We start from the raw sequence: 72,089 nt of genomic DNA on the forward strand, positions 1-72,089 counted from the left end.
GAGGCTGCAGACGTCCTGTACTTAAGGTGTCTCTCGGGCTGACATTGCTTTTGCTCTAGATAAGGAAGTAGATTGGATGTAGTCCAATTTGTCTCTAATCTCCGTATCTTAATATTTGTTCAAAGAGAAGGATCAGAGTCAACAATAAGTCTAATCAAGCCATTTTCACCAATTAGAAAACTTGTTATTTAAAAATCAACATTTGATACGTAGGTAAATACCATATATACAAGAATTAGTTATATCAATACAAAAATTGAATTTGCATTAGATTGTAAAATGCTAAGGTTTATTGTCACCATTTTAACTAAATAATTCATGGAAAACATCTCTTGTAGACGCTATTATATTAACAACCTGAGTGGAATGAAGGCTACTGTTTAGAACTTACTAACATATTTAATAAAATGTGTAAATTTAGTTCCATTAACTAAGTTTACATAATGCATTTTTATTATGACAATCATACCTCTTATGACATTCAAGGATATATCCATTTAATAAATTTTAAATGAATGACTCACTTTTTTTGTTTATTCATTGTCATTAGACTGAACCCCACAGTTACATCCAATAAGAAGTAAGTTAAAAATGAAGTTTCTGTCAACTATTTTCCACCAGCAAACATAGTAACTCACCTTCCAAATAAAAGCATATCAACATGAAAGTTTCCCAAGGGTATATTCTAGGTCATAATCTTTATGTTAATGAATTCCTCACTGAATAGTAAATCGTAAGAATATATTACCTTATTCCTGTAATGCATTACCTGTCAGCAGAGACCTAAACAAAGAGACCTAAACCCATCAAAACCTAAACAAAGAGAAAGAGTGCCCTGTGACACCAGTGACCTCTACAGGTAAAATTAAAGAAAAAAGGACACTGTAATTGGACAAAGGTAAGTAATATTATCCACATATTGTAGAAAAAGATGGTTAAGTAGCAATTAGCCCCAAAGAGTCTGCTCCTGGGCCTTTTACTACAGGGAGAAGGTGATGTTTGGGAAAGGCCACAAAACTAGTACATATACTTTATTGTCAACTAAAGGGCATGTGTTTAACAACCGTTCACTCATTTAATGTATGTAGAGTGCTTACTTAATACTTCACTATGGCCTAGGTCTTCGGAAAAGAATGAAAAATAGCCAGCAATTAGCATGGGGAATTTTTTGAAAGAACAATGTGTCATGTGAATGGTTTAAACAGATGCAGTTTTGATACTCTAACTGGTGATAATAAAAACAGTAGCCATCAATTGAACCATTTCATTTATATATAATTGATATAAGTACTTAGTTAACTCATGTAAATTTTGAGGCACAAATAAGAAAATCATGATTTTTGTTATTCTTAGAATATAATGATGGCAACACATTGTTGTCAAATACTGTCTTTAAAAAAACTGTCGATTAGCTATAAAACTCTTAAAAGCTTAAAGTTATCACTCAAAGACCACTTAACAAAAAGCAAAAATAAAAGCAGAACATCCAATACCTCGGTATTTCTTTGATTTCTGTCATATGGTAGTAAGCACATTCCCAAAAGCAAAAATAATATTAAAAATATACCAAGACTTCACAAAGAAGTCAAATATTAAATGCTTATTCATTTTTCCCCATCAATATTTAATGGACACCTAGTATGTGCCAGGCAATGAGATAACAAATTGGGTGTATTGTGTTCAACAATACAGACGTATTCTCTGCATTCACAGAGCTTGTAGTCTAGAGGGGAAACCAGTAACAGCAGGTGAACAAATAAACATGTAATGAAGGGCATTAAGTGCTCTTAAGGAAATCAGCAGTGCAGAGGTTAGAGAAAGATATGGGAAATCTACTCAAATTGGAGTAAGCCAGGGCAGGCATTTGTGAGAAGTGTTTCAGATCTGAGCTCAGGCCTGTGAAGGAAGGGACGGGGCCATCCTGAAAGGGAAGAGGGAGCAGGGAGTAGAGGATCCAGGGAGGAAAACAACCTGCCCTGGTTAAGAACCTAACTGCCGAGAGGCGGGTGTGTCGGTGGGGGCTCAGGTGCCATAGTGGGGGGTGCGGGGCAACTGTGGGGGGGCGCAGCAGGACAAAGGGACTGAGTTCAGATCTGCAGCCTCTTAACAAACCATGACAGGGAGTCTGCATGTCATCTAAGTGTAATGGGCATCAGATACTATAGTGACTAAGGGGGCCTTGTCTTGCTGCTATGTAGTGATAAATCATGAAGGGAGACGACTAGAATCGGAGATAAGAAAGGAGGTATTATAATAGATGAAAGCTAAGTCTTACCCTAAGAACAAAGCCAATTATTTCCTCAGGGTCCTGTAAATGAACCAAGTCAAGGGATTTTGTCTTTAAAATACCAACTTGTTACATTAATGCTAAAATAAAAGATTGGTGTAGATTGAATTGAATATTGGTTATAACAACTAAACAAATACATGGTCATATTTTAATGGTTTTAAATCCTGACTGTGCTTTAGAAATAAGTAAAATAAAATTATATCCCTTTTAATTAAAAAAAAAAAGGCAGAAAAATTTTGTTTATCAGTTTTCAAAATGACTGGTAGAGAAACAAATCTCCCAAAAAATAAAGTAAGGGTGATATTTTTCTCATAGCCCAAGTATAAAACCGTAATAAGTCTGTACATAATGCTAAAACAACCATTCAAGTCAATGAGGAAAAAATTAGTTAAGCCAGGTGTGGGGACAGAGTCCCAGACAGCAGTTTCCAGGCTCTCGTCCTGGTGTGGGGAGGTGCTGGCTGGGGTAGAGAATGACCATCAAGTGTGATTGGTTGGCCGTCAAGGCAGAGAAGTGAATGGAGGACTGCGGATCTTGTGGATCCTACTGCATGTGTCTCCCCCGGCTGCCAGAGAGAATATAGTGGTATGACTCCCCTACCTATGGCTCCGTGGGTGTTCCTGTTTGGCCTCACCATGACCTGCATTCTTATGTGGGGAGTGGGACCAGAGGCCCTGCAGGCCGCCCCGCATGACAAATGACACAGTGAGCAGGATCTCCCACACGACACCAGGTATTTGGCTTAAGGGACAAATCAAAAGAGTGGCTTTTCCGCATTTAACACTTTATAAGAAGTGGTTGACCTCATATAACTACAATTACTTTGTTCACTTATATGTTAAATGAAAAATGCCAACATAGTAAGATTTTAGGGAGAGTTGTATGGAACACTTCTTGCCCAGAGCCTGGCATATAGTAGGCATTTGGTTTATAGCAAGGGTTGCAGGCCCATCTAAGGAGAATGTGAATCACAGCTAGAATTAGGGGCTTGGAAGCTATGCTGATTCATTAGCAGTTAGTGGGTAAACAGAATCATTAATTTCAGGGTATTTTGTAAAATTTCATCATACAAATTATAAACTAGAAAGCTGTTCTTCAAACATGGCTTCTACAGTTTTGTTTTGTTTTGTATTATGTTTTTGTTTTTTGATTATAGCAAAGTCAGAAGAATGCTGTAATTAGACTGAGAAGGTAACACAGTCTGAAATGCAAACATAATTAAGTACTGAACTCTTACAATTTTGTTCCTTGCTGAGATGGGCTTCTCAACCTCTTAAATGTAAATACAACATTTAGGTTTAGGAAAACAACAACTGAGAATTATATAGGTGGAATTGTGTCCTTCTAAAAGATATGTTGAAGTCTTAACCCCTAGTACCTCAGAATGTGAACTTATTTGGAAATACAGTCTTTTCAGATATAATTAATTTGAGAAGAGGTCATACTGGAGTAGAATGAGCCCTCAATACAATATGACTAGTTTCCTTTTAAGAAGAGGCGGACACAGACAGAGAGACTCAGGGAAAACAGCAGAGGCAGAGATTGCAACAATGTATCTGCAAGCCATTTGGACAGCAAGGATTGCTGGGAAACTCCCAGAGCAAGAAGAGCAGGACAGGATTCTGTGGAAGGATGGCCCTGCTGACAGCGTGATTTTAACTTCTAGCCTCCAGAACTATAACACCATAAATCTCTGTGGTTTTAAGCTGCTCAGTTTGTGCTACATTGTTAAGGCAGTCCTAGAAAAGTAATACAAGCGTGAAACCACATGGAGACCTAGTCTTCAATCTACAGTTTTTAGCCCATCAAAATAGGAGAAGCTAAAACCACATGGAATGAGAGGATACCAACAGTGTTTCATTCTCAACCTTAATTCTGGCCAACAGCATGCCTTAGCAAAAAGAAAAAAAGAAAGTAAACAGACAAACACCCCCAACTCCCACATTAATTGCGTGTTCTCTCCTGAGTCACTTACGCCTCATTTCAGTGACCACATTTATCACTGCCGGACCTTCAGCGCCACCACAGCTGTAGAGGTATAAAGTATTTTCCTTGACTTCATGCATCTTTAATAAAGTCTCCATTGTAGCTGAACACCAGAAATATCTTTTATTGGTGATGATGTACGAGACTGAAAGAACACAATCTGATTTTTTTTCAGACCCAGGTACATGAAATTGAGCTTACAGTACTGCAAGTTAGGAAAACCTCATTTTTAAGGCTGTAAACTGCATATAACTTTGTGAATGTATTCATATGCATGATATTAAAATAGCTTATGTGTGCCTAAAATCCTAGATTATAAAAATAGCATCTTGCTAAAAACTGGATTTTCTAGTGGATGCTCTCTCTTTCTGTGGCCATTATAGTTTTCTGTGTCTTGTCTTTCCTTCGCAGTCTTATTTGCCATTTTCACAAACAAATTAAGGCAGAGAGCTAGACGAGGTATGCATCTCTACCCTTGCTCATTCACTCCCCCGTGCCTCTGTCAGAATCAATAAGTACTCATTCCAAGGGGGCCAGGCAACTCATTAATCCTCCTGCTCACTGTCTCCAAAATATGGGTGGCTTGTTAGGTGCAGCCTGAAAGCCACAGTGCAGAGTGCAGCTCGTGAGCACTGTTCAAGACCCAGGAGTCAGGCGAACGGCCCGGGGAGGACCAGCCAGTGATAATTACAGGGAGGTGTGTGTTCTGAGGTTCATCCACTCACAGCATTTCCCAAATAGTGTTTTTTCTTCATACAGGATATAGGTTGTCTTTGTTTTCAGAGACTCTGCCAAGCCTGATGTCTCTTCATTGTTTACGTCTGTGCTTGAACATAAACATCCTGGAAATTTCCAATTTTATACAACACTTCCAGAGCACATTAAAGGAAAGTTCTTCCAGCTCAGAAGAGTGAACAGTGATTGTTGACTTGTTCAGAGTGAGTCCTGGAGGCGGGATGCCATGCAGGAACTCCTTCAGCACTTCCCTTGAGGAATGTGGACACCAACACCATGGACATTCACAGGCAATGTTGGGGGTTAAAGGAAAGCAAACAAAGATAGATGCAAATTGATCTCTACGCTTACGTTTGTCCTTCTCCTTGACCTTCAAGTTAGAAGTGTGATGTCTTGGGTTTACTCTCCTAATTCTTTTGTTGCCTCCAGTTTGGGTGACTTTATTGTTATTCCTCATGGATTTTGTAACTCTAAAAGTGATGTGAAAAATAACATCAGCCTGAACTCGGTAACCTCTACTTTATTTAATTTTATTTTTTTCAGTTTGACTTGGCTAAAAGCCATTATAGCTGCTGTTTATTATTTCAAAATACCATTAATACTTACTATGTGATTCATTTTCATGTAAATTTTTCTTTTAGAGAGCTTTGATTTAGAGCAATGTATGCATTAGGGAGAAAGCATCATATAATTATTTACTCAAAAAACAAGAGAGAGGAGGGTTGAAGAGAGCATATCCCATGAGGTTTAAGGCTGACAGATTAGCAGCAGAAAACCTTTTGTCTGGAAAGTAAGAAAAGGATCCTAAGAACTAAGCACAATATACCTCTCATCTTGTCAAAACCAGTGAAGGTGCTTAATATGTACAAAATGTCCAATTCTCTTTCCTCTTACACAACTAATTAACTTGTAAATATATCTGATTTGGAAAATGGCCAAATTGAAAACAAAATCTATAATCAAAAATGCAACATTTTTATAGATAAAAAATCCCATTGGATTTTTCAGAAGTAGGATTGTACTGTTTCATACTTTCAAATATTTATTCTAGTGTATTCATTGATTGATAAATTATAACAAGGTGATAGCCTATTAGCTAGAGTATCTAAACTCAAGGGATAATGAAACTAGCCATCACCTTCTAAGCCCTTGCACTAGTCCAAGAAGAATGCTAAGCTCTTCATTTAATATTTCCCTCTAACCCCCATAATAAACCTATGGACATAATGATATTATTCCTTTTAATAGGTGAGGTATCTGAGAACCACAGAGGTTAACTGACTTGCCGAAGATCACATAACTGAAAAGTGGCAGACAGGGGGTCACATGCAGGTTTGTCTACCCTAAAGTAGGTGTTTTGTCTACGGTTCCCAAGCAGCTGTGCTCACCAGATGTTAGAGATGATGTTTTCCATCATCTGTTCTCCTATAGAGTTACATAGCTGTTTTTAACTGAATCAATGAAGAATATTTACACAATTAAGTCTGCAAACGTACACTGTGGAGCCAATCTTTTCAGTTTGATTTTTTTCATTTGTTGCTTTGTCTTTTGGTTTTCATGGTATTTCTTCTTGCATTTCTTTTTTTTTGTTTGTTTTTATACTATTTGCCTTTGTCATATATACTCTTTTCAAACTTTATATCATATCAGAAATTCTATCAAATGAACATTTCCCCAAAAAATTTATTTCCAGTTTTTCTGTTTCAGTTGGGACTAGTTGCTTTCCAGGTCTCTTGCCCAGCAATTATCCTGGAAGTTCCTTTCATCGTTCGTCTGGGCTAGGTCCACTTCTCCTGGGTCCTAGCTCTCTCTCTCTCTTTCTCTCTCTTTTAATTTACACTTGATTTTTGGTGTCACTGATGCTACTTCCTAATGTTAGGTGTAAGAGAAGTAAAATTTCTGAAGTCTTACATATATGAACATTTCTAAATGATAATCTTTACATAACATAATGAAGTAATTACTAGGCCACCACATTCAAATATATGTGTAATAGAATAATTGCTTTCCCCACCTCTTTTCCATTGGCTAATTCAACTGAATCATGGGCGAAATACTAGAGTAATGATTATAATTACGTTTCAAGACCATAGAAATTACTTAGGATCTTTTTTTTATTAACAGTTTTGGGATTCAACTTTTAATTAATATCAAAGCTCTTTTTTTAATTAAAATTTATTCTGTCTAGAAATGTTTGGTATACATACTAAGCATAAATATATACTTATATGTATACACCTACAAAACAAATCATGAACTTAAAACAAACTTTCACTTAAAAATAATTGCCTCTGACTCATTCTCTTCTCCCCATTGATTCCCTCCTCCCCAGTTCTACTGCCATGAAAATGAGGGTAGGAAAAATTTTGGAGCTTTTAAAGAACTGTTCAGAAAGTAAGAAAGTTAAGAAACTTTGAAAAGCAGCATTAATTTAGAATGGCTAATCCTGGGGACACCTGTATATGTGGTGATTCCAAATCACCTTATTATAATTAAGGTCACTTTGTTAAAGCTATAATACTCTACAGATTAAAACTTCATTTGGGTTAACATAAATTATCCTTTAAAAATGTGAGTTTTTTTCTTATATAGTTTAATAAGCACTATCAGTTTGCCATACTTTAAAGTGAGTTATTCCCTACTGTTACCCCCTTGGTGTTTCTCTAACACCTAACTGGGATGATCTTCACTGGGACACAAAAGGTGAAGACAATTCTAGTAAATGGTACAATAGATTGAAAGCAGTGCCAAGGTGTCCAGAAATGTGTGTCAAGCTAATATATGTCCAGCGGGGGTGTCAGGAGGTGAAATTTGTCAGGTAAACTAAAGGAAATAGAGGAGATTCCAGTAGGGTGATGATGTTGGGGCAGCTGCTCCATAACAATAGGATTACAGACAGTGGCTGGAGGGAACCGTGAGGAAAACTGGCTGTGATGGGAGGCTGTACTGCAATCCTCACTAAGAATGGGACAGTTCCACATACTCCAGTGACCTCCCACTTCCCTGAAAATAAAACCGAACCCTTCATCAGGACCTATAAGGCTCTGCAGGGTCAGGAATTTGCTTATTTCTTCACCCTCCTCTCCTCCTCCCCCTTTCTTCTCAGCTAAATTTCAGTCACACTGACATTCTAGCTATTCCTACAACCTACTAAACTTGTTCGTGCCTTAAGCATTCGCACTCAGAGTGCCCTCCTCTGACAGGTATGCCCAACCCCAGATCACCTGGTGTCTTTTTCATATCATTCATGGTTCAGGTAAGATGTCACCTCCTCAGAAAGGTCTTCTAATTTAAAATAGACACTCTTCATTTCCACCAGCCCCACTTCCTGCATTCTCTATCTCTTCACTTTGTTTATTTTACCAACACTTATCACTTCCTGAAATTATCTTCTTTATTTATGTTTTGTTTATTTGTTTATGCCCGACTTGGCCCTGAGTCTATAAATGCTTGAGAACAGGGACTTTGTCTTGTTAAATATGTGTCCTCAGTTCCTAAAACCCATGCCTGATCTTAGGTAGGTGTTCAATATAAATGTATATTGAATGAATAAACTAAAAGAATGAGTTGCAAAGATGATGGCATAAGAATTAAGACAGAACCTTCAGCCTGCTCTTCTAAGAGGGTGGGAGAACTGGGATAGGAAAAAGCTACGACACAGTAAACAGTGTGACCAGGATGGAATAAAAGCTCAAATTTGCCATTCTGTAACCTGGAAATTTACTCACGCTTGCTGAATGTTAGTTTTCAAAGCTGTAAAATGAAGTTAACTATTTTATGTGTCCAATTCAAAAATCCAGTTAAGTGAGATAATGAATATATTAATGTGTACATGAAGAGTAAGGTGCAGAGAAGATGCTCAGTAAATTATAGCCATTATTACCATCAATAATGGGCCACATGAATTTTTGCATGCTTACTCTGTTGACAGTGAGGATGGAAAGCTTAAATTCACTTTATTCAATTTTCTTATTTTTCTAAAATATATTTTTAAACAATTTATTATATGTTTATAAAGGTAACAGTAACGTTAGTGTATTTTGCACGTCAAATAAAATATTCACATAGACTTGGTTTTCATATGCAGTCAAATAATAAATCGGACCATAAAGTATGAATACTGTACCTAGCGATGAAATAGTATCCATGAGTGGAAGAGACATAATGGTTGGTCATAAAGTATGATTAACCTCGTTGAAACAAAAGACCTTAGTACCTCACAAGTGGTGAACTCATTAGTGGGTTATAGGGGTTCCACATGAGTGAAGAAATCATGTATAATGGTTGCTCATTACATACCATATTGAGTCTTAGGGTATCTTTTTTTAAGCTTGGTTTTTCAATTAAGTTTAAGCAAAAAGAGAAGAAAGCACGATATAAAAATATACCAACTCTATTAAAAACGGTATTGTTATAGGAAGTTGGTCTGTATTAATCAAAAGAAACAACCCTTAATGACAAAACAAGTTTGCTGTGTATTCCATGTATGGCCACACCATTTAACATTGCTTTCAAATCGAGACTTTTATGAAGCGGAACCTTTTGATAGGCTATTTCTGTTTCCTCTCTCCTTTTCATTATTATTCTTACTGCTTCTATAGCCTCAGTTTCACCACCACTTCTCTGACTTTGGGTAGTATAATGAAACATGCTGAACCTCAGTTTGTAATATGAAAGAAGGACACCAAAGTTGCATACCTCTTAATTCCAAACAAGACAGTACTGGGAATGCTGGCAGTACTTTAGAGTATCATGAGCATATAACGTGCCGTTTCAGAGCGCATAGTGCAGCGCCTTTTGCGTAACAGGTGTTCAGTAAACATTAACTGAATGAACAGAACCAGCCTTCTTACAGAGACTGATGGGGCAAGAATCTGACTTACTGCCCTTACATGTAGTGATAGTGCCAGGTGATAAAGATAGGAAACCTGCACATGCTTACTCATACTTTCCTCCATTAAAATGTTTTGAGCATTAAAATTTGGCTGTATTTCACCAATGCAAAGATTTGGGGTTTTTTGGTACACGTAGCAAATGTTTCAATTTTTCTTCATTTGAATACTTTATATCCTTTAAGCTCATTTTCAATGGGAATGACTAATTTAGTACATTTAAAAATATATTATAATATTTTAATATACTATAATATTTGCTGAAATGTTCATATTTGAATATAACTGCTGTTTGCACTATTAGACAACATTATGGTGTTATTAGTATGTTATGTACTCAAATTTTCAAGTTCAAATTTTGGACCCTGTTAAAAAAATCACAAGAATAATCTCTGGTAGTTTATAATGCAAGGGCACAAGTAATTGCCTAAGATAATTAGTCACTTTTTTTTTAAGCCAATGAAATAGAGTAATATAGGGTACCCATCTGATTAATTCAGGCCAAAGTATTTGACTCTTCCTCATGAACAAAATTTCAATCGGAAGCATCCAGTTACCCTAAACCGTTCCTTTAATTTGCCAATTTGTTCCATTGATCACTCCTTCATTTACCTTTTCAACAATTTTTCCAGTGTGTGACCAGCAATACATCAGGTTCAGGAGAGTAGAAATAGTTAGAAGTGGTCCTTATGCTGGAACAAGTCAAACAGCCTCATATGCAGTGCTAATGGGAAAAAAATGTACCTACTTAACACAGACAAAAACATTGTGTCATGCAGGGTCTCTGGTCCTGCTCCCCGCACACGAATGCAGGATATGGTGAAGCCAAAAAGGAACAACAACCGAGCCATAGATAGGGGAGTCATATCACTATATTCTGGATGGTAGCTTGTCGAGACACAAAAGCAAACATCCGCCAGTACCCCAACAGGGGATCTTCCTGCACCCCAGTCTCGCTGGTGGCCAGGCAAGACACAGGAAGTAGGATCAACATGATCTGCGAGCCACAATCCGCTTGCTAACCCCACTTGCTAGTGGCAATCCACTGTCCGCTTCTCTGCCAACCAACCAACCAACCAACCCGGTAGCATAGCCACGGCAGTTATATTAGTCGCAAATGGCTCACTGATTACAGCTGACAGCCAACTAGCCACAGCTGATGGCCATCTACTAACCAAGCCAGTACATTTCCATGTGAGGCCGAGAGCCTGGAAACTGCTCTCTGGGACTCTGTTCCCACACACTGTAAAGATTAATTTTCTAAGTAACTAGCCTAAATCACAATATCTTCTTTGGGTTGGGTTGCTAGCTTAACTCTTTACACTGATATTTTACGTGGGTGGGGGCAGAGTCCCAGAAAGTAGTTTACAGGCTCTCGGCCTCACGTGGAGGAGTGCTGGCTCGGGTAGTAGATGGCCGTCAGCTGTGGCTGATTGGCCGTCAGCTGTAGCCAGTTAGCCAATTAGCCGCTAATATAACTGCTGTGGCTACGGAGGAGAAGAGAGGAGGAGAAGGATGGGGGCTAGCAAGGAGATGGCGGCTGGGCTGGCAAGCATGGATGGCGGTTTGCGGACAGTGTGAATCCAGCCTCCAGTGAGAGTATAGTGCCGCCAGAGAGAATATAGTGGTATGACTCCCCTACTTATGGCTCCGTGGGTGTTCCTTTTTGGCCTCACCATATCCTGCGTTCTTGTATGGGGAGCGGGACCAGAGACCCAGCAGGCCGCCCCGCATGACAAATGGTGCAGCAAGCAGGGTCTCCCACATGACACTTCATTTCAGAGAGCTGCTTAATGACAGCAATCTAGGGTAAGGTGTGAGAGCACGGACCCTGGGGCCAGACGCGTGGCTGTCAGTACTAGGTCTGATGCCTATGAACTGTGTGACCTTGATCTCATCCCTTCATCTCCTTGGGTCTCAGTTTTCTCATCTGCAAAATGTGGCTAATAAGAGTAATCACCTCACAGTTTGTAAGGTTTAATAGCAAAGCATTCAGAATAGTGCCTGACAGAGTGTAAGTTATAGAAGTGGTAAGTATTACCAGCAGGAATAAAGTATTTATTTAAATGAACAGTGATAATTGTAATTATAATGCTTATAATGTAACACATGATAATTGCACATATTATATAGATGACCTATGTATCTACATATACATAGAGATGATGAATGGAACAATGTCCTACTTATAAACTGAAGCTTACATCTCAGATGAGTAATAGGCTGCTTATGTGGAGATAGAGACATGTACAAGACTCCCCCTTTGTCGTTCTACCCCAAATGTGAACTTTACCTTTTTATAACAGACATGGGTTAAAGTGAAGTTGTGTTGTCTTGGTCAGCATGCCTTAATAAGCAATGTTCTACTCCTTCCAGACTGAGGATACAGGAAGGAAAGATTTAAATCACATAGAATAACTCCTAGCCATAACTTGTATATATATATATATATATATATATATATATATATATATATATATATATATATATATGTTTTATAACACTCTTTTTCTTTTTTTAATATATATATATATATATATATATATATATATATATATAATTAATTTTATACTCTATAGGATTTAGATGCAACACTGAGAACTGTCTACAGAGCTTAAAAATAAGTTCTACAGCTCTGGATCTAAATTAGGAGACATTAAAATTCTTAACGTTTTAGAAAACCTCAGAGAAATAGAGCAGCCTATTCTATTGAAATAAACTACTAAATCTCCCAGGATTTTTTTACTGAACTCAGGTTCAGCTGCTTGCCGCTTGTGAGCCAATGTTGGAGACACAAAGGTTGGTGGAAAGAAAAGGAGATTTATTCAAAATGCTGACATTCTAGGAAGATGGCGAACTCCTGTCTCAAAGGCCACTTTCCCCTTTCCTAGAATGGCCAGAAGGTTTTATAGGCACATAAGAAGAGGCAGAACAAAGGAAAGGGCAAATTACGCGATTCCTGGGGGCTGATGTCTGGGAGGAAAAAAAAAATGCTTCCCAGAGTCCGGTTCCTTCTGAGATAAAGGTATCTCCGATCCTGTTGTCGGAGTGAATCTCATCCTGAAGCTGATGTCTGAGGGTTGAAACAGTTATTTCCAATTAAACAGATTGACGAGACATGCATGCAGCCTTGAAAAAAACAGGGTCATTAAACCCGGTAGGAGGGGAGGGAAGCAAAGCAAAGAAATTTAGTTTTAAACTAAATTATATTGTTAAATCAAACTAAACTATACTGTTAAATCTTGAAAATAGGATATGCAGTGTCACCCTTATAATTTGAGTCAGGTAATGTTTTAATTTTAATGGAATTGGCCTTTGTCTTTGAGTGGGACAAAATAAACAGATTGGCTGCTCCTGAATACTGCTACATACAGAAATAGTTCTTAATACGTGGTTAGGCCTCAGAAAAAGAAAAGCAGGCACCCCTGGCAGCTAGTGGTGTTGGTAACCAAGCAACTCTAAGTAGGACAACAGAAAGGCTAAACAAAAAGCTTCGAAGGAAAGCATCCAAAATTCTTATCACTGAAGAATCTCCTCCCTGGTTCATAACTGCTAAAACCTTATCGAGTGTTGCATTCTGTTTTAGTAAGAAAGACTGTCTTTAGTAAACTTTTATTTTACTTTTACTTATTTTTACCTGCATAGAATTCATAAAAGTACTACTTATTATATTTGCAGTTTTTCAAAATAGGTAATAATACATATTCTCTATTGCTATACTCGGCTATACTTTTTCCTACTATATAATATTCCTTTGGGAGAATATATCACAGTTTAGTTTATCATTTTGTAGGTAAACATTTGAGTTGTTTTTAGATTAATTTTGTTTATAGTTTTTTTGCTTTTACAAATAATTTTTCTATAACTATAATAAAAAATAATATTGAATGAATAAAAGCAAGGTGCGTAAAATACAAGTAGATAATATCACTTTAATAAAGTTTAAAAATTCTGTTATACCTTTTTTTGGGACATATGTGTGGGGACAGAGCCCCAGAGAGTAGTTTACAGGCTCTCGGCCTCACGTGGAGGGGTGCTGGCTCGGGTGGTGGATGGCCGTCGGCTGTGGCCGGTTAGCCGATTGGCCGCTGGTATAACTGCTGCGGCTATGGAGGAGAGCCAAGGACTACCGAGGATTGCCGAGGAGCCGAGCAGAGCCGAGCAGAGTGGAAGAGGAGAGCCGAGGAGAGCGGAAGAGAGGAGAGGAACAGAGTCCAGAGAGTGGAGGAGAGTGGAGGAGTCGTCGGTCGGTTGTCGGAAAGGCGGACGGCAGGTCGCGCGTCCAGTGGGCCCAGCCTCCAGTGAGACTATAGTGGTATGACTCCCCTACCTATGGCTCCGTGGGTGTTCCTTTTTGGCCTCACCATATCCTGCGTTCTTGTGTGGGGAGCGGGAGCAGAGACCCCGCAGGCTGCCCCGCACGACAAATGGCGCAGCGAGCAGGGTCTCCCGCACGACATATGCATATGTAAATAGAACTATTTTAAAATAAAGAAATGTTAAACATAAAATTCGTGATAGCTATTATTGATGAGGACTGGATGGTGAGAAGCACACTGATTCAATAGCATTTGTAATATCCTTTTGAAAATATGTTTATGGAGGACCAAGAAGGTCCATTTTAAAAACCATGCTTTATAACTTATGCAGTGTTTTGTATGTATAAAATTTGAAATATTTTCAAAATTAAAAAAAGTATATATTGTTACATTTGTTCTTCAAATCAACTCTGTGAGGCTGGCTGAGGGTATACGGTTGCCCTTGTTTCACAGATGAGGTAAATGAGATGTAATTTACCCAGGACCTAATTGATGGTAAATTTCGGAGATGTACTATAAACTTCTTTTCATTAATCAATCAGTCATTTAATTAATTCAGTAAACATTTTTTCCATCCCTCCTCCTCTCTGGGATAGGCACTGAGGCCCATCGAGTGAGTGGTTCAGCTGCAAACCTGAGAATCATTCATAATGCTTCCCTCTCTATCTCTTTACTTCTATAACTAATTATTTACCAGTTCCTACTAATATGATCTCCTTAATAGATTTAAGTAAATTCCTTCCTCATTATTCCATGGGCCTAATCTTATAGATCAATCCATCTTCATTTTACATCAGATTGAGACAACCACCTTCTCACCTTGTCTCCAGTCAATTACTACAGTTTTATTTCAATCAAATCCATTGTCAAAGTGAAAACCAGAGTGCCCTTTTAACATGTGACTCTGACTTACATTCCTAATATTTTTTAATGGTTCCATATTCCCTCCAGGATGAATTTGATGCTTCTTGTTATGGCATTACAAAACCCTTCATAGCCTGGCTCCTGCTGACGCCTCCAGATTCATTTCTTACAATTCCACCTGCTCATGCCAGAGCCTCTAACTACTTGCTGGTTTCCAGGACACAGACTTTTTTTAACAGACTTTCACAGGACCTGGAAATAATTCCTTCTGAAGATCCACATTCTATCAGACATATTACAGTAAACCTACATTCCACATGAAAAATAGTTTACAGATAACTATATAAAATTTGAGCAGTTGTAGTTGACTGGTTGACATAATGCCACATTTAATAAACTGAATTAAATTCATTCATGAATTCAATGCTCATTAGGTGGCTATTACAGGGCTTACCTTATTTTAGGGATTAAAACTTGTCAGTGAACCAAACAGATAAGTTCCTTCTTTTGTGGAGTCTATAATCTAGTTTTAACTGTATTTTAATATAATTAGTTATTGGTTAATTTGAATTTAAAATTTCCCCTTTTAAAATTTCAAAACCAAGAAAATTAGTTTTTTTAGGTCACATATATTTTTGCTGGCCTTTGAAGGCCATAGGCCCTTGTCACAGTGCCCTGGTCCTATCTGCTGGGTAAAGCAGTCCAGTCCCACAGTGTCACTCCTGTGCCCCAATGACACACATGCTGCCCCCTCTGCCGCACTTTCTACCCCATTCCCTACTCCCTGAAACCCAACTGAACTCACTCACCTGACTAACTCTTCTGTGCGTTTGCAGAGGAAATTCAGACTCTTCTGTTACCAGAAAGCCTTCCCTATCTAACCCACCAGCCCCACCAAGTCCTGAGCAAATCTAATACAATATATTATATTGATTCCTTGCTGAAAATCTTCCACTGGCATCCATCATGCTCAGAATAAAATCCAGAGTACTTCCCATAGCTTCTACGGGATTTTGTATAAGCCAGCCATTAGCTAACTTCCCTAGTTCATTTCCTTCCAGTTTTGTTCCTCCTTCTGTTCCAGTTACACTGGACTTGATGTTTTGACACATGCCAAATATGCTGCCCCAGGACCTCTGCACTTGCTGTTGTCTCAACTTGAAATGCTTTTTTTTATATACTGGCATGACTTACTTCCTTACTTCATTCTAGTATCTGCTCAAAATTTGCCTCTTTGAAAAGCCTTCCCTAAACACCTTATCTAAAATAGGACTTTCCTATTACTCTCTTTCTTCTTTCCAGGCTTTTTAATTTCTTCATGGTGTTTACCATTATCCTAGTAGTATATTACATATTTGGTTGTTTACTGTCTGTCTCATGCACTATAATGTAAAATGTATGAAAGCTTGTCTGATTTGTTAACTTCTAAATTCCAGCACATAGAAGTGTGTGTGACACGTAATAGGTGCTCAATAAATATATTCTTAATGAGTAAATGGCACTTACCACAATAAACTATAGTCTCTGTAGGCATTACAATCAGAGGGCCATGCTGCGTTATGACAATCTCTGCTTGGTTGCCTCTTTTCCCCACTACACTAATGCTAAAGGACAGAAACTGCCTTATTCATCTCAGTGATTAGGATACAGTGGGGCTAGAGTAGGCCCAATGAACATTCGCCATAAGAAAATGCATTGAGTGGTCTTCACTCTGCAAGGTATTGGTCTACGCGTTCAGAAATCTTTTGTCAGTCTGGAACTTTTCATAATTCACTGAAGGGAAGGAGAGAAGCAAGAAACCATCCAGGATAAATCCTAAAAAAATGTGTCATCTACTTCTAGGGACAAATTCATTCATTCATACTGTTTTCCTTCATTCATTCAAACATGTTTTTAAGTGCCTACTTAGACAGATGGATAGATCAAATAAATCATTTCTGGACCTCTGAAGATTTGCTGTCTTCAGCTAACCCATAGCTGCCCATGTCTTCTGTGATGTTGCCATTTTCTCTCTTCTGTTCTTCTGAAAGGTGGTAACAAAGATGGCCTTAGTGTGCCCCCCCCCCCCCCCCCCAGCTTGGCTGCTGCACAGTTTTCTTCCAGTCTATAAACCTCAGACCTCTCTTGGAGCATTGACTTGTAAATTCTTCCTCTGCCCCTTTGAGATGTAAATCTCCCAGCCTCTTGCCAGTTGTACAACTCCAAAATGTCTTTTTCTAGCACTGGGAGCCATCCCTTTAAAATGTAATCATCAAGGAAAACTGGGCCCCTCCTTCCCTGTGTCTGTAGGAGGGGACGAGTTTACATTCAGTCATTAGCAAACACAGACGGCCTAGTCCTACTCAACAGCCTCTCCCTAATATACGCCAGTGCGCCCCACTAGCTCACCCCAGTGATAAAGTCTCTCCCACACTTGGCTTCTCCTGAGTGGAGTTCAGTCTCTCTTCTGCATTGCAATAGCAGTGGCCCCTGTTGCAATAGTCTTGAATAAATCCTCCCTTGCCTGTTCAGCTCTTTCAAGCACAATTTTGATTTGCTAGTACCCATCGTTGTCTCTTCAGAGTCTCGTGCTCTGGGCCACAGAAGGAGCCAATTTGTTTGTTTCCTTTACTAAAATATGTATCAAATTTGAGGTATGTGCAGACCCCTTTTATAAAGGGAGCGGGGAATAAACTTCTTGAAGACCCCTAAACCTCTGGAAACATCTTTCTTTTTTACTCGAAAATGTTTGCCCCCAAAGAGAACTTTTATAACTGGTAAGTTTTTAATAGACCATCATCAAAATGAAAACCCAAATTTGAACCTGTGAAAATTCTGACCCTGCAATTGCGTGCCCCTTCCCCTTCAAGATTTTCCAGAGGTCCTGGGAAACCAGCTTGAGAAACTATGCTACAACTTGATCAATTCCCTTCCTGGTGAGAGAAATATTTTTATACAAAATATGTGATAATAGTGTTCCTTGAATTTTATTTTAACTTTCCATTAGAAAGGAACAGTACTTTTGAGAGCCAAATAAATATACAAGGGGACTTTTCTATTAAAGAATCCTGACCATGTAAAGCAGGGGTGTCATAACTGTGGCCTGCAGGCCAACTGCGGTCTGCAAGCCATTGTTAATTGGCCTGCAGCAAATTCCAAAAATATATTTAGTTTACTTAAATAAACCAGGTGAGGCAACACGTACTTCACCTCGAGTGAGTGGCCTGGCTGTTTGTGTATTTTACCGCATATGGCCCTTGGTAAAAAACGTTGAAAAAAGTTTTGACACCCCTGATGTAAAGCTATAATTTAGAATTTCTTTTATTTATTGTTTATCTGCTCTCCAGTGTACATATTTAAAGCCCTATAATTTTGCTCTGTAAGTGTGTGAACTTGGCCATTGAGGCAAAATATCAGTCTCTCTGCTCACCCTCAGAAAGGACTGTCTCTATCAATCGGCCTTGACAGGTAACAACTGGTAGATGACAGTCTGGAATTACTGCTTAAACAAATGACTTGTCCATGTAGCATTGACACAGGGATTCGTGGATTTAAGGTGGGAGCATTCATAGTCATTCCTGTACAAAATAAGTTACTCAGACAGGTCCTGAACAGACCAATAGACGTAGCTATTTAATATTTTCCAGTTCGTGTTAATAACTTATCATTTAAAAACTAAAGTATAACACATACACTATTTACAAAAATCTGGACATATGAGGGAAAAACCCATATGCAGAAGTATATCCAGCACCTAGGACTTTTTGTCAAGGAAGTAGCAGGAGTGTGAGACGCTTGCAGGTGGGTTGGGAGAACCCGACCACACGAAAGCAAAGGCAACTACTAAGGTGTATGTTCTGTTCAGGGTTGTAAAAGCCAAGAATGCACAGCTGAAGGAATGCCTGACATACCAACTGTTGAAAGATTTGTGGATTTCAGGTTGTTGATATTAAATCTAAGTATGTTACGATGAAATAGTTGGTGGATTTTTTTCCCTTTATGTATTTCGGTCACACTTCCTGATCCATGTATATAGTATGTGATCCATAAATGTGAATTAACTATAAGACTCTTCTCTCCCTAATTGTATTGGAAAGTACATGTGTGCTAGCTTTTCTATTTTGAAGGGAAAAGTCAGATCAGTGTCGTTTAAGGCAGCAGTGGCTTAATGAGGGTGAGTCACAGCACTCAGAGAGACAAGCCTATTTATCTTTATTACACAACACATTTAACTGGGACCATTTTAAAAAGGCCAAATGACAGAGCCAAGATTAGATGCACCCTCAGTAGACAGCTGGCATGCCTTGCCAGAATGAGGACTTAGAGGAGTGTGGCTGAAAGCAATAGCCAACAATTGAGGGAAGGGGAAAAGGGAAAAAAATAAACTCCCTGAAGAAAATAAACACACACGCACACACACACACACACACACAGCAACCAACAACAACAAAAAAAGATCACAGTAATTTCCCTTAGGACAAAAATGTGTGACATGAGCTTTTTCAGTAAATCAGAAATTTCAGAGTAAGAAGAACTAGGAAAGAACCTAAACCATGGGGAATAATGTCACTGTTGTATCTGGGAAGGCTCAGATAGAAAGTTACTGAATCCTTTCCAAACCAGCTAGCTAAATGGTGTGCTATTTCTCAAAAAGAACTTGCTTCTAGGAAAAAGGAATTAGACCTGTTTTCCTATTTCACATTCAATCACAGTAGTGAATTTGATAACTAATCAACTAAGGTGTATATGGTGAAAGGAAACTTCCTGCACTGTGGCAAAAAAGACTTATTGGGAGACTTTATATTGGACAAATGATATCACTGAAGCAAACTTGTTTACCATTCCTGAGATGCATGATGTTGTTTTTAGCTTCTTTTAAAAATGACTGTCCTGTCTATAGTTAGCCTTTCCAAGTATATCATTCACCTGCACTTAAACAAAGCAATAATTTAGTGCATAAGTTTGCAATTGGATTTGGGGATCTTCCTTGAACAAATTTTACTTTTTATCCACAGGCAACATAAAAATGATTGTCAAGCCTAAAATAAGTGAATAGCTCCCCAGAAGTAAACTGTGTACTTCTCTGACACGTGAATTCTAAGAGTCAAGGTGTTTGTGTGCTAAATAAACAGAAAAAAATCAGCAGCATCTTCTTGATCCGAACTACAGAAACTGGAGGGGTAGCTGGGTTGCATTTTATAGCCATGAATCCTTGGAAAGAGACAGGACTCTTCCAGGAGATGCCAAGGGATATAGGAAAAGTGACACCTTGGTATTGTCAGGAACTAATGCATTGTCTGGAGCTCAATAAATATTTGCTGAAATTATAAGAAATGACTACTTACATGGCAATTATGAATAATTCTGTGTAGTACAAAAATTGCAGTAGATAATTAACTACAAAGCCATACAAAAGTTTTGCAGGAGGTTGAAACTTGTGTACTTGTAAAGTCTCAGTGAGAATTTGTGGGAAAATTGAAGAAATGAAATGGTGAAAAAAATTTAAAGCTATTTTCAAATGTTAAAGCATAAAACATGAGTTCATTATATGTTATGTGATGATTTTCTAATTGAGAACTAAAGATAATTGTTTCTTTGATGATATATTTTTCTTCTGTATTACATACATATTTTATGTATATCTTCTTATATATGTGTCTTAACAGCAAACAAAATGAGTTTTTATAAATTGAAAAATTGAAATAAAAACAATTTAAGTCATGCCTAACAAATGAATGCTCTAATATATGAATGATTTAAGTCAATGGCTATATGAAAAGACTAAGATTTTGGAAATATACACCTATCTAAAACATAAAATAATGAATTTGTGGCATGGAGGGTTGATTTAGATTTGGAGGGAGATTTCCTTAAAAGAAACAATTCCATGGTCACACTGTGTGGAAAGATTGTTCTCAGGTCAGTTCCTCAATTATCAGGAAAGAAAAAAAGAAAAAAATTAATTATTGTGCATGAAAATATTTTTAGTTTCCTAGGATGGCTGCCACAGAAGGCCTAGTGGGGCCCAGTGTAAAGTTGACAGAGCAGAGGGGCGAGGAGGCTGAGTAGAGAGGCCTGGGGAGAGTGTCAGAATGGGGAAAGGCTAGGGGACATGAAAGAACATGTTTGATATTGAGTATATTTTCATATGCGTAAAAGCCATGTGCATTTATTTCTTTTTCTTTGATCTTTCTATTCATATCCCCTCTCCATTATCCTATTGTTGAATTCTATTTTTCTCTATTTTTAGAAGCCTTTTGCATGTTAAGGATATTAATTTTTGTGACATAAATTGCAAACATTTATATCCTAGTTAGTCATTCGTCTTTTTACTTTGCTGTGGTTGTAGTTGTGTGTGTGTTTGTGTAGGTCTTGATATACCAAATAGATTTTTATTAAATTTATTGGGGGGACATTGGTTAGTAAAATTATATAGGTTTCAAGTATACAATTCTATAATACATCAATTATATATTGTATTGTGTGTTCATCATCCAGAGTCAGTTCTCCTTCCATCACCATGTATTTGACCCCCTTTACCCTCGTCTTCCACCACCACCACCCCTGCCCCCCTTACCTTCTGGTAACCAATCACTAAACTGTTGTCTGTATCTGTAAGTTTTTGTTTGTTTGTTGGTTGGTTTCAGTTTTATATCCTACATATGAGTGAAGTCCTATGGCTTTTTACTTTTTATGTCTGACTTATATTGCGTAGCATGGTAATATCAAGAACCATCCATGTTGTTGCAAATGGTAGTATTTCATCTTTTCTTATGACCAAGTAGTATCCCATTGTGTATATATACCACATCTTCTTTATCCAATCATCTATTGAAGGACACTTTGGTTGTTTTCATGTCTTGGTCACTGTAAATAAAGTTGCAATGAACATCGGAGTACATATATCTATACAGATAACTGTTTTCAGGGTTTTTTGGGGAGTAGATACCCAGAACAGGGATTCTATTCTTAATTTTTTGAGGAACCTCCATCCTGTTTTTCATAGTGGTGGTACCAATTTACTTTCCCACCAGCAGTGTATGAGGGATCCTTTTTTACCACAACCTCTCCAATACTTGTTATTACTTGTCTTGTTGATAATAGCCTTTTTAACAGGTGTGAGCTGTTAGCTCATTGTGGTTTTGATTTGCATTTCCCTAATAGATAGTGAAGTTTAACATATTTTCATATAACCGTTGGCTATTTGTATGTCTTCTTAGGAGAAGTGTCTGTTCAGTTACTCTGTCCATTTTTTTAATTAGATTGTTTCTGTTATTGTTGTTGAGTTATATGTGTTCTTTGTATATTTTAGATATTAGCTCCTTATCAGAAGTGTGGTTTGTAAATATCTTCTTCCATTTGGTTGGTTACCTCTTTGTTTTGTTTTGCTGCGCAGAAGGTTTTTTTATTTGATATAAGTCATATTCGTTTATTTTTGTTTGTACTTCCATTGCCTTTGAGGTCAAATTCATGAAATCCTCTTTTAACCCAAGGTCCAAAAGTTAATACCTATGTTTTCTCCTATGCAATTTCTTTTCTCAGGGCTTATATTTAGGTGTTTGATCTATTTTGAGTTAATTTTGGTAGATGGTAACAGATAGCAGTCTAGTTTAATTCTTTTGCATGTGGCTTTCCAATTTTCCCAGCACCATTTATCGAAGAGGCTTTCGTTTCTCCATTGTACGTTTATTGCTCCTTTAGGTCAAAAATTATCTGCCCATATATACGTATGAGAGTTTATTTTTGGGTTCTCAGTTCTATTCCATTTGTCTGTTTGTCTGTTTTTTGCCAATTACATGCTGTTTTGATTATTGTTGATTTGTAGTATAAATTGAAGTCAGGGGAGCATGGTGACTTAGGCCTTGTTCTGTTTTCTCCAGATTGCTTTAGCTGTTCGGTGTCTTTTGTGATTACATACAAATCTGATGATTTTTTTGTTCTATTTCTTTAAAAAATGCCATTGGGATTTTGATGGGGATTGCATTAAATATATATATTGCTTTGGATAGTATGTCCATTTTAACTATGCTAATTCATCCAATCCATGAACATGGAAAATCTTTCCATTTCTTTGTGTCTTCTTTAACTTCTTTTAATGATGGCTTAAAGTTTTCAGTACTTCAGTCTTTCACATCCTTTGTTAAATTTATTCCTTGGTATTTTATTATTTTTGCTGCAATTGTAAAAATAAGTGTTGTTTTTTGTTTTTTTTTCATTTCTTATTCTGAAATTTCATTGTTACTATATTAGAATGCAATGGAATTTGTACACTGATTTTGTGTCCTGCAAATTTACTACATTTGTTTATTGTTTCTAATAGTTTTTTTGGTGGAATCTTTAGGGTCTTCTATATAAAGAATCATGTCATCTGCAAAAAGTGACAATTTGACATTTTCATTCCCAATTTGGACGTCTTTTATTTCTTTCTCTTGTCTGGTTGCTCTGGCAAGGACTTCCAACACTATGGTGAATGATAGTGGTGAGGGAGGGCATGCTTGTCTTAATCCAGACCTTAGTGGAAAAGCTTTCGTTTTTTCACCATTAAGTATGATATTAGATCAGGGGTTGTCCTATATGACCTTTATTATGTTGCAGTATTTTCCTATTTTATTCTATACCATTTTATTGAGTGTTTTAATCATAAATGGTGCTGTATCTTGTCAAATGTTTTCTCTGCATCTATTGATATGATTATATGATGTTTATTCTTTATTTTGTTTATCTGGTGTATGTATCACACTTATTGATTTGATATATTGAACCATCCTGGTGTCCCCGGAATGAACCCCACTTGATCGTGATGCATAATCTTTTTACTGTATTGTGGTTTTGATTTGCTAGTATTTCGTTTAGAACTTTTGCATCTGTATTCATCAGAGATATAGCTCTGTAGTTTTCTTTTCTTTCACTGTTTTTACCAGATTTTGGTATTAGGGTAATGTTGGCCTCATAAAATGAATTAGGAAGTATTGCCTCTTCTTCAATTTTTTGGAAGAGTTTGAGGAGAACAGGGTTAAATCATCTTTGAATGTGTGGTAGAATTCACTATTAAAGTCATCTGGTCCTGGACTTTTGCTCTTGGGAAGGTTTTGGATGATTGTTTCAATTTTCTTATTGTTAACAGTCTATTTAGATTTTTCAGATCTTTGTGATTCAGTCTAGGAAGGGTATATATTTCTAAGAACTTGTCCATTTATTCTAAGTTATTAAATTTTGTGGCATATAGTCCTTCACGGTATTCTTGTATGATCCTTTGTATTTCTGTTGTATCCATTGTAACTTCTCCTCTTTCCTTTCTGATTTTGATGATTTGTATCTTTTCTCTTTTTCCTTAGTGAGGCTAGCCAGGGGTTGGTCAGTCTTTTCAATGAACCAGCTTTGTTTCATCAATTTTTTTATTGTCTTTTTGTTCTCTATTTCATTTAACTCTGCTCTGGTTTTTATAATTTCCTTCCTTCTGCTGACTTAGGGTTTCTTTTTTTTTTCTAGTTATTTAAGGTATAATGTTAGGTTGTTTTTGGGGGATTTTTCTTGTTTCTTGAGGTAGGCATGTAATGATATAAATTTCCCTCTTAATACTGCTTTCCCAGCACAGCATCCCAATAATTTTGATATGATGTATTTTTATTCTCATTTGTTTCTATGTATCTTTTCATCTCTCCTTTTATTTCTTCTTTCACCCAGTCATTCTTTAGTATCATGTTTAATCTCCACATATTTGTAGTTTTTCCTGCTTTCTTCTTGTGGTTCATCTCCAATTTCAAAGACTTGTGATCAGAGAATATGCTTAGTATAATTTCAAACTTCTTAAATTTGGTAAGGCTAGTATCCCAACATATGGTCTATTCTTGAGAGTGTTCCATTTGCACTAGAAAAGAACGTATAGTCTGGTGTTCTGGGATGAAATTCTGTAACTGCTGATGATGTCCATTTGGTCTAATGTGTCATTTAGGGTTGGTATTTCCTCATTGATTTTCTGTGTGGATGATCTATCAATAGCTGTCAGTGGCATATTTAGGTCCCCTAGTATAATTGTGTTTTTGTCAGTTGCTCCCTTTTATTTAGTTCTGTTACCAGTTAGTGCTCCCTGATTGGGAGTATATATATTGATAAGTGTTATGTCTTCTTGCTGTATTGTCTCCTTTATGAAATGTCCATCTTTATTTCTTGTTATCTTTTTTATCCTGAAGTCTGTTTCTTCTGCTGTAAGTATGGCTACACCTTTTCTCTGGATGCCATTTGCTTGGAGTATTGTTTCCCACCCTTTCACTTTGAGTCTATATTTATCCTTGTAGCTGAGATGTGTCTCTTGAAGGTAGCATATGGTAGGGTTTTCTGTTTGTTTGTTTTGTTTTGTTTTGTTTAATCCAATCTGTGACTCTGAGCCTTTTTATTGGTGAGTTTAGTCCATTTACATTTAGGGTGAGTATTGATATATGAGGATTCCCTATAGCCATTTTATCTTTTGTTTTCTGTTAGCTTGGTGTCTCCATTGTTTCTTTGCCTTTTGGTTTCTGTCTTTTATTTTAATTTTGGCGTTATTCTATGATTTTTTCCCCTCTATTTTCTGTTTTTTATATTATGTATCTCGCTTCTAGTTTTTTTGTGTGTGTGTGGTTACCATTAGGTTTATGCAAAATAAAGTTTCATATATACAGCAGTCCTTTTTTCTTCAGCATGCATTTCCCTTTGCAAATTTAGACACTATCCCTTCCCCTTTTATGTTTTTGTTGTCACAGATTATCCCTATTTATGCTGTGTGTTCATTTCCAAATTGCAGTAACAAATTATCTTCTTTTCTTTTGCTTTTCTATATTTTTATCTCTTTTACTCTTTATGTTATATTTAAGCATATAGTGCCCATTCTGCATTAGGGTTGCCATCTCCTGCTTCTGTCTGTCTGTTAGTAATCTGACTCACAGTTTTGAATCCTTTTGTCTTTTTGTTTCAGGTAGAAATAACTCCTTCAGTATTTTCTGTAATGCAGGCCTTGTGGTGGAAAATTTCCTCATCCTTCATATATCTGAAAAGGTCTTTATTGCCCCTTCATATCGAAAGGATAACTTTGCTAGATATATTATCCTTGGCTGGTAATTTCTCTCTTTCAATAGTCTGAATATTTGATTCTACTCCCTCCTAGCTTATATAGTTTCTGCTGAAAAATTTGATAATCTAATGGGCTTTCCTTTGTAGGTTACCATCTTCTTTTCCCTAGCTGCCTTGAATATTTTTTCTTTGTCATTAATTTTTGACAACTTCATTATAATGTGCCTTGCAGAGAGCCTGTTAGGATTGAGATAATTAGGCATTCTGTTTTCTTCTTGGATTCCAGAATCCAGTTCTTTCCATAGGTTCGAGAAGTTCTCTTTGACTATGTGTTTGAATAGACTCTCTTTTCCCTTCTCCCTCTCTTCTCCTGGTATACCCATTATTTTTATGTTGCTCTTTCTGATGGCGTCAGATAGTTCTTCTAGAGTTCTTTAATTTCTTTTAACTCTCAAGTCTTTCTTCTTCCATCTTTGTCATTTCCAGGTTTCTATCTTCGATATCACCTATTCTTTCCTTCATCTGATTAGTTCTATCACCTAAGCTGGCTATTTCATTCTTTATTTCTTTTATTAAGTTTTTCAGCTCCAGAAATTCTATTTTGGTCTCTTTTAAAATTTCAATCTCTTTGGCACAGTATTGTATTCATTTTGTTTGTTTTTATCTCTTTATCTTCATTAAACTGCCTATCTGAGTTTTCTTGCATCTCGTAGAGTTTTTTCAGACCTTTAATCTTGAATTATCTGTCATTTAAGTCACATATTTCCATGTCTTCAAGTTTATTTTCTGGAGAGTTTTCATTTTCTTTCTGAGATGCCTTGTTACCTTGGTTGTTCATGGCAATTAATGGACTATTTCTCTTCCTGGGCATCTAGAAGAATGAATTCTGCAGCAGGTTGATGTGAGAAAGTTTTTCTTTTGCTTTCCAGTAGGTACTGATGGAACATTTTATTTTTCTCTTGCCCTATTTTGACCTCTCATGGTGGAAGAGTCCCTGGAGAGGTGGGCTTCTCCTCTGTGATCAGGTCGCCTTGGCACAGAGCACCACCCACATTGGAGAATGTGGGCAATGGGGTTCTGAGCACCTGAAACCCCAGTGTGCCTCAGCAGCCCTGGCTGCCCTCTCTGTGATCAGCCACAAAAGGTGGGGGTAGGGGAGGCTAGGAGAGGCAGCTGGTATGTTTGTGGCTTTGTTCTCCTCCAAGTAATGGCAACTGCCAGATCATAGCTCCCTCACCCCTATAGCTCCTCCCTTGTCACTTGGATTAGCCACACTGGGCATCTGCTGCTCAGGAACTGTCTCTCCAGTTCTCAGGGCTATATCTATTCTGCTCGTTAAGCTGATATTCACTGCTACAGCTTTTCCTGTGGCCAACTGCTAACACTGGGAGGGTGTGGGGGAGGCAAGATCTGGGAGAGTGGGGGTAGGTAGCCAACTTCTGTGGCTTTGCTTTTTGCCTGGCAGTGAGGGCTGCTAGGCCTCAGCTGTCACGCTTCTCTATTCAGTCTTTGCCCCAAGGTCTCTGCAATCATTGGATGTAGCCTTATTATATGCTGATCACTCAGGTAGGAATGTTCAGGGCTACAGAGAGTGCACCTGCTGCCTGGTTCCTCCCCTCTTCTGGGACTGCAGTGAGCTTCAGACTATATCTGTGGCCCCATCTCTGCTCTTCTTCCTCTCCTCCTCCCCGGTTCACTCCAATTCACCCACATTCAGGTGTTTCGATGTGTGGATCTTTCAAACATGTTTGTGTGTTAAGCAGGGACTCCTGTGTTGAATTATAGCTGTTCAACATGTTGTAACTTCAAGGGGAGAGATCAAGGGGGACCCCTCACACTGTCATGTTTCTGATGTCACTCTAAAATTTTATTTTTATGTAGTCAAATTTATCAGTCTTTTTTCTTATATGATTCTAGAGTTTGAGACACTGTTAGAAACATTTTCACCTCTCTCAGGTTATGGAAGAATTCACCCAGGTCACAACCTTTTGCTGATATGACTCTGGGAAATAAATAATTACTTTGGTGGGATAATATGATACAAAATAGGAATAGCATGCACAATAAATGAGACACAGAGCAGAGACAGAGAACTTGGGAAAGCTGCAAATTAAAAGGCAACATGGAGAAACATTTAAACCCACAGAGAATCTCCATATTTGTAGGGACACTGAAGTTTCTTCTCTAGAAAGAGGGATAAAACCACTTTTAATTGAAGATCACAACTAAGAGTATTTCCATAATGCCGGAGGCCTGAAGCTTGGGTACACCAAGGTACCGGCTAACTGGTTACATATGGCTATGCACAGTGGAACTGTTCATAGCACTTTTCCATGACCTAACTATATCATTAAGGGGGTGAAGTGACAAATAGATGATTAATTTAAACTTAAATTCAGCATATTAAAAACGAAGAATTTGATAAGTGAAAAGTATTTTTTAATCATGAAAACACTTATTTTGTAATTTGATATGTAAATTAGACTATTTTTAAATCAAGATTGAGCAAGGTGAATCTGTGGGTATTAATCCCATGACTACTGACTTGACTTTCTTTTACTTGCAATCTAATTTAGTACTAGATCTGTGCCTATGAAACTATGTTGCCTGAGTGGTCATTAATAATATAGGCAAAATGCTGCTTTTTAGAGTTTCCTTATATTGACTCATACACAGGCGCACATACTATATAGTTAGCATCAGACACACCTATAACCGTACTGTTTATAATGAAGAGAACACAAAATAATCTAAGCTTCGAATTTTCATTTTAAAATAGCATAATTTCTCATTGATGTTCAGGAGATGCACAAATCTCATCCACATGAAAAACATCTAATTACAGTGATTCAAAATAGAACCTACTAAAAATTTACCCTGAAAAATACATGAAGGGATAGCTGCTATCTCAACTAATCCTATAAAGCTTCTCTCTCCTCCTTTTGGTCTATTAACTAAAGGGCATGTTAACTCTTGAAAACAGAAGATTGTGAAGGATTCTAGTCCTAACTGATTAATGCCCACTATGTTGGAGGCTGCATAATCTCTCTTCTAGAACCAAGTTTATTTTTCTCTCTGAGTTATTTTTCTTTCTTTCTTTCTTCCTTTTTTTTTAAGATTTTTTTTTTTTTTTTTTTTATTGAGGAAGGGAAACAGGACTTTATTGGGGAACAGTGTGTACTTCCAGGATTTTTTTTTTTTTCCAAGTCAAGTTGTTGTCTTTTCAATCTTAGTTGTGGAGGGTGCCGTTCAGCTTCAAGTTGTTGTCCTTTCAGTCTTAGTTGTGGAGGGTGCCATTCAGCTTCAAGTTGTTGTCCTTTCAGTCTTAGTTGTGGAGGATGCAGCTCAGCTCCAGGTCCAGTTGCCGTTGCTAGTTGCAGGGGGCACAGCCCACCATCCCTTGCGGGAGTTCAGGAATCCAACTGGCAACCTTGTGGTTGAGAGGATGCGCTCCAACCAACTGAGCCATCCGGGAGCTCAGTGGCAGCTCAGCTCAAGGTGCCATGTTCAATCTTAGTTGCAGGGGGCAGAGCCCACCATCCCTTGCGGGACTCGAGGAATTGAGCCCGCAACCTTGTGGTTGAGAGCCCACTGGCCCATGTGGGAATCGAACCGGCAGCCTTTGGAGTTAGGAGCACGGAGCTCCAACTGCCTGAGCCACTGGGCCGGCCCCCTATTCCTTTCTTTTTAAAATTTCTGCTTTATTGAGGTATATTTAATAAATAAAATTGTTGTAAGATATTTAAAGTGTACACCATGATGTTTTGTTGTATGTATACATTGTGGAACGATCCTCCCCACCATTTATTTGACTAACACATTCATCACCTCACATATTTATCTTTTTTTTTTTTTTTTCTTGGTGAGAACATTAAGTTCTGCTCTGTAAGCAAATTTCAATTATACAATACAGTGTTGTCAACTGTATTTCTTTTTTGACTGAATTTGCTAAGGTGACACTCACTACCTTGTAGGATCTTTGTGAGTATGAAAGAAGTCTACTGTGTAAAGCCCCTATCCCTTGCTGCCTATATAATAGCTGTTATAATTAGAACAATAGCTTTTCTCTGGGTAAGGTCAGTGTATGTCAAATGCTGTCCCACGAAACTGAGCTGAGTCTGTGTGGGGGCAGAGCCCCAGAAAGTAGTTTACAGGCTCTCGGCCTCACGTGGAGGAGTGCTGGCTCAGGTAGTAGATGGCCATCAGCTGGGGCTGGTTGGCCGTCAGCTGTAGCCATTGAGCCATTAGCCACTAATATAACTGCTGCGGCTACGAAGGAGAGCCGAGGAGAGTGGAGGAGAGTGAAAGAGAGTCGTCGGTGGGTTGCAGACAAAACGGACAGCAGGTCGCACGTCCAGTGAACCCAGCCTCCAGTGAGACCGTAGTGGTATGACTCGCCTACCTATGGCTCCGTGGGTGTTCCTTTTTGGCCTCACCATATCCTGCGTTCTTATGTGGGGAGCGGGACCAGAGACCCTGCAGGCCCCCCCGCACGACAAATGGCGCAGCGAGCAGGGTATGGTGCCAGCCAAAACCTACCGAAGCATGGTGGAGTGGTTTGTTCGTGTGAGAGCCCAGCTTTGGGAGGCCCATGAGGAGCGACACCAGGAACGGGAAGCGCGGTCTGCCTGGGAGACTCGAGCCTCCAGCTGGCACACCACCTTCTTGGGCATAGAAGGCGGTGTCCTCCTTTTGTTGATCTGCTGCAGCCTTAGGATCCGAAGCTTGTGGATAGCTTACAAGGAGGCCTCAACCCACTCAGACACCTGCCACGGTGAGCAAGATTCTGACCAGGTAGGAATGGCGTCTGACTCTGGGCAGGAGGATGTGTGGCCCCCACACAGTGTATGGTGTCTAGTGGCCACTGTTCTCAGGAGTTGGACCCCCAAGGAGGGGTGGGAGGATATGGACGGCTCTCCGGCGAGCGTGGAGAGGGCCCTGCAGGCTCTGGCTGAGCAGTTGCCGGAGGAGGAGAAGGCTACAGACGGCCGCGTGGGCTGGATGTTCCTCACGGCTTTGAGTCTCAACCCGGAAAGTGTGCTTAATGCAAGGGCCCAGGTGCCTGACCAGGTGTCCCGGTTGGACGCGCTGGAAGCCCAGGTCCGCCTGTTAGAACAGGGGCCCCAAGGTGGAGACTCTGAGGCAGAGGAAGCAAGTGGAGAAAATGTACCTCCCAACCCCCAAGCCCGGCCCATCATGAAGCACAAGGTAAAGCATGAGCAACCTTTGGGCCCTGGGGGCATTGCTGCCGGCAACCCAGCTGTGACTGAGTTCACTACCTACACCCCATACACTCCCACTGAGTTGCAGGAGCTGGGGAGGCGGTACAGACAGCGCCCTGGAGAGCCAGTCTCAGCTTGGCTGTTACGTTTATGGGATGAGGGAGCAGACAGCATTCTCTGCTCCCCAGGAGAGATGGAAAAGCTAGCCTTCGTGACAGTGCATCTGTCCCTGCGACAAAGGTTACAAAACTGCCATAGGTTGGCCAACAACCAAGGCAACCATTCTCTAATGGCGTGGCTCACGGCTGCAGTACGCACCGTATGGGAACAGGCTGGCGAGCTGCCAGACACTGTGAGTCAATGGCAGTCATATACGGAACTTACGCAAATAATCCGTGAAATGGGTATGAGACATGCTATTTTTAACCTCAACATGCAGGGCACAGATGACGAGCTTTTAACTGCCAGCATGAGAGATCTGGTTTTGGACACTGCACCTGCGAGTGCTTTTGGATCCTTGGTTGCTATTCTTACACCGTGTGTAGGGCGACGGATCCATGAAGTTACAACTGCCATGGCCAGCCTAGGGGATGTTGAAAGCCGGAGGCGAAGGAAGTTAAGACAAGAGGTCCACACAGTTGAGACCTGGAAACCCACACCAAAGGTAAAGGGGCGAGGTCGCGGGCCTCAGAGAGTAACACGCGCAGAGATGTGGCGTGATCTCGTGGCAGCAAGGGTTGATCAGGAAAAAATAGACCAGCAACCCAACGCACTCCTGCTTGAACTTTGGAAACAGTTGCGTCCGGAACAACAATTCCGGAGAAACATAAAGGAGGAGTCTGGCAAAGCGCGACCCGTGTCCCTCCAGGACTTCATGCAGCCGCTTGAGGCCGACTCCTCTCAGCTTGATTAGGGGTGGGGCCAAGGTACCCGGTCAGAGGGGACGAGCAGGGACCGGAGGCCCCACGTGGAACTGTCCATACATTGGTCCCCTTCGAATGTGCAGAGGGTTTTGGCCCTAGTTGACACTGGCGCCGACTGCAGTCTCGTTTATGGGAACCCAGAACTGTTCCCCGGACCAGCAGTCTGCATTGATGGCTACGGGGGAAAAACTGTGACTGTGAAAGCCGTTTCCTTACCACTGGGTATAGGAAGGCTCCCTCCTCGTACCTACAAGGTTTATGTCTCCCCCGTTCCGGAGTATATTCTAGGGGTGGACGTGCTACATGGCCTCAGCTTACAGACGTCGGTAGGAGAGTTCCGTCTCCGGATCCGGGTGGTGAAATCGGTGACACGCGGGCATGCTCACCACCCTCCTCAAGCGTTGCCACAGCCCTGGCGCGTAGTTACAGTGCGACAGTATCGCCTGCCAGGAGGACAGGAGGAGATCGGTCGTACAATATTGGAATTGGAGAAGGCACATATTATGAGGCCAACGCACAGTCCCTTTAACTCCCCAGTATGGCCTGTCAAGAAGCCAGATGGGACCTGGCGAATGACTGTGGACTATAGGGAGTTAAATAAGGTGACGCCACCATTGCACGCTGCAGTACCTTCAATTCATGATTTAATGGATCGTCTGACTGTCCGCCTAGGGACATATCACTATGTAGTGGACTTGGTCAATGCTTTTTTCTCCATTGACATTGCACCCGAGTGTCAAGAGCAGTTTGCTTTTACGTGGGATGGGCGTCAGTGGACTTTTCAAGTCCTTCCGCAAGGATACTTGCACAGCCCCACTATCTGCCACGGGCTTGTGGCCCAGAATTTGGCACAGTGGGATCACCCATCCTCTGTGGCCTTGTTTCATTATGTTGATGACATTCTGTTAACCTCAGATTCTCTTTCTGATTTAGAGCAAGCAGCTCCCTCTCTTCTCCGCCACCTGAAGTCACGCGGCTGGGCGGTGAATGAGGAAAAGGTCCAAGGCCCTGGCTTGTCCGTCAAGTTTTTGGGTGTTGTGTGGTCGGGTAAGACAAAGGTTATACCTGAGGCAATCATTGACAAAATACAAGCCTTTCCCTGGCCGACCAAGGTCTCCCAACTGCAGACGTATTTGGGTCTGCTAGGATATTGGCGGGCATTTGTACCCCATTTAGCACAAATGGCAAGGACCTTGTACAATATGATAAAAAAGGGGGCCTCATGGGATTGGACTGAGGCTATAGAGCAAGCCTTCGTTGCCACGAAACGGGCAGTGCAGCAGGCACAGGCTCTGCAAGTAGTGGACCCAGGCCGCCCATTTGAACTTGATGTTCACGTAACCCAAGAGGGGTACGGATGGGGCCTCTGGCAACGGCAGGAGCGTCTCCGGTTGCCAGTGGGATTTTGGTCCCAATTATGGAAAGGAGCGAAGGTCCGCTACTCTCTAATAGAGAAACAGCTGGCTGCTGTGTATGCAGCCCTAGTGGCCACAGAAGCCATCACAGGAATGGCACGCGTGTTGGTTAGAACAACCTATCCTGTCCAGGGGTGGGTCCGTACGTGGACCCAGGGACCCAAAACGGGGGTGGCACAGACCACCACTCTCGCCAAGTGGGGTGCCTACTTGGAGCAACGTAGCAGCCTTAGTTCAAGCCCTTTGAGCACAGAGCTACAACAGGTCCTGGGGCCTGTGGAGCTTGTAGCCCAGGCTGAGCCAAGTGCTTTGCCTAGAGGGGAGGACTTGGAGCCCTCGCCCTACAAAGAAGGACAGTCCCCAGTACCTGAGGATGCCTGGTTTACCGATGGTTCTAGCCGAGGGGCTGCAGCTGTTTGGACGGCTATTGGTGTGCAGCCCCAAACAAACACCATTTGGTTTGATACTGGGATGGGCCAGAGTAGCCAGTGGGCTGAATTACGGGCTGTGTGGATGGTGATCAGCCACGAGCCTGGACCCCTAGTTATTTGCACTGACAGCTGGGCAGTGTTCCGGGGCCTAATGTTGTGGCTGCCTACATGGAAACACCAAAACTGGTTGGTGGGACACCGTCCACTGTGGGGTCAAGCCATGTGGCAGGACCTCTGGGACCTAGGGCAGAAAAAGGAGGTGACCTTAATGCATGTCACAGGTCACTCCCCCTTAGTGTCCCCAGGTAATGATGCAGCAGATGCCCTAGCACGGGTACGATGGTTAGAGCGGGCTCCTGCCACTGATGTGGCCCATTGGCTGCATAGGAAATTGCAGCACGCTGGAAGCCGAACCATGTGGCAGGTAAGCAGACGCTGGGGCCTGCCTTTGAAATGGCAGGAGATAGCAGATGCCTGCTATGACTGTGCCGTCTGTGCCCAGGACAGCCCCCAAAGGCGGAGGCTCCCCTGGGAGACACAGCAGATTACGCGAGGGAGGGTGCCCCTCACTCGCTGGCAAGTGGATTACATTGGACCCCTGCCTAAGGCCCGCAATGCGATATATGCATTTACAGCAGTGGACACTGCTACGGGGTTGATGTTTGCTTGGCCCTGTCCGGCTGCGGATCAGCGGCATACAGTGGTTGCCCTTACATGACTGTGCGCCCTCTATGGGCGCCCCCAAGTCATTGAAAGTGACAGGGGTACCCATTTTACGGGGCAAGAAGTGCAGCGCTGGGCTGCCAGGATGGATGTGCAATGGTTGTTTCACACCCCGTAAAATCCGCAAGCAGCTGGCATGATTGAACGTTATAATGGTCTTTTGAAGCAAGGTCTCCGGGTGTCAAAACACCCTCCCACGATGCGTGACTGGGCCTCGCGTCTATGGGACGTCCTGAGAGTCCTGAATGAGAGACCACGGAAGGGAGGGCCCGCGCCAGTAGAAGCTCTGCTACATCGAACGGCCGCTCCCATTCAATTACAAGTTACCACCAGTGAGACTCTGTTAAAGCCAGGCTATGGCAGAAATGGGAACATTTTGCTGCCAGCACCCACATGCTTGAAAGCAGGGGAACGGCAGCAATGGACTTGGCCCTGGCAGGTCAAAAGCCCCCACTGTCGGTGGTTGGGTCTGATAGCCCCATGGGGGGCCGGTTTGACTCATGATTTGCAAGTGACGCCAGGGGTGCTGGCTGAGTGGCCACCTCAAGTGACTGTAGTATACAGAGGTCCCGATACTGGGATGATTTTGCGAGGGAACTATGTGCTCTCACTATGGCCTATTATGGGGTCCCCTGTTCTGTTACATGTTGAAACTATGCAAGGGACCCCAAGCACTGCCATAAAGGTTTGGTACCACAAACCGGGAAAGGTGCCAGTGGCAGCAACCCTCCTTTCCCAGGACAAGAAGCTGGCATGTATCCTCCCAGATGGAAGGGATTTGCCATTGTTGGTTCCTAAGACTACCATTTCTTTTCGTCCATAGGTGTCAGTAGGCTAATATGACACAGGGACCCTCGCGGAAGACGCTTGTCGCGTAGATTGTGAGGCGAGAACCTGTAGGGGTGGAGTGTGGGGGCAGAGCCCCAGAAAGTAGTTTACAGGCTCTCGGCCTCACGTGGAGGGGTGCTGGCTCGGGTAGTAGATGGCCATCAGCTGTGGCTGATTGGCCGTCAGCTGTAGCCATTGAGCCGTTGGCCACTAATATAACTGCTGCGGCTACGAAGGAGAGCCAAGGAGAGTGGAGGAGAGTGAAAGAGAGTCGTCGGTGGGTTGCAGACAAAACGGACAGCAGGTCGCACGTCCAGTGAACCCAGCCTCCAGTGAGACCGTAGTGGTATGACTCGCCTACCTATGGCTCCATGGGTGTTCCTTTTTGGCCTCACCATATCCTGCGTTCTTATGTGGGGAGCGGGACCAGAGACCCTGCAGGCCTCCCCGCACGACAGTCTGTTAACCTTTCCCAGTTTTATAAAAAAATCTTGAATTGCCAAATTAACTTGCATATTTACTGGCTCTTATGAAGCCTGAGTTATCAGGTTAACTTAAGAGCTCAAGTGTTGCAGAGTACATTTTCCAGTTGGATTAAAAACATCTCTACAAACCAGCGGAACTTACTGCAGCATTACCTGGCTCTATAATTAGACACTACTAGGAGTGATGGGGGAAATTAAAAACATAACAATACAAAGAACTGTGACGATTCCTCTTCTGATGGATGCAAAAAGTTGATGTTTCTTTCAAGCCCACAGGAAACTCTATTTGATGCTCTATGACAATGTCTGCTTGTAAGGAGATACAACATACCCACCATCCACTGTGGGCTTAAAAGCCATTCATGTGTTAAAAACAAACAAACAGAAAAAAAAAAAATTAGATCTGTGTTGATTGAAGATTTCTTGTACAATAGGTATAAAGAAAAAAGAAATTTTGATGAAATAAATTGAGACATGTGTATTTAACTTCAGGGAATATTTAGAGACAGTTACTAGCACATATTTAAAAATGATGGAGCTAATTACAAATGAACAAATTGTGATTAAATTAGGTTTGAAAGGCCTTTACTTCAAATCGTCTTGTTAACAGACTTAGTCTTCACTCTAGCCATCTAATTGATCATCATTGAATTAACCCCTCAGATTAGTCTGAATCAGTGTAGATTTACATTATAAACTTCAAAACTTGGTCTACAGGCATGCCAGACATGTCAAAAGAAATTAACACTTCAAAACACTACCCATTTACTGACCTACTTTTAGGGAAGATTAACCTATAGTGAGTGTCATGCAGGGTGTCATGTGGGGTCTCTGGTCCCGCTCCCCACATAAGAATGCAGTTTATGGTGAGGCCAAAAAGGAACACCCACAGAGCCATAAATAGGGGAGTCATACCACTATATCTCACTAGCGGCTGGGTTGGAGATACAGGAAGCAGGAGCCACATGTTCTGCACGCAACCTGCCGTCCACTTCTCTCTGCCTGCCAACCAACCTCACTTGCTAGCTGCAATCCACCGTGCTAACTGCAAGCCGCTCTTGCTAGCTCAGCCGCCGTCCTCTTGCTAGCCCCCATTTTCTTCTAGCATAACCACAGCAGTTATATTAGTGGCCAATGGCTCACTGGTTACAGCTGATGGCCAACTAGCCACAGCTGATGGCCATCCAATCACAGTTGATAGCCATTTACTACCTGAGTGAGCATCTTTCCACGTGAGGGTGAGAGCCTGGAAACAGCACTCCTGGCTCTGTCCCCACAGTGAGGATATGAAACTAAATTAAATTCCAATTCAATAGAAATGTTTTTCTTCACATACTGAGTCATCTGATTCAGCCCCTGCAGGGTGCAGTGTTACTTTGCTCGGTGAAGTGCATAATTATTTATAGATGTTCCCAACATGAAGCCTACCCCTTATCTAACTTTACCCAGGCAGTCTAGTTAGTGACTCTTAGAGATACCCTGCTGCATAAGGTGGTCCCACATGGTAGGTCAGGGCCCACTGCCCCCTTTTCCATTCTTTGTTGATGGTTTGAAAATATCAGGACAATGACTGCATGCCATATTGGTTTTATAATTCACAATCTAATGTCTCTACAGGGAGCTCTAATTCCCTGTAATGTGTAGAAAACAAATAGATAAATGTTACTTATTATTGGAGGTTCAAGGACTTATTGTGAAACTTTGTACTTATTGATGCAATTCTAAAACTAGGTTATTTTAAAAGTCATTTCTTGATGAAGCATTAATGAAAAATAACAAGTCTTCAGGAGGCTAAAATACTTAACACTCAAAGACATTTCCATTTGAAGCATGTGGGGACAGAGCCAGGAGTGCAGTTTCCAGGCTCTCGGACTCACGTAGAAAGATGATTGCTCAGGTAGTAAATGGCCATCAACTGTGATTGGATGGTCATCAGCTGTGGCTAGTTGGCCATCAGCTGTAACCAGTGAGCCATTGGCCACTAATATAACTGCTGTGGCTACCCTAGCAGAAAATGGGGGTTAACAAGAAGATGGTGGCTGAGCTAGCAAGAGTGGATTGCAGTTAGCACAATGGGTTGCAGCTAACAAGTGAGGTTGGTTGGCAGAGAGAAGTGGACGGCAGGTTGTGGATAATGTGGCTCCTGCTTCCTGTGTCTCCAATCCAGCCACCAGCAAGACTATAGTGGTATGATTCCCCTGTCTATGGCTCCGTGGGTGTTCCTTTTTGGCCTTGCCATATCCTGCAGCAGGACCAGAGACCCCGCCTGACACCCTGCATGACACATGGTGCAGTGAGCAGGGTACAGCGCAGGCCAAAGCTCTCCAAAGGGCAGTGGAACAGTTTGTGCGTATGAACACTCAGTCTCAGGAAGACCAGGAGGAGCAGCTGCCGGAGAGCTGGACCCTGTGGAGGGGTGGGAAGACATAGATGAATCCCCAACCAGCATAGGCCGGAGAAAGCGAAGGTCGTTGCGGCCCTGTGGGCTGGGAAGTACTTGCTGAGGCCCTCACCCCCAGTTTGGGGAGGACTTGGAGCCTTTGCCCTATGGAGTGGGCACACATTGTAAGGCTAACACACAGCCCTGGTGAATGACTGTGGACTATGGGGAATGGGTTCCATCCCTAATTTAGTGGACTGCTTGACTGTTTGCTTGGAACGTACCACCATGTAGTGGAACTGGTGGATGTTTGCTTTTGTGTCTCTACCGGCCTCCATTGAGAATATGTAAGTGCCTTGGCTGTGAGCCACTATTGTTCCAGCACGGTACCCTGAGAAACCCTGGTTGTGCCCAGAGAGACTGGCAGTACCCTGAGAGGCCCTGGCTGTGTACAGGAAGTCTAGCTGTGTCCAGAGAGAGTGGCAGTGCCCTGAGAGGTCCTGGGTGTGCCCAGGGAGACTGGTGGTATCCTAAGAAGCCCAGGAAGTCTGGCTCTGCCCAGAAGGACTAGTGGTGCCCTGAGAAATCCTAGCTGTGCCCAGAGAGACTGAGTGTGTCCACGATATTACGTTCACCTCCAGGCTCCTCACACAGGGCCCCTTGCGGAGAATGCTTGTCGTGTAGATTGTGAGGCGAGACCCTGTAGGGGTGGAGTGTGGGGACAGAGCCAGGAATGCAGTTTCCAGGCTCTTGGCCTTACATGGAAAGGTCCTGGCTCAGGTAGTAAATGGCCATCAACTGTGATTGGATGGCCATCAGCTGTGGCTAGTTGGCCATCAGCTGTAACCAATGAGCCATTGGCCACTAATATAACTGCAGTGGCTACACTAGCAGAAAATGGGGGCTAGCAAGAAGATGGTGGCTGAGCTAGCAAGAGTGGATTGCAGTTAGCATGGCGGAGTGCAGCCAGCAAGTGAAGTTGGTTGGCTGAGAGAAGTGGACGGCAGGTTGTGGATAGTGTGGCTCCTGCTTCCTGTGTCTCCAACCCAGCCGCCAGTGAGAATATAGTGGTATGAACCCCCTATCTGTGGCTCCATGGGTGTTCCTTTTTGGCCTCACCATATTTTGCGTTCTTATGTGGGGAGTGGGAGCTGAGACCCCGCATGCCACCCTGCATGACAAAGCATTTTAAGAATAGGAACTAATGGAATGAAAATTTTATTTCTCATAGGTTATAATTTAATTGTCTGATGAAAGTGATTCAGTGTTAATTGAGAGAAATCTTTAAGTTCTTAAGGTAGCAATGTGTGTGTGTGTGTGTATGTGTGTGTGTGTTTTAAAGAATAAGTTTTGACTAGCTTGCATAAAAGTCTGAGGGACAGATGCCAGAAGGTCAATGTGTTAATTTGCAATTAGAACTAATGCAATCATATGGAACTAGAATATTGTACAGTAGTCCCCTTTATCCATGGGGGTATGCTCTTAGACCCCCATTGGATGCCTGAGACTGTGGATAATACCAACCGTATCTATGCAATGTTGTTTTTTCCCTATACTTACATATCTATAATAAAATTTAATTTATATATTAGGGAATTTTATGGACAGAAAATGTGTTCTTACTGTCAATCTTAGCAAACTCAGCATATGATTTTCTTTTCTTATTAAGTCAAGTTCTTTTACCTTTTTACTTAAAGGAAGCACTTTATGGCTTCTCTTTGGCATATCTGAATTGCCAGCATCACTACTCTTGCACTTTGGGGCCATGATTAAGTAAAGTAAGAGTTACTTGAACTCAAGCACTGTGGTACCATGAGAGTCCATTGGGTAACTAGACAACAACCGTGTGACAGATGGGCACTGAGTGTATACAGTGTGAATACACCAGACAAAGGAATGATTCATGTCCTGGGTGGGACAGAGTGTAAAGGTATAAGATTTCATCACAGTACTCAGAACAGCATGCAATTTAAAACTTACAGATTGTTTATTTCTGGAATTTTTCATTTAATAATTTCTCACCGGTTGACCATGGGTAACTGAAACTGCAGAAAGCGAAACTACAGATAAGGGAGGACTATTGTATTGTATTCTAGTATTGTATTCTCTTTCTGTGTAGTCAAGCTACACGGAGAGCTAAATCATAATCAGGAAGATGCTATTTCAGAGCAGAATTTAAACAAAAGAAGTTACATGAATTAAGTATAGAATTGCCTCATTCTAAGATGGCTTAACACACCACTCTCACAAAGTAAGAGCTCTGCCAGTATCACCAGAAATCAGTGAAGTCCATCAGCTATCATCACGCCCATCCATGTCCACTCGAGGGATAGCCTTCCCATATGGATTGGAAACATCTGGTGGCTGAGGGCCGAGACTTTCTCTAGCTTACAGAGTGTTTGAATGGGTTGCCTTCAAACAGTTGCCTTTATGACTGTATTTCTGTGCTGATCAATGGCCTTCCCGAGGGACATAATCCTTCTCAGTGTGTGTGTGTGGGTGTGTGTAATTGGGCTAGAGTTAAGGCCAACTATACGGCCTATGCAACATCTTATGTCTTTCCAGTGACTGCTTATCTCTTTTCTGATCCATTGCTTGTTGCTTTTACCATTTACTTCTCCATGAACTAGTTCATTTTACTTCTTTTCAAGATCCTTGAGGGACATTTGTGTGTAGCCTCATCCTTAAGAAATGTTATTATACACTTTCTCTCACCAAAACAATGGGTAAATAGCCTTAATATGATTCTGACAACTAATAAAACTGTTCTACCTCTTCAAATAATGAAGTCCTCTTAGTAGTGCTAAGTAAATTTCCATTTGATCATGCGATGATCAGTATAATGAATAATTTGAATTATCTGTGGTCATAACTATCTGTTGAATGGTTTATAGATAGTACTTGAGTACCACCTGTATAAATCCTATATTAACCATCGTATGAGCTGACATATAGCAACAGGGAAAGCAAATTTGAGAGTTTTTCCCAAGTTTAGGCTTCATATTATCCCCAGTTAGTCCTTGTTTTGGTATGTTCTAAATACTATGATACAAGCATTATAACATTATTATGAAAGAAAAAATGCTATCTTCTTATTGCACACAAAAGAAAAATGGAGTTCTAACCAGTGAAAATAAACTGTCCCATCTAATTTTTTCACAAACTGTGCTCCTGGGATTTGTTTGAAAGCATCACTGCACAGTGCTGAGTAATACTGCATGAGTGAGGGCTTGCATATAGTACTTTGAATTACCTCATGATGTTTGCTTTAACAGGAGTAATTCTACTTTCTAAATTCTATTTAAAAATCAATATGGTTGCTAAATAGAGTACTCTAGTTTGAAAATTTCTCAAGACATTAATCAATCCCTTTGCTAATAACTGATTCATATGGGCAACATCAGCACTTTTGAAGCTATCTTACTGAAACCACAATGTTGGCTGGCAACAAAGTGTACCTTTTCTAGTACAGTAGACTGAGTCCTGGATTGGAGTTAATAGATCTACACTGTAATCCTGACTGACTGTGTGATTTCAAACAAATTAGTTAATACTAATTTCAAACAAATTAGTTAGTATGACCTTATTGGAGATACAGTCTTTATAGAAGTAATCAAGCTAAAAATGCGGTCATTAAGTTGGACTCTAATCCCATATGATGGGTATCCTTAAAACAAGATAAATTTTGAATGCAGACATACTGGGAGAACTATGTGAACATAAAAACTGTCATCTACATGTCATGGACCGAGGCCTGGATGAGATCTTTCTCTCACACTCCTCAGAAGGAACTGACCCTGCCAACACCTTGATTTGACTTCCAGCCTCCAGAACTGTGAGCTACCAAGTTTCTGCTGTCTAAGCCACTCAGTTTGTGGTAGTCTGTTACAGCAGCCTTAGCAAATAATACAGCTTCTTATGCCAAAAGGTGACATTGAAATTCTTCTCTCACAGCCCTCTAGACCCTCATTATTTCACTTGTATATTAATGCAGTTATTCTTCTATCTTTGTGCTGTTGCTGTCATATTTCTAAAATGCATCTGATTTCTAAAAGGCATCTGATTTCATCGATGCCTTGCTTAGAGCGCTTCAAAGGAGCACCTACAGAGTAAGAGTCACACCCTTACATATGGCACACAGAGCCTTTTATGCTCTGTTCCAAAACCTCCTTTTCAGGTAGCCTTTTGGACCCCCAAATGCCATTGTTGTCCAATTCCTCCCTGGATAGTCCTGCCCATTCCTTTGGTTTGGGAGATCAAGACCAAGCACAAGGGGATCATGGGAATAGGACTCTGGATAGTGTTGAAAAAGATTAAAGGGGAGAGGAGATGGGAAATGGAAAGAAGAAAGAAAATATGGTAAATTCACAGTTTCTGTGGTGTAAAAATTTGTTGATTAATGTTTTAATCCCAAAAAAATGAATTTGAAGATTTACATACTCAGATTTTTTGTTTACTTTATCTTGTGTTGTTAAAAATTTTTGCAAACTTCTGGTGGCAAAAATAGTTGCTTTGTAAAACATTTTTAAAGTTAAAATTGCAGATTTCTATACATGGAAGCAGATACTCTAAAGAAGCCTTTCTATATGCCCAGGAAACACTAGTCAGCTTTGCACAGTGTTGGCACTGTACTCTGTCTAAACATCTTTCCTGCCATGCATTACATGAGGCAAATAGAGCCTTCTACCTCACAAGACTATCGGCTATTTGAGGCCAAGGACTACATCTTAAATATTTCTTTCAATTCACTCTACGTAGCACAGTAGTTGACACTTGATAGATAACAAAACAAAACACCAAGGTGTATTGAGTGGCTTTGAGCTTGGTTTAGGTCTTGATTTCTTCTCTTGAAATTTGCATTGGCTCTCCTCCAGAAATATTTTGGTCAAAGTATGAAACAATATAAAGCTATCAATGTATACCATTTTGGAAACAATATAAACATTTTTTTTTTTTAAGTTAAAATATTGTATTGTCATATACTAGCTGGACACTCCAGAATTGCTTGCAAGAACCAGATACTATCTTTACATATGGAAATCCCTACCACTGCTCACCTATGGGAAAGTCCACAACAGAAGCAGCCAGACTGCAAATCAACTCCTGCCTTTGGGGGTTCATATTTGAAACCACTGTTGTTTTCTTTTTCCACAGTAGCCCGAAGGGTTTTGCGTTCAGCTGCCACCTGTGGGTGACTGCCCACTCAGAGATGCCATTGATCACCTGCCAAGATAGCTCATAATAATATTTGTACCATCCCCAAAACACCTTCAGAATCCATCTAGCTAGTCTCCTGTGATCTAATAACCAATATAGACATAAATTTGCTTTAATGTATGAAAATGATAACCAGAATTCACTTAGGAAGAGAAATGGCTTCGTCCACAGCCTATCAAGTCATTTATACTTAGTATTTGTAACAATGCATTCAGACTTAGGAGACCCAGTTAATATGTAATTACATCAAAAATTGAAAAGATTATCAACAGAAAAAAAGGACTTAAGAAATAGGCCGAAAGATAGGGTTGGGTAAGATGAAAAGGATGAAGGCTGTAAACCGGAAAAAAGGAAAACAAAAACGTCGAGGCTCGTAACTCACAGAGGTCCTTGACCGCTCAAAGAAGAATTGAATTAAGGGGATGGTTTATATTGCTGCCAAAACCATTCAAACTTTAGCAACTTAAGTGGTAGTTTTTTGGGGTTTTTTTTAATGTAAAAGATTTAAAATTACAATTCCAAATTCTATGAAATAGAACCATTTTAGTGCTTGTGGTCCCTGTTATTTTGTTTTAACATTTTTTTCCTGAACTAACTGTGGAAGATTAAGGTAACATAATTTGACACCTGGGCTAGCCTTGGCATTTTTCACTATGTCCATATGTACATGATTACATTTTCTATTATGTGAGCCATGGGGACATATGGCATTTTCATCAAAAAGTGATGAAAGAAAACATCTTTAGGAAAGTTGAAAGTATTGCCTAACTTAGGAAACAAGCTTCTGAGACCAGAAATATTTTTTTCTGCTTGGCTACCCTGCAGTCTAAATGTAGTCTGTGTGTCAGGTGTTGTGGGATGAGGTATGGTTGTAAAACAAACATGCAAACAAATAAACCAAAACTACATGACTCACAGCATTTAACAAATTCTACATTGTTCATGATTTATACAAAAAAAAAATGAGTGATACATGCAGACATATTATTTCTGAAAATCTTTTGCTAAATGATAAAGGTACTTGCTAAAAAGTAAGACTACTCACTCATTCTCCAGCATTTCTGAACTGACTCTTGATTAACTGGAAAGTAGGCCAAAGGCTGTGTGGCTGTTCTCCCATCTGTACTTTGCCTAAACAAAAGTTGGTCTTAAATTCCCTCCTCTACCTCCTGAATTAGGAATATAAAATGATAGCAACTAGCAGGTCCCACAGTGAAGTTTGAGTTCAGCCTTGACTATCCCATAAGTGCTTTGTGAGATGAGTACCCAGCTTATAAATTTTGGTCCAATAAGGAATCACTATGTTCTCAAAAATGTTTGCTCTCCTTTTGGGGATTTTAGTGTATGCTGGATTAAGTATCCATACTCACAGTCTAAAAACTACAAATCATAGGGTTTTCAAATCAAAACATCTAAATAATTAAGTGAGTGAGGGAGAGTACTAAGAATATTTTAACCACAGTTTTTTTGTGGGGGCTTCTACAGCCAGGAGTACTTATTTCCCGAAAGTGAAATGTACCTAGGAATTGTATCAATGTAGTATCCACTGAACAAAATTGCCTAGAACCAAAGAGATGATGCTCTCATTTTCTAGAAAACAGTCTTTTTTGAGAACACATTTTAAAGAGTTTATACTAACGCTGTTCTTTAAGGCAGAGTTAGTGTCAAAACATTAATTAGTAAATTTATCTAGATATGAAAATATTCGAGAAATCTAGAATTTTTGCATTGATATCGAGTGGTTTCTTATGAAGGAGAGAGTCATTTAGTACATGAAGAATGTGGCTGAAGAAGTGTTTGTCTTGCAATTATAATTACGCTCTTATGTTAGCTATGAACATCAAGCACATTATCATTTGCATTTATTTATTAAAATCACCTAATTAAAAATCTATTTCTAGTGCTTTAATACACAGGAGACATTTCTAGAGTGCTGGAGCTTTCTAATGGAAATACTTTTTCATGTGCAGAGCACTGTTCCATTGCTCCTGAAATGATAAAGTAAATAATTAGAAGTCCAGCCCAGTGCAAACATTAGAATGTTCATCAAAGTATTTAGTTCAGATGGACACATTCTCAGGAATAGTTTTCATTTTTTTCTTTAATTATTTTTTCTTTCCTAAGAAGCAAAAGGCTAGAAAATACTTTAGGTATAAAATATATAAATACTGTGCCAACAAAGATAGACATGGTCAAAAATCTTTTGAAAAATACGCAGATTTAAAGATAATAACCAAACAATAAAAATGATAAAAATAATAGAGGAAAATAATTTTCTAGAGTAAATATGAGGCATTAGGGCATTTAATAGTAATAAAATTACACTGAAAAAATAATAGTCTCTCTGTTCATCAAGTATTTGTCTTTAATGCATTATATTTTAGTCACAGTTTCTTCTTTAGTACTTTAGTACTTCAGCAATATGCTTATGCTTGCTGATAGCAAGTCATGCTGATAAGCATATATAGGTCCTCTCGCTGGTTCATTAATTAATGCATAGAAAGGGTGCATCTGTCTTGATCTAATCACAATTTTGAAACCACTGGTTCATGATTATGGCTCATTTTTCCATTGAAACTTTCTTTTTATATTTTTATTGGTAATAACATTTTCAGTGCCATTTCTTTTGAATAACTTCATTCAAGGCACAAAATATGAAATTGTACAAAATAAGAAAGTTTCAGTAAGAGCCACTCTTTATATAAAAGTGGTTTGCTTTAAGGAGGAATAGTTAAGGATTTGATAGTCACATTAAAGAAATAAATTACAAAATACAATGATTTTCTCAGCATAAAGTGAAATAAAAATTTGGTGTTTTTCTCATAAATTTAATATATATAGGCAGAAATATTTGCAAATATCATTCTTGAAAATGTGTACCCAATAACTGATTCTAGAATGTTTTGGAAATTTTTCTTTTTATCTCACTTTATTCACTGGTTAAAATATTAGAGAGAATTTCACAAAAAAAGTTTTCAGAATATAAATGCTTATAGTACAGACACTTGATTATTTTCTTGAGGAACATTCTGCAAGCTCTATGAAAGCAAAACTATTGTGACATGTATGTATTTTTCAACGTATGTTAAATTGAATATATAGTAAATATTTATAAAAGTAAATATACATTAATTAGGTTTATGTGTAATTAAATATATATTAAGTATTTAACATATATTAAATTATATATGTATATATATTAAATTTCCAAAGCAAAGAGGTGATTAATAAATCTAAAAGCCATTTTTAATGCTTATTGCACTCACCTCTTTTTAGTGTGTGCTTTAATTTACAGCTCCTCCTATGTGAAGTGCTGGGCTCTGTGACATTATACCCTTCTGTTTTCTTGTCACTGCTCATTGCTCCCTCTTTGGGAAGCTCAGTGTGCACAGTCCAAGTCTCTTGTTCTCTGACAGATCTGCTCCTTTTGTCTCCATTACCTTTGAGTTTCTTTTCCTCTCCCTTCTCTCACCTGTTTGTATCCTAGGAGTGCAAATTCCGCTCTTCCCTTTCACACAGCTTCCTCTTCCTTAGTAATCTCATAGCTCAGATTGCCAGCCCTAAACTGCTAGCTACCAACTCACCTTTTATCTGAAGAAGAAGACAGCAAACTTTTTCTGTAAAGGGCCAGATAGTAGATAATGTAGGCTTTGCAAACTTATGGCCTCTATCACAACTACTCGACATGACTGCTGTGGCAAAAAAAGCAGACACAGACAACATATGAACAAAGGAACCTGGCTGCATTCCAATAAAATACTGGAATCTGAATGTCATGCAACTTTTGCATCTGATGACATAGGTTATGGGCAGAATTGTGCTCCCCCAATTCATATGTTGCAGTACTCACTCTTCAGAATGTGACTATATTTAGAAATAGAATCTTTAAAGAGGTAATTAAATTAAAATGAGGTCATTATGGTGGACTCTCATCCATTGTGACTGATGCACTTGTAAGAAGAGGAAATGTGGACAGATACAGAAGGAAGGCCAACTGTGTGACAGTGCAGGGAGCAGACAAGCACGGAGAGCAGCCTCTGAAGAAACTCACCTGGTGGCACCTCATAGACACCTCACAGCTCCAGCTGCCAGAACTGTGAGAAAATAGTTTTGTTCTTTAGGTGCCCAGTCTGTGGTCCTTCTTCAAACTTCATTTTATAAAGCAGACAACTTCGTATTTTCACTTCCTCAGATTACTCAAATTCAACCTGTCCTGAGAAATTTTATAATTCGGCTTACGCCTTCTACCTCCTTTGTGTCCCCTGCCATGCTGGGTAGAAGCACTGTCGTGCGGGAGACCCTGCTCGCTGCGCCATTTGTTGTGGCCTTCTCGCCGCGCCACTTTTCAGTCAGGTCGGCCTGCAGGGTCTCTGCTCCCGCTCCCCACACAAGAACTCAGGATATGGTGAGGCGGAAAAGGAACACCCATGGAGCCATAGGTAGGGGAGTCATACCACTATGGTCTCACTGGAGGCTGGGTCCACCGGTCGTGCGACCTGCCGTCCGCCTTTCCGCCAACCGACCGACCCACGACTCTCCTCCACTCTCTCGACTCTCTTCTGCTCTCTCGGCTCTCCTCTTCCACTCTCTTCGGCTCTGCTCGGCTCCTCAGCAATCCTCGGCAATCCTTCGTAGCCACAGCAGTTATACCAGCGGCCAATCGGCTAACCGGCCACAGCCGTCAGCCAATCAGCCACAGCCGACGGCCATTCACCACCCGAGCCAGTACCCTTCCACGTGAGGCCGAGAGCCTGTAAACTACTCTCTGGGGCTCTGTCACCACAAGCACCTTCTACTAAGTCACCCAAACTTTAAACCTGGTGGTTGTCCTGGATTCCTCCCTGGCCTCCATGCCCGTATCCAACAAGGGACCAAATAGTGCTGATTGTACTCAACACTTCCTCGTCTATGTGACATCTTCTATCATGTAACCTGTTGCAGTAGGTGTGCAATTCATCCTGGTCTTCTGTCTTACTGTCCACATGGCTGCCGCAGAGATTGTTAAAATCGAAATGTAATTACATTGTTTCTCTGCTGAAAACCTTTTAAAGCTTCTCTGATATTTAAAACCCAAGCTTCTGAACATGACATGCATTGTTTCCATGAATTCTTACATCATCAAATTCATTCCTTGATGGACTCCTCTTTCAACATCAGTTCAAATTTATTACTTGTCATTTCCAGGAAGACACATGAGGTTACCTACCTCCCTGCCTTCATTTGTACTGTTCTCTCTGCAATGCTTCCCTTCTCACTCTTCACTTGATGGGCATTTGCTTCTTGATAATGGGAACAATTTTTTATCTTTAGTTCTTACACAAGGCTTAGCAAAAGGTATAGACTCATAAATACATTAATTAATAAACTATAATCAAAAGAGCTGTGTGAGATGATTATATATATATATATATATATATATATATATATATATATATATATATATATGTATGTCAGATACATGTATATGTGACACTATTGTGTATGCGTATCTATACAGGTTTGTGCACACAAAATCTCTGCTTTCTGGCCCAGCCAGCAGTTCTAGAACAGGTGTGGCAACTTTTGGATCTGGGTTGAAGGACAGTTGGACTCCAAAGAGTTTGAATCCAATCAGTTCTGGATGCATCTGGAAGCATCAGGAAAGCACCCCGGTCCATTTGCTGCTCACTCCCTGCTCTACAACTTGTTTAGGCCATTTCTACATACCGGGCAGAGACTGTCTTTGTTACCAGTTACCCAAGCCCTCATGTCCTCAAGGCTCCATTCAGGGCTGACTTGTTACCTGACTCCAGGATTTACTAACTAGTCCCTTCTCTCCTGTAACGTTTATATCTGACTGTTCACCACTTACTTTCAAAACGTCCTTCTGATTCTAAGGCCTGTCTTCCTTTGCCTTGTCAAGTATTTTGTTGGTCATCTCAGAATATCACCTAGTCCCAAGCACACGCAGGCAATGAAATGACTCAGGGTGGTAACAGTCCTTTATTTGGATCTCTGCGACAGCTCTGAAAGTCTGCTCTATGTGGCACACATACGTTTGAACACTTTGGGGGTCACTGAATTTTTTTGAAAATTCAGAAAATAGTGCTCCTTTTCTCAGAAAAATACATGAATGTGTATGTGTGTACACGTGCTCGTGTGCGTACATACACACACACATACACACACACACACACTACCTACATGCACAGTTGTGCATGTAATGGTAAGAATTCATCAGCCCCAAACTTACCAGACTGTAAGTTCCTTTGCCTACAGAAAACGTGTTCTTTTTTTCAATGCTTAGCACGGTGCCTACCTGCTCAATAAAACTTGTCTGAAATAAATAGAACCGAACTGAATCTTACTGGACTATATTTCCTATATTTGTATTCCATGTAGTACTTAGCACAGTGTCTTGGCTATAATAGTAACTTAATAAATATTTGTTGAATCAAATTGAATTCTGCTTTCTTTGCATCTCAGAGAAATACCAATTACAGTGATATAGGTAGATGGGGCTAAATAAATATTTAGAATAACTCTTTCAACATAGTCTTATTGTTTTAGCATTCTACAGACTTGAATCTACAAAATTAAGTATATTAGTGTTAATAGATATACTCTGTTAATCTTTTTTCATGAAGTGTTTACATTTTAAAGCATTTAGGTATAAAGAAACAAAGTAGAATTCATTCCTCCTTTTATAAATGTCACTACATTCTATTTTGAGAATAATGTGAATAAGGTCCCAGTCTGAGAATTCTAAAATAAAGCATTTCTACCAGTGAAGGGAAAGTATGAAGCACCTTTTTCTTCCACAATCAACCCAAATGTCTCACCACTTAAAACAGATTCTCTTCTGCTTGGGTAGCAATCCTGTTCTTAGCAGTTTTTGGAATAATGAACAACCCTCTTCATAATGACAGAAGTTGAACCTTAAAAATAAAATAAATAATTAAAAAGGAGAAGGGAGAGCTGACTGGAACGACACCAAATTTTTATTTTCAATGGCATTTGTAACTGCTAGAAGTGACACAATTTGTGTCAGTCTAGGAACTCGAGGTAACCAAACATAAATTGTAATTGACCAAATTAAACTCAGAAGAATTGTAATTAGTTCATTAAATAAATGATGTGAAGAATTTCCCAACTTAGCAGTGAGATGCAAAACAACAGACCATCTGTTCAATAGAAAACAAGATGAAAAGGGATAAATGAGAATAAAAACCTAACTTTCTCTTCAAAGAAAGCAAAGCAAAGACAGTGAAAAGAAACATTAAAAAAGGAAGATTCAATTAGCAAGGGAAGGAAAAAGAAGAATAGTCTAAGTGGGATTCTCTGGGAATGAAAATAGTGTGATGAGAGTTTAGATCATAATCTATAAATAGCCTTTTAGTTTATAAATCCTTCACAGTGATGCATACATTACACAGTGAGCCTCCCTTCTCCTTGATGTGTACAGTCTCAGGCACACACCTTTTAAGGCAATCTACAGTAGTAAGCACAAAGAATTAGGTCTGGAAAATGACTTGGACTTCTCTTTTTCAAAAACCGAGAAGAAAATTGATGAGGAGAAAATCTGTAACATTCCATAAATTGTCAGGAGGGCACAGGAGGGATCCGGCTTAGTAGATTATGAAATAATTTGGAAAAATCCTGTGTCCTGCTTCTTCTAACTTACCAGTGTGAGAGACAACTTTAATTACCATCCTGTAATGAACCTTCCTTCAAATAACACAGGTGACGCTTTACCTGTCATTCTTCCCCATTGTGTCAGGTCTTCTGTTCTTTGTCTCTCCTCACCTCTTTGTTTGTTCTGATTATCAGTTCTATAAAATGCTAGTGGTGGTGGAACGGGACTGAGGACAGAAAGTCAGAGAGTGTGAGAGGGCAGATATTTTATAATTAACTCTTTGATATGTTTTGTTGTATTTCCAGGACTCCTTCTCATAACACTTGAATTGAAGAAGCAGTCTTTGAAATGTGATACTAAATATAATACTCTCTTCCAGTTTTTTAGCAGGGCAAAGATTTAGAACTGACTGGGTGGTGAGCACACAATGTGATATATAGATGATGTATTACAGATTGTACACTCGAAACCTATGTAATTTTACTAACCATTGTCAACCCAAAAAATGTTAATGAAAAAAAAGAAAGAAAACGTAATCATCGTGATTGTTGGAGTTCTCTAGAATATTCTTTATTACTAGCCATTATGATATTTTCTTTAAGAAAAAACTGTTATTTTAAAGGAATAATTAAAATAGATCCTAAGACTCTGGAGATAAGGATGTGCTGTACAAGTCTGCATCCTTAGCCCTCTCTTCTCATCTGGGCAGGACAACCAGCATGGCTGAGGGAGGCAGCACTCACCTGTGGTTTGAGCGGCATGGTCAATGGATTTCCCCTCCTGTAGGACAGGTATCGAGACATTTAAAAATCTATGCCATCTTTTTTAGGAAGATAAATACATCACACTTTCCTTCAATCATTCATCTTGAAAATAACTGTCTCCTGCACATTGTTCTTCCCAAAAAGATTATATACAGTTTTGTTTTTAGTATCTTTTTAAAATTTATTAAGTTTATTGGGGTGACAATGGTTAGTAAAATTACATAGGTTTCAGGTGTACAATTCGGTATTACATCATCTATATATTGCATTGTGTGTTCACCTCCCAGAGTCAGTTCTCTTTCAATCACCATATATTTGACCCCCCTTTACCCTCATCTACCACCTTCGTCCCTCCTTACCCTCTGGTAACCACTAAACTATTGTTTATGTGTATGAGTTTTTGTTTCTTTGTTTGTTTGCCTTGTTCATTTGTTGCTTTCAGTTTTATATCCCACATATGAATGAAGTCTTAGTTCTCAACTTTTTCTGTCTGATTTATTTCGCTTAGCATGATAATCTCAAGATATATCCATGTTGTTGCAAATGGCAATATTTCATCTTCTCTTATGGCAGAATAGTATCCCATTATGTATATAGACAACATCTTCTTTATCTGATCAGCTGTTGAAGGGCACTTTGGTTGTATCCATGTCTCAGCCACTGTGAATAATGCTGCAGTGAACACAGGGACACATATATCTTTACGGATAAATTTTTCAGATTTTAGATAGATACCCAGAAGAGGGATTGCTGGGTCATATGGTAATTCTAAATTTTTTGAGAATTTTTATTACAAAAGAAATGTGTTGTATTTTAAAAAATTTTTAAATATATAATCTGTACTTCCCACTGACTTTGTTTTTTGTTTTTTTGTTTTACTGTAAATCTCTTCATGTTCTCATCGAGGCTTTAAAAATGTCCATGGAAACAATTATTTAACATAATAAGGTAATGTGTGCCAATAAGAAAGATAGCACTTCTCTAGGGCATATTTTCCCTGTTCTTCAGTAGAAAATATTAATACATTAATTCTCAGTCACTTTCTCAATTTAATAACCCTGCTATCATTGTCTAAACTTCTTTTACTGACCACAAAAACTGTTGTTTTGTACATTTCCATCTTTGGCATTTTTGTCATATTCCATATGCTCTCTCTGAGGAATCTCATTATTTACCATAATTTAAAATACTGGGGGAGGTATTTTACACATTACACAAAAATATACACATTTTAAGAGATGTTATCTATATATTACTTTTTGAAGTTGAATTGAATTATGGTAGCAATGTGTAGTGTGAAGTTCATTCAAAAGATGGTGTTAATCAAATGCATGCTGGCATCATTCATTGTACTACAATTTTAATAGCTTTTTTCCTGTTTTAAAATGTGTATACACTTTTTTGGCATCCTCTGTATTTTCTTTGTATCAACAGCTCCCAAATCTATACCTCCAATCCAGAACTCACTCTTCAGCTTTAATACATATCCACCTGCTTATTCAACATGTTCTTAAAGAAGGTTATTTTCCCTGCTAACCTAATCCAAACCAGTTCATCCTCCCAGTTTTCATCTCCTAATTAAGATATCATAGTTGACCTGGGTGCTATTTTTAACACTGTCCATTCTTCCTTTCATTGCTGTCTCATGTGGTAGCATCCCATGATTCATCAGCTCCTGTTAATTTTCCCTCTGATATGTCTCTTGAAGTCATGCCATCATCACCATTATCACTGCTGGCTGCTATAGCAATGTCTTACTAGCTCTTGCCTAGACTATTGTAAATACGTTTTAAATCATCTCCGTGGTTCTAATTGTCTATATAAGAAATGTCTAAACCTGTAGAACCTAATTATCTATATAAGAAATGTCTAAACCTGTAGAACATTTTTATAAGAATTTATTTGAGCCAAATTGACAACATATGACAGGGAACAAGATCTCAAATGCTCCTCAGAATTACAGTTTTGCATTTCTTTTATACATTTGAAATTAAGGAGGGAATGTAAGGAAGATGACCTGGAGGTAGGGGAAGCAAACTGGAGACTGGATTACAGGTGAGTTAAGATCATGAGCTCTCTTGAGGTGGTTCAAAGGCGCATTATCCTAGATGCACAGAAACAAGGGACAGGGCTGCTTGAGGCAAAGATGAGCCTTTCACTAAAGAAGTTATAGGCCTGGGGCATGACTACCCACCATGACCTGCCCAGTTAGGAATTTGTGATCAGATCACCCTGTGAGGTGACTTTCCATAGCACCTCTTTTATTTCCCTCCACAATAAAATCTGTATGTGCTTCCACAGTTTTTATTCTATAATGAAAATGTGATAAACTAGGGGTGGTCAGATGGCTCAGTTGGTTAGAGCATGAGCTCTCAACAGCAGGTTGTGGGTTCGATTCCCACATAGGCCAGTGAGCTGAGCCCTCCACAACTAGATTGAAGACAATGAGCTGCCACTGAGCTTCCAGAGGGGCAGCCAGATGGCTCAGTTGGTTAGAGCACCGCTCTCAACAACTAGGTTGCCAGTGCAATTCCAACGTCGACTGGACTTGAAGCTGAGCTGCACCCTTCACAACTAGATTGAAGTACAACGACGTGGAGCTGATGGGGCCTGGAGAAATACACTGTTCCCCAATATTCCCCAATAAAATTTTTAAAAAAGTGATAAACTACTTTCCTTCAAATAAATTTTCTGATATATCCTTTTAAGTTCCTTTTAGATCTGGCCTCTGTCTACCTATTTGGCTTCATCTCTTACCACTTGTTCTTCACGTAACTATATTGGGTATAGTTCCATATTAAATAAGATGTCTGTGTATTTTAACAGCTCTTATCAGTTGCTACCTAGTTTGCATTGTATATATAAACCACAATATATTTTAGTAGACTTCTATTGGTAAATATTTCTAATTTTTACTATTGTAAACAATGCTACAAAGACCATCCTAGTGCATATAGCTTTACATATTTCCACACAATGTGATTATCTTTTTAAGATACATCCTGTGCTCCAAGTCCACAGGGTGGATGCAAAGGTCAGATGATACCTGCACACTGTGGACTTAAAAGGGGTTCTGTGATAAATCTAACTGCAATTAACCTCACAGGGTGATCTGATTATAAATTCCTAACTGGGCAGGTCATAGTGGAGAGTCATATCCTAGGCACATAACTTCTGTTTTTTACCGACTTTATTTTTTTAAATATTTTTTTAAAATTTTCAATTACAGTTGACATACAATATTACATTAGTTTCAGGTGTGCAACATAGTGATTAAACGTTTATATAACTTACAAGGTGAGCACTCTGATAAATCTAATACCAATCTGACACCATACACAGTTATTACAATATTATTAACTATATTCCTTATGCTACATTTTATATCCCCATGACTATTTCGTAACTACCAATTTGTATTTCTTAATCCCTTCCCTTTCTTCACCCATCCCCCCAAATCCTCTCCCATCTGGCAACCATCAAAATGTTCCACATCTATGAGTTTGTTTCTGTTTTGTTTGTCATTTATTTTGTTCCTTAGATTCCACATATAAGTGAGATCATATGACATTTGTCTTTCTCTATCTGACTTATTCCACTCAGCACAACAGTCTCCAGGTCCATCCATGTTTTTACTGATGGTAAGAATACCTTCTTTAGTAAACGGTTTATCTTTGCTTTAAGCAAGCCCTGTCCATTGTTTTTGCACATCTAGATTAACACACTTTTGAAATAAGCATAACCACCTTCAAGAGGGCACATAATCTTAATTATTTTGTAATCTAATCCTCACCTTGCTCTCTCCACCTTCATATAATCTTCCTTATGTTCCTTCCTTAATTCCAAGTGCATAAAAGAAACTGCAAAACTGTGATGCTCCAGAGTGTATGAGATCTTGCTCCTGGAACTGTCAACAGTTTGGCTCAAGTAAATTCTTATAAAATTTTTCTACAGATTTGGACGTTCTTAGGTGAACAGCACACTCAGGGTTGCATTGGAGGAAGGGAACCTGGTCTTTTAAAATGGATGAGAAACACGCTTGCTCTTTGCCTTAGGGGAAGATACCATCTTTATCATATTGGAGAGCAAACATGTTTGGCTTTTGCTCTGGAAGGAGATACTATACTATCTTACAAGACTGTAAGCAAGCTTGTTCTTTGCTCTAGATGGAGACCTTATCTTTATCTTTCAAAGCTCTTAATGAGACAAACATCTTTGAAGAGTCACCCTGGAACAAAAAGCAGCCAATGGCTCATTTTTTAAGACAAGTGGAAATGCAAGAGACCCATGGACATTTGTCACTCAACAATTTCCATTCCTTTTGTCAGCCATGTTGGCTTCTGGCAAATTTTCCCATGAGTATATGACTCCATCAGCCACTCTGATTAATCAGACCAGCAGAGGCTGGGACAAAGTCCTTTCCATTTGTAGCATACAGAATTTAGTTAAGGTTGATATCAGTAAGACTTCATCAAACAGGATGAGGCTAACTTGCAATGGCCCTAGGGCCTCACTTCCAGACAGCTGAACAAATCCCATAAAAGCATCATGGCCTATCTTCAGCTGCCAGTTTGCTTTCTCCTTAAGTCTCTGTGTTGACCTTTCCACTAGACCTGAGGCATTAAACCAGGTATCTGTTTACATGGAGGAAATCTGTCATCTATAACAACCCTAGCCAGTGACGTCATTAATCATTTTAGCTGATGTAAGGGGCAAATTTTATGCCACTTTTTCTAATTAGATGATTCTCATTATAGAGGCCTCCAGGGTACACATACTAATGATGCATTTATCCCACCAGATGCTTCCCCAAGTAACCAAGAGTGGGTTCATTTTGGAGAGATCACCACAGTCATCTGAGGGCAAAGTGATCTACTGGTGGTCTTTCCTTAAACACTCAAAGGTCTTCTTATGATCACCCCGCAGGTGCAAGTTGCTGTATTTTGGGGAAGGAGGCAAGGGAATACCTGGATTCAACACAGAGAGTATAGTTCTAAGGGAGCACATACACCGTGCCTGTGGAAAGAGTGTGCTATTTCCAATTGTTGTTTCCCATAAATTTGACAGTAAGCAAATATGGCTTTTTACTGGCTGGCAGCCCTTAGAATTTTCAGTTTTGTTTGAATGATTGAATTATCTCAGGCAGTGGCTCCAGCCTTTCCTGTTTGTCCACAGTGCCAGGCAAGTGGCACATACCTACTCCATGGAATGACTGACAGCTACAGCAGTGAGGAAAGGTAAGATACACTGAAGTGTTGACAGATATTTTGTAGGGTTGGTAGATAAGCCAGGACCATAATCTATTCTTTCCCATAGATTTCTCAGCTAGGTTCTAGGAAAGAACAATCAAATCATGGTCAGAACCCTCTAACAGCATGGCAGATCTAGCAATCAGTTCTATTCAAAGTGCTTGCAACAGCTTGGGTGAGTCACGCCAGGGCATTTACCTTTACAAATAAGCTGCAGGGGTGATTCTTAATGCCCTCTCTCCTTCATACCTTCTGGGGCTTGAGGAGTTCCTTCCCTAGGGGACAAGCATGTTGCTTTCCATCCACCACCACAAAATCTGTGTATAGCTATAAGTTCAACTTTTTTCCAATCTCATGCTCAGATTTTTCACACCAAAAGGTCAGGAGAAAGCAGAACACAGCCATATTTATAAAACTTATCAAAACCCATATGGCTAAGCAGTGTACTCAACTAACTGGTTATGATCATTATGTTCTAAGACCATGTCAATCCAACAAGATAAACCAAGTGACTCACCAGAATTAGAATTCATTAGGTCCCATTTTGAATGAGCTGCCACCACAAGGGTATACCAACCATCAAAGACTAACCAGGCCATCCTGGGGTTGGTTTTAGGGACAAGAAAAACTCCTCATGCCTAGGAATAGCTCAGAATCCCAAATTTTCAAAATGGGTCTATACATCCTCCTACTGCTCTTCTCTGTCCTGCATGATGATCATTATCTAGGAAGTGGCCCAGGGACGATGATCCATTTCTGTAGAACCATTTAGTGACCAACTTGTCTTTCTAAATTGTGTGGAGCAGAGCAAGGTGAGGGAGTTAGAGTCTGAAAGCTTTTGATTTCAATGTTTTATGAAATTATTCCAAAGATCAACAATACCAGATGATGTGAAATGGTAGAGTATATGGAAGATCATCAAAAACCTTGATTATCAACCCCTTGTTCTGTTGTGATAGGAGGTACATGATTGTCAAAGAGCAAATGACTGAAAAGATGAAAATATGACATTATTAGTGGCCAGAATTGGGTGATTAGACTGGAACAGTAACACTGTAATCTGAAAAAGTGTCAGTGGAGGGGAGATACCTTTGATAACTCTTGAGAGGGGATCAAAAAAGTCTGATGTAGCCAGTCTGCCAAGAAGATGCCTACAATCTGCCAGACTTTAGTTTTCCAAGTTGAAGACCAAGCATCCAGGCCATTGGCAACAATCCAAGAATCATTAAAACTAAGTTCATCATGGGCAGTAATGGCCAGGGCTATGAGGTTGGACAATTAAGTTCACGAACTCATCCTAGAAAAAGTGCTACATACCTCATTTCTGAATATCACTATGGTCACCTTTGAAGTACTCCCCTTGGCAAGCTATGCACCAGTGCCAGTGCCTAGTTCACCCTTCAAAGCAATTTTGGAACTCTTTTTCTGGAATGAGCATCAGAGCTGTCCTCGAATTATCCTGAATGTCATCAAAATGTCTTCCTTTCAATATTTCCTTTATCTTTGGGTAAAGAAAGAAGTCATTGGGGGTCAGATCAGGTGAGTAGGGAGGGTGTTCTAATACAATTATTTGTTTGCTGCCTAAAAATTCCCTCACAGCCGTGTGAGCTGGTGCATTGTCGTGATGCAATAGCCATGAATTGTTGGTGAAAAGTTCAGGTCGTCTAACTTTCTCATGCAACCTTTTCAGCATTTCCAAGTAGTGAACCTGGTTAACTATTTGTCTAATTGGTACAAATTCATAATGACTAATCCCTCTGATATCAAAAAAGGTTAGCAACATTGTTGCAACAAGTTCACAAACTTACTTGTATGAGCACTGTCTTGAGCTCTGCCCACTCAGGGAGCAACCACAGTCATTTGGGTTCTGTATTGCTGGCACTGAGATTGAAGAACTAGAGCAGCCCAGTGGGTTTCTACTCACCTGAGTCATTCCTGAACAGATATTTAGAGGTACCTCTGTGAATTCAGCAGCTTTGTTTTAGACAGCGGAGATGACAGACAGAGATGGGTTAGGAAGTATTTTATGCATCTCACTGCGCTTCTCCAGATGTGGCTCTGATCAGAAAAATCCCCCTGGACTTCATGAACATTCACAGTCCACACATGTGAAACATCCATATCAATTATACACTTAGCAAGGGAAGCCATGGCAATAGCACATTGAGTTAACCCAAAGAATCCTCCCTACAATATCACTTTAACTTCCTTCCCCACTACAAAACTTGCCTAACCTCCATTACTTACATTTCGGTGTCCTTTTACCCCTCATGGAATTATATATGATAGTGGCTTTGCCTATAACAACAGAGCTGTGAAACTTTGAGTTCTTACCCTCTCCAGAGTTCCACAGATTATTAGGAGGTCTATATGTGGCTTCAGCTCCTTTTATGAACATGGAAACTTTAGCTTTACTCCTTATTTTCTTTCTAAAGCAGCTAACATCAGGCTAGATGGAGAAATGGAGGGAAAGGGCAGAGTTGGGCTGTAAAGTAAGGCACATTAACTTTAGGTCTCCAGTGACATGGTGGCTGTTCATGGCTCAACCAAACAAAATGCCAATGTTATTGGTCCACCAAAGACCTGTATTGAGTAGCAAGGTCATCACCACTTACATGGGTATTTCAACTTTGGGGACTCCGATTCAGCAGCCATAGTCACATTGCTTTGAGACTGACTGTGGCTCTTGAGTTTCCACCTTTTGATTGACTTAGGTTTGACTTGCACAGCAGTTATCTTTTTAAAAGGAATCTACCTTAGTCTACATCATTTGCTGTTTCATTGTCAAAATAGTATATCTTAAATTCATACCCAGTTTCAATATAAAGTCTAGGAAAGTTTTCCATGGTGTCAGGGCTGAATGTAATCACTTATCTAAAATTGTTTGGGTCAGTTTCTCATTCTCCACTGAGTATTCCAATGTTATCATTAACCCAATCAGGGCAGTAAGAGTCCAAAGTCTAGTCAATGCCTCACCTGTGGTTCTTAAGGGAATTTGTCCATCTCAGGGAAATTTCCCTGAGAGAGTTTAATCTTTCTTGTACTAGCCATGATCAACTGATAAACAACAACAATAACAACAGCAACAACAAAAACCCTTGTGTCGTGCAGGGTGTCAGGCGGGGTCTCTGCTCCTGCTCCCCACATAAGAACACAGGACATGGTGAGGCCAAAAAGGAACACCCACGGAGCCATAGGTAGGGGAGTCATACTACTATATTCTTGCTGGCGGCGCTGTAGTCTCACTGGAGGTTGGATCCACACTGTCCGCAACCAGCCATCCTAACTGCAATCCGCGCTTGCCAGCCCAGCTGCCATCTTCTTGCTAGCCCTCATTTTGCTGCTAGCGTAACCATGGCAATTATATTAGTGCCCAATGGCTCACTGGTTACAGCTGACAGCCAACTAGCCACAGCTAATGGCCATCCAATCACAGTTGATGGCCATTTACTACCTGAGCCAGCACCTTTCCATGTGAGGCCGAGAGCCTGGAAACTGCTTTCTGGGGCTCTGTCCCCACACCTTTTGACCTACTATCATCTCTGAATGGATCCAAGTTAGTCATGCTAGACTATAGGAGGGACAGAGCCATGAGACTACCCAGCTGTTGCCATTCTTTCTTAAAAAGCATTAAGTGCCCTGCCATTCATCCCTTCATCTTTCAAGTAAAACAGCTAACATTCTAAAATTTGCCTGAATCCTGACCATACTATTAATGAATTTTCCTTCTTTCAGCCCAGTGTAGTGTATATCCTTTAGATATTATCTGAAATGGGTTGGAAACTTCTGTATACTCAGGATGAGTAATAATAGTAGTTGTTAGTGGTCACAATGGAGCAGACATAGGACTGATTACCATATTGTCAACAAATCCTAACCCTCCACCATAGGAGTAGAATTAGCAACAACTGGAACCATTCATGTATCTCTCTGTGAACCTACTTCTTGATATTTGACCTACGAATAACTCCCTAGTGCTTCCTCATTAATAGGTAATAAAACAAAGGACCATTTACTGCCAGGCTGGCCATACAATTTAGTCGGTATGTTTAATACTGATTCTTATGGGCTTCCCTCAAATAATGTTAATTGCCCTGTGAGGCTCTAATTTTTCCTCTTTTAGAAAGCATGTCTTTGTCAGTATCCCATATTCACCACTAAACTGTCAAGAGCTGTGAAAGGTCTAAGACTATTTGGGAGCTAACAAGTTAACCTGCCACAGTTTTATGGATGCTTGCAGAAGATATGAGACTTCCTTGTCAAAGAATTGCATTACTCATGGCATAGCAATGAGCATGAAAGTCAGCATATATTGTGCTGAGTCTCTGACCCCAAGTTCTCAAAGGGCAAACCTGAGAGGGCCGGATGATAATTGCTCATGCAGTGGGTTGTGTTCCAGGAGAGAAACTCTGAACTTGGGAACCCAAATCTTTTATAATGGGCAGTAAACATGCCTGACTATGCACTGGAGAGAGATATTATCTTTATTATACTTGACAGTAAGCACATCTGCCTCTTCCTCTGCAGGGAGATACCATCCCTATCTTCCAAGGCTATTTTCTGTACAAACATCTTTTAAAAGGTAGTCTGCAACAAAGGGTTCTGCTCCCAAGACATGCAGAAGCATGAACGACCCATGGAGATTTTATCTTATCACCTCTCTGCATATTCCACCACAGAATAGGAACCAGGTGACTGATTCCAGGACTCAGAAGGTTTAGATATATCTTACCAAACTATAGTTAACATAGTACTTAGATCATAACATTTCCTTTCAGACTATGACTGGGGAAATATCAACTTTATTCTGGACAGCAATTTAAAAACTTAGAAAAATTGGCTGTACTCAAATAAAACAAAAATGGAGACAATATTGTTATGGTTACATGCAAATGAAGATTTACACTCTGTACAAGATTTAGTATTTGCTATTTTCCCTCAAATCTGAGAATTGCATTACAACATGAAGTTGAAGAGTGAAAAATCTGCCTCATATTTCATTTAGATGATTAAGTTTTTACAGAGGAGATAGCATTTCAATTCAATAACTCTAAGATATGCTGTTCAGCTCCTTACCTTCAGTCAGATTGTATATAAGATGTTTATACAAAGAGATGATGGTAAACAAGGGGTTTGGTATAAGATCAGAGTAAATAGTGGGATATCGATAGTAAAATGAACTAATGGTTTGAATTAATTCATTCGATTGGGATGCACTTAAACTAGGTCTAGCTCAGTCATAGGACAACATGAGAAATCTGGATGGAATATATGCATATATTCAGTAATGTACGATTACAAAAATATTCTTTATACAATAAAGAATTGAGGGTAAATGTCCCCTCATCATCCTAAAAGTATATTGTAATGCAATTTAGAGAATTTAAAAAATCCTAACATTTTAATATCAACCACATGTCTTTTGTGAAACTACTCCTGAATAGGTCACTCATTGCAAAGTAAAAAGACTCTAGAGTAATCTTTGTTACAGTTTTTCTTTTAATGAAGTGTTACAATTTTTGAGATGGACATATGACTTTAGAAATACTTAAATAACTTTCCTTTAACAATGGGAAATCTCAGCATTTACTGACAGTGAGACAGAAGGAATTATATTTTACACCAAAAAAGTTGCTTTCTTTTCCAGGACACAAGTGATATGAAAGATGAGGCCTATGACATGTTCTTTCAAGATACAGGGACAGAAAGTCATGTCATTTGCTTCTGATTTTAATTGTTCTAGTGACCAGTAATTTTCCAGCTTCCTGTCAAGGAAGGGAAAAATGGTAAATTAAATTCTTATGTGCAAAATCCAACCCAAGACCAGGATTCTCCGACCTTCTAGAAACCACTGGATCATCACAGAGTTTACCTGAATCCCATGAAGAAAACTATTCAGACCCATGTCTGGATTGCTCAGGTGATGCCATCTGTCAGTCTTTTGAGACCCTTTCTGCTTTCTCTGACCTTAATTGTTTTATATTTTCAGGGAGTCTTCTGGCAAGAAAGAGTAGTGAAGGCAAGCTGGGAACCAGAGTGTTATCACCTTGTTTGCAATGTGTTCTCACTTGGATTTCTGCAAATCTCTAATAATGAGAAAAGATGGTATTGGCCAGTTAATAATTAATACCACTCTGCAAAGGAAGCCCTTCTGTCATAGGGCTTTATCAGTAAGGTCACAGTACAAAAGGGGTTGCAGGTTCTGTAAGCATGAGCAGTATTTGCATATGTCAGAACAGACCTGCCTGCTAACACCACAAACACTTCACATCTGCTTCTGTTTACTCCCATGCTAACACCCCAAAGTACAGAAGTCCTGTGTTAATTGCTCAGTTACATGTTGACTGTTGATGTGTTTTCCACAGAGCTTTTCATAAGTGCACTATTGCAAATAAACTGCTAATGACTTTGCTTATTTCAGCTACCCTTTTAAGGAAATCTACAGCGTACATACAGATTAGTGATTCCTCTATTTAGCAGTGTGTCTTGTGACTAGGTTTGCATAGAGCCAGTATCAATTAAGTAGCAATTATCTGCAAAGTGGAAAAAAGAGGGAAGATATAAATAAGTAATGAGAATGATGCTAAAATCTCTGAGAACAACTGAAATTGAACTCTGAGGCAAGGGCACCGACTAGTGAACATTTTTTTCCTATTTTTTTTCTTGCACCAAAGACACATATAGCCCCCATGGAAACCAGAACAAACACAGACACTTAAGTTCTTAGGTGATTTTTTTTTACATTTGATTTTCAAGGTGACACTATTTTGAAAAAGAAAAAAAGCAAGGAAAAACAAAGCTGGACCTAAACACCATTAATAAGAATGTTTACCAAACAAAACAAACAAACAAACAAACAAAAAGATTGGCCCTATAAATGCCTATTTTATGAAAACAGGTCAGATTTTCTATATGTCTTAGCAATAGAATTAGCACAGAGTCCCAATTTATCCCTCTATTCTTGTCAGGCAATGGTAAGTACCATAGACTTATCTGGAAAAACCTCACCTTATTGTGCTATAAAGGAAAAGACCAGGTAGGGTTTGGAGGATATGCAGTGTCCAAATTGGTAACAAACTTTATAAGATCTATTTTTATTTACTAATCTTGGTTTGTAATGGCCAGATAGGTTCTTTTAGCTCAGGCTCCCTGCAGAGATATTCAGATTGGCAGAGCCCATGGCATCCACGCAGGACAGAGGACTGGGGACATTTGGTTCTGGTCCGTGTCAACATGACAGTTTGGACCGCACTCTCTGCCCTCACCAACAATGGGCTGGGCAGAATGTGAACTAGAGCAGAGCCAGACGTTTAAATGTTCTCCAGAGGATCGAGAGCCCAGTAATTCCTTTGATAGCTTTTCTCTTCAGGGCTGAATGACTACAGTAGGTCAAAAGTTTGTTTTATTTTTATCTATAGTGATGATCATATTTTCCAAATCCTAAATGAAGACATATCACTTGACAAATATACATGGAGAAAGACAATTAGAAATGTGAATTGTATTGACTGGAATAGAATTAGACTGCTGTGATACAGAGACCCACTCAAGCAGAGGTTTACCGAACATGGAAGTACATTTTGCTGCTACATTTCAATCATAAGTGAAGCTCGCAGCTGCTCGGCTGCTCTGCTCCATGTGGTAACTCAGGGACCATGGGGGCCATGGACGTGTACCACAAGATTTTCTTAAAGAAAACCTTCTATGACACCTGCTGCTTTCCCTTCAGGTCTGCCAAGGTCTTCCTGTCGAGGCCAATCCAGCCCTTAGGCTGTTCAGAGGCACAGGCTACAGGGCGGGGGAGAGTGAGCCAGTCCACTTCTGCCCAATGCAGGATCCTCTCACTGGAAATCTTGTTCCGGGATTCCACACTGGCCTGGCTGAGACTTCTCAGAGATGCTTTGCAGTCTGGAGCTCTCCCTACTCCACCCTCCTCCCATCCTGCTCTCCCTGTTACTGTGTCAGAACCTCATTCCCGCCCAAGGCTCTCCTCACCTCTACTTTTCCCTTTCCTCTTTTTCACAAATGCTCCCCTCAATATTTGCTATAAGTTCAGGCTCATTTAGGTGCACGATTTTCTTATAACCGAAAAGTCTTTAAACAACTATAGGTACTGATTTTCTTATCTGAAACCCTTTGGGCCAAATGTATGCCTGAATTCAGAATATGGTGCATCTACTTCATATGATGTATTAGGTTGGTACAAAAATAACTGTGGTTTAAAAGGTTGAAAATAATTGCAAAAACCACAATTACTTTTGCACCAACCTAATACTAACACCATTTGGGATATTCCATAGTGACTATGCAGCGAAACCCAAATATGCACACAAAACAGGATAAATAGAAGCTACACATGATTTCACATAAATATAGGTCACCTTTTTTTTTTTTTTTTTAACAACAAGCCTTGATCAGGTTGGGAATTGTCTCTAGATAAATTAGCAAAAAAAAAAAAAAAGAGTTTTGGTTTTTAGAGTTATATGGATTTCAGAATTATGTACTTATCTATCTTTTGCATTATTGTTGATAGCTTTACTCTGATTCATAATTTCCCCTTCCTTACATCATTGATCTATTAGATCCTAATCCAATGGTTCTCAAGCTTCAAAATCAGGAAGAATTTCCGGAGGGCAGACTTTAACTTCCAAATTTTTATTCAGTTGGTCTAGTGGAAAGCCTAGAAATCTGCATTTTAACAAGGTTGGCAAACCCTACACTTCCTGTGACAGTCTTGGGATTTACACTTTAAAAATACTGTCCTAGACTTTGAGTTCACTTTTCACTTTGGTAAACTACTACTATCCTTAGTTTGAGGTTTAATCCCCTGAATTTTGAGGGTTTTTTGCTTTTTAAATGTAGAAACAGCTAACTAGCTTATTCTATGTTCTTCCTTTCTGACCCTGGCCACAACTTCCTTTCTGACCCTGGTCATACACCCAGCCATTCCCAGTGTGATATTAACTTCACCAATAGCTTTCCAGGGATGTTTATCTTGGAATGACAGGAGTTAGCTTTTTAAAGTGTAATAGAGCTGAATAGTTTCCACTTATCTCTGAGTATTGGTCTCATCAGTATCAGCTTTGAGCTTAGAGAGTTGTGCAAGGAGTCCCCTTATCCCCATTATAGTGGGGGTTAGAGGTAGAAAAACTCTAGATAAATTCTAATGGGCAAGTGAGTCCACAACAGACATGGCAGATCAACTGGCTAGAGATGAATTTGCAAGTGTTCTACTTCTAACCTGCACTGCATTTAGGATGGTTCTCTTGCAACACTAATTTTCTTTTGAATTAGTTAAAAATTTATAGTTCTAAAATTTACTCTCCCTTTCCAAAGATATTTCTGATTTCTATTTGAAGCTGAGTGCTTCCTGAAACTGGAGATTAATCAGAGACTGGAAGGGTATCTGTTAAGAGAAGAGGTGAAGGACAAATCAATGTCTATAAAAGGATCCAGGAATTTATTTGGGTATGTTTTCTGTAAACAAGTGTTTGCTCTCCTTTGAGTAGGAACTTAAAGTCCTCTGTTAAAAGCAGATTTAGTGGTCAGTAGTATTAATATTAAGAAGGGGAAAAAGAGAAAAACTAGGTCCAAAAGCATCCTTTAGAATTACATGAATACCATTATTTCTACAGGTTCGCGATTTTTAAACTGGGGAATACGACATTTTGCCAGGATTTGACTGAAATTAAACGTGAAAATTAGTGTATATCCCTAGAGAAACAATTTTAAGAAAGTGTTAGAAAAAACTAATAATTTTTGTATAAAATAAAAAGGCATTATAGTATAGAATACAAAGTTTGTGTGCTTTAATTAATAAAACACATGTCTGTTAAGAAATATAACTAAAACTGTCTCTTTAGACTAAGACTTCATATCCTACAGAGAGAGGTCTGTCTTCTCTGTCGGTGATTCAAGGTAAGAAGGTGGGAAAGTTTAAAAAACACTAAGGTTGGTTGTGACATGTGTGGTTAGGTATTTCCTGTAAAAAGTATAAATATGCCTGCTTTGTTATTCTAGTGCCTGCCCTTAAATTCTCCATCTCAGCTTGCAATATATGGAGCTGAAAGTTATATGAAAATTGTGTGTTTTAGTTGTGCTACCAAGGATATGCAACAGGATGTTAAAATAGAACTATTTCTGACTCTGTTTTGACTAAACCCCCAAACAATATTTGCCAACTATTCCGCATTCTAAAGTTAGACCACCTATGTAGGACTTGCAAAGAAATAGAGGAAATAGGCCCGGAACCCCAAGCCGTTTCCCTTCTTCAGGTAACAACTTCCAGCAAGACAACTAGGTTTTGTTAAGGCCTGGAATCGTCCACCCCTCAGACAGACAGAGGACACACACGACAATGCAAGTCACACAGCGAGGTTTATTTCCAGCTAGCTGGGGTCCCAGTCTCTGCCCGACACAGCGGGTTTTAACAAGGACCCCAAACCCTTAAAGCTAAGGGTTTTTATAGCGTTCTTAAGGCACTCAGTAATTTTTCCATAGTCTTAGGGAGTACAAGATAAACTACAGGACTTACATAGCTTCAAAGAGTATAAGATAAGCTACAGGACTTCTGGTCTCTGTGCTACAACTGCCCACATCCTGGAATTTACAATTAGGTTGTTTTAAGCTAAGGGCTGTTAACCCTGACCTTAAGGTAGCAGTTCTCATGCTAACGGTCTCTTACAGTTTGATCTTACATGGCCTGGACATTTTAATTGCTGAAATGAGACTTTCTTATGTGACTAGAGGTGATCAGAGGACATTTTATTACCTATGAATGACCAAAAAGTTATAGAATTTCCTCTAGATGTCATCTGCATAGCAAGAAAATAACCCTACGAAGTGGGTTTGAATGGGCAATAGGCGGGAAATAAATCTTTTTCTTTCTTATCTATACCAGTGACGGGGACATGAATCATGAAGAAAGAAGCTGTATAAGGAAACATTTAGAGATTTCTACCAATTATTTTGTTTGTTTGTTTGTTTTAAGGGGTTATAATGCTTATGTTTACGAACCCTGAGCTTCTACCAAAACTGGATTTTTCCTTTCCACTTTACAACACATTCTCTGCTTACCTCTGCTACATGTCTTGAACTGTTTTCCCCATTCAATGCTGTCTTTAATTGTTTATTTCATCCATATTTCACTTGCTTTAAAATATTGGGATGATGTTATGTATCATCTTCTATAGGGGCTTGATTCTCCCATTTGGTGATGCTGGGATGACTTTCTGATGTCTTGGGAGGTGTCTCCCAATTTCCAGAAACACCTGAGGCTGAAAACAGGAGAGAAAATTACATTCTAAAAAAAATTAATTAATAAATAACAGTTATAAGTTCCCAAAAAAGTATCATTTGGCCTACAAATTCTTGATGTGCTTACCAGTTTACTTAACCAGGTAGATTAGACTAGGATCCAGGATATATAAACCAATCCAATCCTATTATTATGGGAACTCTAAGATCCAGATTACAGGACATTTTTCCAAAGTAAGCAAATAAATCGTTCATTTTATCATCATGGAAAACATTATTTAAAGGAAGTCTTTTGAATTCTATGAGAATTGTTTTATTCTCTAAAACCAGAAACATAGATTCACACAGACATATTGTCTAAAGGTTAAATGTCAAATACTGAGAGATGCTAAGAAATGGATCGTAAGAAGACTAATCAATACAAATGTTAACAAATATTTATTGAGCACCAATTAAGTGTTAGGCACTGTGCTGAGGCCTGGCCACGCAGTGGTAAATAACGAGTGGCTCCTGGTCTCGTGATACTTATAGGGGTAGAAAAGAAAACATTCACAAATAGATTAATATTTATTTATTTATTTATTTATTTATTATTGGGGTGACAATTGTTAGTAAAATTACATAGATTTCAGGTGTACAATTCTGTATTACATCATCTATAAATCCCATTGTGTGTTCACCACCCAGAGTCAGTTCTCCTTCCATCACCATATATTTGATCCCCTTACCCTCATCTCCCACCCCCCACCCCCCTTACCCTCTGGTAACCACTAAACTATTGACTGCATCTGTGAGTTGTTGTTTCTCATTTGTTTGTCTTGTTCTTTTGTTGTTTTTGGTTTAGAGTGATATGTATGATAAAAGGATATGTAAAGCATTAAAGCATCAAATGAGAGATAAGCATAGGAAAGGGTTATCTCTGTTAGGAAGTCAGGGGACCTTTAGTTCAAAGATCAAGTCAGCACTGGCTTTTGAGGAATAGTCCAGAAGACAATGGTAACTTCAAATAGAGTAGCAGCAAATGCACATGAAAAGCAGGGTTGTGTGTTCAGGAACCCCACTAACAGGTTGGTATAGCTGGAACATTAGATGCACTTGGAGAGGAGTGAAGAGGGCCAGTAAGAGGCCAGCATGGGGAGAAGAGGCAGGGGATAAAAGGACTTCGCTAAGGAACTTCATCTTGAGGGCAGTAGGAAGTCAGTCAAGGATTTTATGCCTGTGAGAGATGAGTAGATCAGTGATTCAGAATAAGTCATTCGGTGCAAAATAAGAAATAAAGTGGGGGAGGGGAATGGGTAGGAGAGCCCACAAATAGAAAGAAACCAGATTCCTAGTGGCAGAAGAAGTAGAAAGAGGAGAGATGCTTTAGAGGTACAGTACTCAGGAAGAGAGAGGGAGGGAGAAAGAGAGAGAGAGAGAGAGAGAGAGAGAGAGAGAGAGAGAGAGAGAGAGAGAGGAGATTGCAAATAAGTGAGATAGGAAATCATAATGCAACTAAAGAAACTTGCTTGAAATTTTGAAGCCTAGCTGTATTAAGCAGAATAAGAGGTTCCATCCTAATCCCTAAATTTTGTAAATCTGCTACCTTACTTGGCAAAGGGAATTTATTGATGTAATTAAGGATTTTCAGATGGGAAAATCATCCTGGATTACCCAGGTGGGTCCACTGTAATCACAATTTAGTCATTTTAAACTTTTTCTCTGATAGTTCCAACATCTGGGTCTGGTTGTGTTCATTTCTTTGTCTTGGATTTTTTTTTCTTGCTCTTTTGTGTAACATTTTTGTTTTGTTTTGTTTTATTACTGAATTCTAGAAATTGTGTATAAAAGAATACAAACCAAGATAAATAATATTTATGTTCAGAAATGTGTTCCTCTCTTTATACCCAGCTGATAGTCTGAGTCAATATGGTCAGGAGTTGACCTATATTTCGTTGCACAAACTTCAGTTAATTCCAGTAGGAGACACCTCTGCCCTTGTGTTTAGTGTAGGGGCTGGGGTGCCAGGAAGTGTTTCTCAGTGTTCCTGCTCTGAATTCAGCTTTGAGGATGCCCTGCACATCTAGCCACTTATTTCTCTCCTTGCTCTTGCCCCTCCCAAAGGCATAGATTATTGTCACTTGTCATTAGGTTAGTGCAAAACTAATTGCGGTTTAAAAGGTTAATAATTGCAAAAACCACAATTACTTTTGCACCAACCTAATACTTAGGCAACAAGTGTATGGTTTATGAGTGAATAGGTGGCTGACACTTGTCCTCCATCCTCACTATTATATAGGGCTGTGCACCAGAGCTTCAGGCGTGGGCTTTTCATGCTCTAGTTCCTTCTCCAGTGGTAAACAGCTCCCTTTTTCCTAAGCTATTCAGGCTGCTTTACTGGAAGACATAGGCTGGGTGGCTTATAGACAACAAATATTTATTTCTCACAGCTCTGGAGCCTGGGAAGTCCAAGATCAAGGCACTGGCAGATTTGGTGTCTAGTCAGGAATGGCTGTGTTTTCACTGTGCCCTTATGTAGGGGATGGGGTGAAGGAGCTCTCTGGGGTCTCTTTTATAAGGGCACTAGTCCTCACTCTTGAGGGCTCTCCCTTATGATCTAATCATCACCCAAAATTCCCACTTCCTAACACTATTACACTGGGGATTAGAATTTCAACATATGCACTTGGTGAGGATACTTACATTCAGTGTACGGCACCTTCCCACACATCCCAGGTTCTAGAGGGCAGGCAGATTTCCTGACTCATATCTGCCGCAGCCCACCTCTGTCTTCTATTTGCAGAGTTTGGCAGACATGAGTTTCCTGCCCCCCCTCAGCAGCCTTAGCATCTCTTCTGTGTTACTGCAGGATCCTGGGCAGGAGTTGATTTACTGCTTCTCTACCAGCAGGAGATATTTTTTCCTAGGATCAATGCAGAATGATCGGGGAAGAGTCAAGTTTTCTATCCTCTTTATATTCAGTGACAGCTGATATTTTCCTGGAACAGGGAGCCAAGAGATTTCCCGGCCACTGCCCAGCAGCTAGGTTTTTAAGTACAGTGGTACCAAGGTTTTCAAATGTCTCTGTTGACGAACATTTCAGTTTATGAACGCTGTAAATTTTGTGGATCTATGGTACTATTAGATAGTAAAATTCATGATAAATTTGCAGTTTTAAGGGTTGATTTTAAAGGTCTGGAATGGATTAATTTGTTTTGCGTTACTTTCTGTGGGGAAACTGTGCCTTGGTTTTCAAACGCTTCAAAACTCAAACGGTGTTCCAGAACAGATTACTTTTGAAACTGAGGTGCCACTCTAGTATATACCATTCCTACCTGCATTTTATTGGGCTGAATGAACCCAGGCAGTTGGTCACATCTAGTTCTAAAGGGGAGAGCTGGGAAATGTAGTCTTCTTGTGTACACAGGAGGAAAATGAAACAGTGCATAAAACATATCATGCAAAATCTGTAGTGAATTTTTATGACTCTA

Source organism: Rhinolophus sinicus, chromosome 8 (assembly GCF_057876585.1).
Source record: "Rhinolophus sinicus isolate RSI-liver-muscle chromosome 8, RSI-T2T, whole genome shotgun sequence".
NCBI classification, from domain to species: Eukaryota; Metazoa; Chordata; class Mammalia; order Chiroptera; family Rhinolophidae; genus Rhinolophus; species Rhinolophus sinicus.